The 72,089-nt window shown below is 35.5% G+C and overlaps 4 protein-coding genes and 2 long non-coding RNA genes across 9 annotated transcripts; 1 reads left to right on the forward strand and 5 right to left on the reverse strand.

The window, feature by feature from the left end:
* The first annotated feature begins 2,408 nt into the window (after positions 1–2,408).
* On the forward strand, positions 2,409–4,207 carry LOC107761153 (transcription factor MYBS1). The gene is made up of 2 exons (XM_016579335.2): positions 2,409–2,917; positions 3,563–4,207. Exons 1-2 carry the CDS (start codon positions 2,508–2,510, stop codon positions 4,026–4,028), a joined length of 876 nt encoding a protein of 291 aa, XP_016434821.1. The 5' UTR covers positions 2,409–2,507; the 3' UTR covers positions 4,029–4,207.
* Positions 4,208–5,582: 1,375 nt separating this feature from the next.
* Positions 5,583–17,995, reverse strand: LOC107761154 (histone deacetylase 15). Of its 2 annotated transcripts, none has more exons than XM_016579336.2 (18): positions 17,695–17,995; positions 16,687–16,991; positions 16,420–16,596; positions 16,192–16,306; positions 15,078–15,151; positions 14,800–14,875; positions 14,533–14,597; positions 13,914–13,969; positions 13,650–13,773; positions 13,244–13,369; positions 13,062–13,112; positions 12,541–12,609; positions 12,269–12,377; positions 9,580–9,659; positions 9,395–9,477; positions 9,254–9,299; positions 6,919–7,090; positions 5,583–5,973 (listed from the first exon to the last, which is right to left on the reverse strand). In XM_016579336.2, exons 2-18 carry the CDS (start codon positions 16,966–16,968, stop codon positions 5,840–5,842), a joined length of 1,839 nt encoding a protein of 612 aa, XP_016434822.1. In that variant the 5' UTR covers positions 16,969–16,991; positions 17,695–17,995; the 3' UTR covers positions 5,583–5,839. The 2 variants fall into 2 exon arrangements, with proteins under 2 accessions (XP_016434822.1, XP_016434823.1); XM_016579337.2 differs by having other exon boundaries at positions 17,710–17,875.
* A 4,282-nt stretch (positions 17,996–22,277) lies between these two features.
* Positions 22,278–24,429, reverse strand: LOC107761151 (uncharacterized). The gene is made up of 4 exons (XM_075254455.1): positions 23,958–24,429; positions 23,604–23,766; positions 23,170–23,263; positions 22,278–23,021 (listed from the first exon to the last, which is right to left on the reverse strand). The coding sequence occupies exons 1-4, from the start codon at positions 24,015–24,017 to the stop codon at positions 22,742–22,744; spliced, it is 597 nt and encodes a 198-aa protein (XP_075110556.1). The 5' UTR covers positions 24,018–24,429; the 3' UTR covers positions 22,278–22,741.
* A 1,279-nt stretch (positions 24,430–25,708) lies between these two features.
* LOC142182259 (uncharacterized) lies at positions 25,709–27,713 on the reverse strand. 2 transcript variants are annotated; one of them, XR_012711119.1, is made up of 4 exons: positions 27,563–27,713; positions 27,354–27,461; positions 26,160–26,214; positions 25,709–26,084 (listed from the first exon to the last, which is right to left on the reverse strand). It is a non-coding gene; the product is annotated as an uncharacterized LOC142182259 (long non-coding RNA). The 2 variants fall into 2 exon arrangements; XR_012711120.1 differs by lacking the exon at positions 26,160–26,214.
* Positions 27,714–28,556: 843 nt separating this feature from the next.
* LOC107761155 (uncharacterized) lies at positions 28,557–29,556 on the reverse strand. The gene is made up of 3 exons (XR_001642529.2): positions 29,419–29,556; positions 29,271–29,331; positions 28,557–28,746 (listed from the first exon to the last, which is right to left on the reverse strand). It is a non-coding gene; the product is annotated as an uncharacterized LOC107761155 (long non-coding RNA).
* Positions 29,557–32,505: 2,949 nt separating this feature from the next.
* On the reverse strand, positions 32,506–41,074 carry LOC107761156 (uncharacterized). Of its 2 annotated transcripts, none has more exons than XM_075256420.1 (9): positions 40,865–41,074; positions 38,336–38,509; positions 37,828–38,162; positions 35,868–36,148; positions 35,211–35,279; positions 35,053–35,109; positions 34,091–34,143; positions 33,909–33,984; positions 32,506–33,758 (listed from the first exon to the last, which is right to left on the reverse strand). In XM_075256420.1, exons 2-9 carry the CDS (start codon positions 38,391–38,393, stop codon positions 32,804–32,806), a joined length of 1,884 nt encoding a protein of 627 aa, XP_075112521.1. In that variant the 5' UTR covers positions 38,394–38,509; positions 40,865–41,074; the 3' UTR covers positions 32,506–32,803. The 2 variants fall into 2 exon arrangements, with proteins under 2 accessions (XP_075112521.1, XP_075112520.1); XM_075256419.1 differs by having other exon boundaries at positions 37,828–38,230.
* Positions 41,075–72,089: the final 31,015 nt, after the last annotated feature.

Genomic DNA, 72,089 nt, shown 5'->3' on the forward strand with positions numbered 1-72,089 from the left:
TGAATAACTGCATTATTATTTTATAATATCTAATATCTATACATACATAAATTAGTTGGCGCAACTCCTCGCCCCCTTTCCTGTGTTGTTACTTATCGATTTCGATGTCATATATTTTATTCAAACTTTTTCTAATTTTTTTTTTCTTTTGACGTTTTTGATTATTTTATGTTACATCTCATTGACAAGATGGGCATACTTTGGCATGAAGTAGAGAAGGAGAGAAGGCCACGTAGTACATGAATAATATGATTGAAGACAAAAAGTGCCAAATTGTGAAAAAAAATCATTACTCAAATGCCCACTTCCTCAATTTATGTCTTTCAATTCCATATTTCCATGTATAGCCATTCTTCTTCCTTTTTAGTTTTTACCCTTCTCCTCTTGGATTTTCCACTTAAAGGGATTCTGATACTACAACTCGTCGAAAGGAAGCTGATCTATAGATAAAACTGTTTAATTATTTGGATATATATATATACTCTAATGTCGAAATATGATCAATTAGGATAAAAACAAAGTATTATGTCGAATTGTTTTTAGTATAAAAGTAATACTCCCTTCGTCCATTTTTACTTGGCATGTATACTAAAAATAGATTTTCATTTTTACTTGTTACTTTACGCATATTAAGATAAGACAATTTTTTTCTTCCTATTATACTCACACTATTATTACTCATTTCAAATCATTTTCTCAAATACAACAAAATATGCATCAATTAATATGAATATCATGGTAAATTATGCACTTTATTTATTATTTTTTAACGGACATGAAAAGTCAAAACGTGTCAAGTAAAAATGAACGGAGAAAGTAATTATAAATAGTCATCAATTTTTGGGAAAGAAAGAATAGGACCTATTGGACCAAAAGCCAGTTGATTTTAACAGTCATTCATTTTTGGTACAAAATTAGAAGATCTTCATTACTACTTACAATTAATGTTTTCAACATTGTCAGTTCTAGTACAAATAATATTCTCAAGATTACCACCCTTTAATTTACACACACACAAAAAAAAGGTATTAACTAGAGACTTATCTAAGGAAATCACGAAAAAGAAAACCCTTATATTTCAAGAAACTAGCTACGGAGAAATAGGTAAAAGCTTATTTGCATCAGATATTTATATCAAATCAATATCAAATAACTATATTTAAGTAATTTAATAAGATAAAAATATATATATTAATTTCATAATTTAATTATAAAGCTTACGTGCAAATATATGTTATGTATTTGTTTATAAATTTAATATAAAAATTGTTGCAAGTAAATTTTTACCGCAAATACTAGTCATTTATACACGATTGCCAACGGTGCGTGGCCCAAATTTGGTAGTGTCAGACAGGACTTTTATAGGAGCCTCTCATTGCATTTAACGCCATTCACCCTCTCAAACTCAATCATTGCTAAGTGTTAAAATAGCTATATTAGATTAAGTCAAGTCACAAAAAGCAAGAGGACTTTTATTTCATGTTTTAATCTTTTTACTCCACCCTCTTAATCATAGCTTTCTGCTTTTTTTTTTTTTCTTTTTCTCGTGAAGAATCTTTTTATATTTTTCACTTACTATCTAAGAATGGATTTAAACCGTAAAAATAACTACTATGTTTGTATTAAGATAGATTGTCTATATTATACATTTTAGATATGACTTTCATCAGATCTATGCATAGTGCGTCGAGGCAATACTTTATGCATTTGGCTGATTTTTTTACTGCACAGGAAAGATTTTATTGCATGGGAAAAGTTGGTAACTTTCTTTACACTACCTTTCTTTATTTTCTATCTTTTCCCTTCCCCCCCCCCCTACCCCGGGGTGTTGTAGGGACAGGGAGAGGAAAGAGTTGGAAAGGAAACTCTTTTTTAATTATTCTTCTTACTTTTGGTCGACATGAGCTTAATATATAGGTGGAAATTAATTTCTTTGTATACTAGATCTTGAATTATTTCTTTTGTATACTAAATTTTAATTAATTTCCTCTTATCTATTTTCCTTTTTTGTATATAGGATATTTCATTTACTTATTGGTACCCTTAATTGATTTCCTCCATAGAATCTTTTACTTTATTTCCTTCTTCAAATTTGCTTTCCTTTTATATAAAATCTTGTATATAGGATTTTATATTTAGTTTCCCTTTTATATATATATAAATATATGACAATATTTACATTACTTAGAATCCTTAATTCTATTCCCTCAGTTTATTTCCTTCTTAATTTTTATTTTCCTAATTTTAAGCTTAAGTTTATATCTATATATTGACTCCAAAACGGAATAAAAATACACAACCAAAGTTATTCTCGAATATTATTATTATTATTTTTTTGTAATTTTGTGACGAACGTGACAAATCGACCCATCCCCTTCAATTTCACAAGTGGTCCTCCTTCTCCATTAATACAATTGATACCTCCCATTCTTATCCTGCACTCATATTTTCCTTCTTCCTAATTGGGAAAAGTTGTAATATTAAAAAGCAGAAAATAAAAAGGAAATATGTCAGTTTCAGAATTGTGGAGCAAAGAAGAAGAAAAAGCTTTTGAAAATGCCATTGCAATGCACTGGGTTGAGGATTCTGAACAACAATGGGAGAAATTTGCTGCAGTGGTCCCCACTAAAACCATTGATGAAATCAAACGACATTATCAGCTCCTTGTTGATGATGTTGCAGCCATTGAATCTGGGCACGTTCCACTTCCCAATTATATAGGAGAAGAATCTTCTTCCTCTTCAATTAAGGAAACCAATTTAGGTCATTCTGGGTCATCTGACAGACGCTCCAATTGTGGTTATGTAAATGGATTTTCGGGTCCAACACATGACCCGATTGGCCATTCTGGTAAAGGAAATTCTAAGGCTGAGCAAGAAAGACGAAAGGGTATTCCTTGGACTGAAGAAGAACATAGGTACAGAATCAAATCTTTTTTTCTTTCTCAATTGCACTAATTTAGTGTTGAATTGAAGATTAAATAAAAAATATGAGAATTCAAATAGCAACAACTTGTTTGACATTGAGATTTAGTTATTATTATTGCACAAATTTAGATGTTACAACTTTTACTATAGGTACCACAGTAAAAAAGAAATTCAATTGCACTAATTTAGAGTTTAGAATTTTTACTATATATCCTATGCTTCTTAGGAGTGGTTAATTCTTTCAGAGATTTTTTAGTTATACAATTTATTTTTATGTGCATACTATTTGATATGAGATGAGTTTAACCAGAGTAATGTTGTCGGGAATGATTCGTTCAGGCAACCCTAATTTGTTTCGAATTGAAGTATAATTATTGTTATTGTTGCACTAGTTTAGATAATTTCTAATGGGATTGTTATACAAATAGCTGGCCAAATTTAATGTTTATTTTTATTAGCCGGTATTGATAAATTATACATAATTATATATATATTATGCATGAATTGTATATATATTATACATCTGCCAGCAGTTTTTTTTTTTTTTTAATTTAAGAGATTAGTTGTATGGTTATTTGGGTTAATTTTCATTTCTTAATCCTATGTCTGATTTTATCCCTTTATTTGGTTTACAGGTTATTTTTGCTAGGTTTAGATAAATTTGGGAAAGGAGATTGGAGGAGTATTTCAAGGAATTTTGTGATATCAAGAACACCAACACAAGTGGCTAGTCATGCCCAAAAGTACTTTATTCGATTAAATTCAATGAATAGAGATAGAAGAAGGTCAAGTATTCATGATATTACAAGTATTAACGGTGGAGATATTTCAACTCATCAGGCTCCTATTACGGGCCAACAGCCCAATCCAAATCCATCAAATCCAGCAGCACTTGGGCCCAATATCAAGCATAGAAATCAGCCCAATATGCATGGTTTCGGCATGTACGGTGCTCCGATGGGACATCCCGTTGCTGCTCCACCGACTCACATGGCGTCGGCCGTCGGAACTCCGGTTATGCTTCCTCATGGACACCATCCTCCTTATGTTCTTCCAGTTGCATACCCCCTACCGCCGCCGCACCCGCCACCTATGCACTAGTAAATTGTGCATATTATTGGAATTTTTTTTTTTTCTTTCTAATTCTATAGACTATAGAGTCATAACATAAATGTTTTTAGCTGCTGCTGAAACTGAATTTTTGAAGGCTCGTGCCTTGTTTTAAGTATCTTTTAGTTGTTCCAATTGTTCTTTTTTAATGCGATTAAGAAATTTGTAAATACTAGAGTTTAGTTTCTATATGGTTTTGAGGGGTTAATCAACAATTCTTTTGCACAACGTACAAGGGGTTATTTTTGGCATCTTTTTTGCAATTCGAGTACATTAGCAGCCAAAAGTGTCCAGAATCCAAATCCACCAATAAGGAAAAGGAAATGCAATAGCTTTCAGTGGTACAGAGGATGGTGGTGGTCCGGGAAAACAACAAATGAAGGTTATGTGGAGAAAAAGAAGAGAGGAACTTTCTCTTGAAAATCTAGAATCTTTTTTTCCCCTTTCCCTAGATCTTTTATAAAATAATTTCCAACAAATCAGTGTAATTTCACAGAATTTCCAATAGACCCCTGGCTCAAGCAAAGCATAATTATAGCACTTTTAAAAAGAAGTACAATGGTGAAAACAGAACCATGAAGAAGAAAAAAAGCAGTATCAACAGTTATAAAATAATTTTCAAGTGTAAATTAAAATATAAAATTAAAGTGCAACATTTTTTAAAACAAAAATGAAGTTCCATAATAAATTACTTAAATAATGCGCAAACTATAATCAATGAGATTTTAAGATGACTTTTTCATTATGTCATTACCTTATGACTTAAACCTATTAACCGTTGAGGAACAGCGATGTTTAACCTACGAGGCTACGAGAGTTCCTCTTTCCCCCCCCCCCCCCCACCCCAACCCAAAGCAGGAGGAGGTTGGGGAGGTAGTACTTTAGATATTTATAACCGTCAGCGCTCTCATGCATCATATAATTGGACTTCTGCTTTTCTGCATAGCACTGCCCAAAGCAGTGGCGAAGCCAGAAAATTCAATAAGAGTGTTCAAAAATTTAAACACCCTTTGTCAGTGAGTTATGCAAGGGTGTTCAAAGTCTGTTTTTAATCAATAACAACTAATTTTTTACCTTATATGTCGTATAATTTTTCGGCGAAGGGTGGTCAGTTGACCACCTTTCAACCAAAGTAGCTTCGCCCCTGGCCCAAAGCAATGGCAAAGACTCCCATTATTGACCCCTACGTAATGCCAATGTAATTGTTGACGACAAGCTATTTCACTAAAAAAAATTAATCCCTCTGTTCCAATTTGTGTGAACCTATTTCCTTTTTAGTCTGTTTCAAAAAGAATGACACCTTTCTAAATTTGGTAACAATTTAGCTTAAACTTACAATTCTACCCTTAATGAGAAGCTTTTATAACCACACAAATATTCCAGGCCCCTTTTTGATTTGTTTAGGGCCACAAATTCCAAAAGTCTTTATTTTTTCTTAAGTTCCGTGCCCAGTCAAATAGGTTCACATAAATTGGAACGGAGGGAGTATGAAAAATCCTGCCAATTATATGAATGGACACAGTACAAAAATAAGGGAAGTAACCATTTTTCAGTTCATTTGTTGATTACCGCAGGTTATTTGGAACCATAGTCGTTCATACACATGCTGGTAAATTAGAAAATTAGGCAGTATTAGAATTAGACCACTACAAATTGAAACTACTATTCCAAGTCTGTCCACGGAACGATGGAGAGGTCGACGCATAATGACCAAAAAAGAACATTAGGCGACTCTAGTTTCACTCAAGTATAAAAACAGCAGCATAGTGTTAAGACCTAATGTATGAAGATTACAAAGATAGTCAACATCCACAAGAATAGTTGCAACAGGATTTTGCACGCAGCTGCTTGGATAGTATCTGATACAACCACCTCTTTCGTCCCCATCGCCACCATACTGGTACACCAGTCCTGCGTCTCCGCTTACCCTGTTTTCCTGCATCAGGGACAACAAGGATATAGTTAAACACATAGAAACCCAATCCTCATCAACACCATTGCAGAATTTAGAGTCTAAAAGACTATACAGAAAGCTAACTGTCCTGAAACTTATCATTCAAAGAAATGACCGATTCAACACTCAACGACCAATGCACTTTATACAGAAAAAGTGTTGGGAATTATCAACTGAGATGCACAAGGCCTCCACATTATTTACTACCAGCCAAAGGATTTCAATTGGGGTTTATTTTGATCCTTTATCATCCTCAGAGCTAAAACTATTTTGGATATTAGGTGATCGTTCAGCTTCACATTTGAGGACTTTTTACCACATTTTAGTGAAGAAAATAGAAGCTGCACCAATCAGTATGTAAGAGGCCAGCTTCATTTCTGCAATAGAATATTGCATTTCAGGTAGGTCACAGAATTGTTGTATATTTCTCGAATTTTAACTTAAAATATTGAATTGTTGCACATTTATAAAGTAGTGACAGTTGACGCAAAAATCACAGGACCAATTGGAGAAACTCTATAGATTAAGTGGGCGTATGGACATAAGAATTGTAAAATTTCGAAAAAAGTGGAAAAAAAATTTCAAGTGAAAATGGTATTTGAAAATTAAAGTTGTGTTTGAATATGGATATAACTTTGGGTTTTTTATGAATTTTTGTGAGTAATTTGAGTGAAATTTTGAAAAACAACTTTTTGGAGTTTTTAAAATTTTCAAAAAATTCCAAAATTTATTTTCAAGTGAAAATTGGAAATTTTATGGCCAAACACTGATTTTTGAAAAAAAAATAAAAATTTCAAAAAGAAGTGAAAAAATTCCATGGCCAAACAGGCTCTAAAAGAGAAAACAAAAGCTTATTATCCAAACTAGAGACAAAAAAGAAAACACGGACCTCAGGTATGGAGCCCAGCGAAAATTCAAGTAACTTACTTGTGTCCTGAAAAACGTAGTGTCCCCATTTTGACTGCAATTTGGTGAAGTTTGTCTCCAATGTAGGCCAATAGTGCATCTGAATCTTTAAAACATCCATAACACTTCGCAATCCAGATTTGGAAGGTACAGCATTGTCTAGGTCAATCACAGGACCTTCACCAAGCAAGACCTAGATAAGAAAGGATAACATCAAAAAAGAAATCAACTTCTGCACACACCAGCAGTTTTAAGGATAAATCTTCAAACAAAATGTTCTAGCAGTTTTAAGTCACCGCCATCACTATTAAGAATTGCAGCATCAATGCATGTTCAGGACCTAGAATAATCTAGTTAAAAGTAGCATTACCACAAAAAAAAAAAAAATCAGGAACAAACTGTGATATATCCACAATTTGTAATCTAGACTTCTCCAAACATACTGCCAGAAAACCTCGCTTCGATAAGAGATGTAAATCCTAGTCATGAAACCTTTCAATTATCCAAAGAGTTGATTGTTCTAGTTGCATTAATGACTTCTCTGGTTTATCTGCTCGTTAAGTGAACTGAAAAAGATGCAGGGTGTATAATCCACTTGTAGAAAAACACATAAGAATGTACAATTCATTCTACATAGCTCAGCCAGGATTTCATAATATGCTTGATGCACAAAGCAATGTGTTTAAAAAAAATAATAGGCCAAAGCATGCCATTACTCAACAATTCATTCTACATTACTCAGCCAGGATTTCAAAATATGCTTGATGTACAAAGCAATGTGTTTAAAAAATAATAGGTCAAAGCATGCCATTACTCGAAAAGATGACCAATACAATATCAAGCCATCTGGTTCTGACCAAGAAGCCTGAAATCATTGCAGTTTGCACTATGCACGCACAACCGGAAGCAGTTGAAACATTCATCACACTGGACTTAGGCCCCATTTGTTTGCACTTAATGGAGGTCTGAATCTTAATCATTTGGATCTCAGGAATTAAGTGCATTTATTTTTGAATCTTAATTATTCAGATCTTAATCATTAAGTCTGTTTTTTTTTTTTTACTTCACAACCACTTAATAGATTTGAATAGGTCTGTATGATTAATATCTATAATAGAGACTTAATTTCATTAAGATGCTATCATCCATATTCATTATCAACTACCACCATGCCACCCACCACCACCATACTTAACCACCACCATCATCCTCAATCATAGCCGTCACCATCATCGACTACCACCCCCCACCATCCCCATCACTCCCACCGCCATCATTCTCAACCACAACCAAAACTCATCCACCTCAACTACCACAACCCTTCACCATTGACAAACATAGCTGGCATTGCCCATCATTATAAACCACCACCACCACCATCCTCAATAATAATCGCCACCACTATCAATCACCATTAATTACTACCCTGAACTACCACCACCAACCAAAACTACCACCAACCACCGTCTCTAATCGGTATTCACAAGCACTACCGTTAGCCATCACTACCAACAACTATCATAATTTTACAAAAAATATACTCCCTCTGTTTCAATTTATGTGAACCTATTTCCTTTTGGTCCGTGCCAAAAAGAATGACCCCTTTCCTTATTTGGAAACAATTTACCTTTATGCAATGATTTATAGCCACACAAAATATATGTGCCTCATTTTACACCACAAGTTCAAAAGTCTTCTCTCTTTTCTTAAACTCCGTGCCCAGTCAAATGGGTTCACATAAATTGAAACGGAGGGAGTATATTTTATTGATAGAATATTAGATTAATTAGTATTTCATTTGAGTTTTATGTTTACTAATTTTCAAATAAAAATAAATTTTATACATTCAGATGTTAAAAAACAAACAGTCTTAATTATTTAGTATTCAAATCTTAATACACATCTTACTATTCAGATGTGTATTCAGATTCAGACGTCTTAATCTTGAAAAAAACAAAATGAGGCCTTAGTAGTGATAGTCATGATAGAAGTGAAGTAAGACTAGAGGGGAAAGAATAATGTCTTGGTTTTTTTCCCCTCCAGTCTGATATCCTCTTTTGTAGAGAATCATGTTTTGATACAGATTTTCTACCTTTTGGTATACCTCTTGTATATGGCAGTTTCTCCCTTTTTTTATTTATTCCATTTACCTTGTATAAAAAAATGTATTTGTCCATACTGATAAAAACACACCCTCCTGACACTGCAAGTTCTTTTTCCTTTTTCAAACTATAAGTTTTAATGGGAGACACTGTAAGTTCTTTCTTTTGTTCCAACAGTAAGTTCTTATGCCCTGTTCGTCAGTTCTTCCCGCTCCACCATTCGCTACCTCTGCCTAAATTAGAGTAAAGTTTACCTTGATCACCGATGTAGCTGATGATGAAATTGAACGAAGATTGTAGCTGCAAAACATTGCCATTCAAAACAAGTAAACATATAAATCTCCAGTTCTCTTGGACTAAACAACAAGATAAAGGAGCAAAGACAAGACACAAACCCGCCCTCAAGAATAACAAGCAATTTTCCACCTGACAATGCACTCAACATTTGAGTCATTGATGCATAACCAGCAGGAGTTACCTGCAAAGATGATCCAAAAGGTAATACAACGTAGCACATGCAACATACAAGAGGAGAAATGAGTACAACATTAAACAAGTCGATACGAAGAAAAATTCTTACATCACAGCAACCAAGGGGATCACCCCTAGCAGCATCAAATCCTGCTGAAATGATAGTAAAGTCTGGATTGAAGTCCAAAGCTGCAAAAGGTGGAAATAGAGAAGTTGATGAGTTCGTTTTCTTTCTTGTTTTTCTTTTTTTCTAAAGAGATAATTCTATATCAATATCTATCTATATTTTATTAAAAGCACGAAGCCCTTTAGTGAAATGTTGTTCGTCTTTTTAACACTTCAAAAACTTGTTTGACATCGGGCAAAATTATAATTTAGTAATTATTTTCCTAATATTTAGGACTTTGAAATTAACAAAAAATTTAACTATTAAACTTTTCCTTATTTGAACTAGACAAAAACTCCTAATATTTAGGACTTTATAATCATTAAGCTTTTACCTTTAATAAAGGGGATCTTTACACAAATAGACGATCATATTCATTGTTTACTTTTTCTAGCCATATACATAGATTACACATTGATTATATAAAATTACACACATATAGTACATATATTATGCATATATTATACCTCCACCGGCTATTTTTAGTTTAAGTAGTTGGATGCACGGCTATTTGGGTTAATTCTTCTTAATAAAGTATCCTTATCATCTTTAATTTACTAAGACTAAAATATATGATGATACAAATGATTCCATAAATTAGAAAAATAGGAGAAATAGTTATTTTAATCTTATAAGAACATCATCTTTAATTTACTTCTATTAAATATAGGATGATACAAATGATTCCATAAATAAGAAAAATATATAGGAGAAATAGTTAATAATAGTTTACAAAATTAAATATCATGTGTTCTTTTATCCTTGGGTATAATTTTAATTTAGAGTAATAAAATATATACACATATACAAAGCTATATGTTAAAAAATTACACTCAACACTTAGAACAAACAACAAAGAAATATTTTTAATAATATAAAAGAGAAAGACAGAGAAAGAAAAATGCTTGAAGAAAGTCAATAACACTAACACTTCAGCAAACACAAAGTACAAAAATACAATTCCTTTACCACTTTGAAAATAAGATACAACAGTTAAATTATTTAATATTTGATATGAGCTAAATATTAAGAATTTGAATAAACAAAAAATAAATTATTTAATTTAATATTAAGAATAAATAATTAAATATTTCAAATTCTAAAAAGTAAAATTATTTTTCAAGTTAACTCAAATCGTGTGGACCATAAATTTGTTGCATAAATGACCGTTGATGATGAAACAAATAAAAATAGAGCAAAATTAGTTATAGTTCAGTATTAAGAGTTAACTTGATTAAAATACAAACACGAAGAAACAAGAATGAAACAATAAAAGACAAAATGAATTCAAACTGAGTCGTCTAATTATTTTCCTTTCTTATTTAGTAACTAAAACCTCACTAAAAGGGTAACAATGAAACCTTTGAGGGAAATAAATTGAGAAGACATATGAGTCAATTCTTTAATTAGTGTTATTTGAAAAATTGCTGAAGAACCGTAATAGAAGTATAGTTAAGCCTACTTTTGTCTTCCCGAATAAACTTGATAAAAATATTTCAAAAACAACTCTTAAATCTGCAAGGATTATGTGTCTTGCTGAAACTAAAAAGGGAAATATGATAACTTGTGAAAATTAGATGATAAAATTACAAAATTGGAACAAAGTTAAGGTGAATATATTGAACGATGGATGAGGACTTCTATGAGACAGAGCTTCCCTCTTTTATTGAGTTAGCTATATGGCTTTTATTTTATAACACCCAAAAATAACTTTTAAATAATATTTATGTGATTTTTAAAAAAAAATTACTCATTGAGATTGGGTACACGCGCAATGCGCATAGATTAAGACTAGTATGTTCATAAGAACAAGAAATCAAGTGAGCTACAAATAATCAACCACTAAAATATGCATAATGCATATAAAGCAAACTAATTTGATCAACATGCAAAAGGTCGAGAATTTGATAAAAGTACATAAGATGGCGTTCAAAATAAGCCACCAAAAATCTAACCATCAACACAGCATGGTATTTCCTCTCTACACAAAGTAACAACGAAATAAAAGCGAGTTTTGAATGACATGAATTAGTCTTTCCACATCTTCAAAAGTTCTTCAATTTCGCTCTCCATATTAGCTGAAAAAATACATAGTGGTGCCCTTTTTCATGTGACTTTCGTCACAACATCTAGTTTATCCATCCTCCTACCTGTGTGAGCTTGCTCATATTGCCGGTCACAAACCTAAATAAAGGAGGAAGGTTGCATGTTGACACTCAAAATAAACCTAGTAAAAATTCATGATGACTCCTCGAAGCATAAAGTACGTAGGTACATGCTTGCCAAGGTACATGTTAATCAGTATCCAAGTGTAAAAACATGTGGGAGGGGTTCCATTTACCATTTATCAATAAGCTCCAATTTTTTATTATAAGAATAGGTAAACTAAAGACATCCTGCACAAGTCATAAACTATCAAGAAAGGAGCATAACATGCCCACATTTACTTGGCAATCATGGAGGCTTGACTTTGGCTTATGTCAACAAGGGATATTATCTAGCCTCAGCCTGGTACTTCACTAAATCACCTTTTCCAAGTATCCTCACTTTCTTTTTCTACTAGTTTATTTCATAGTTTCTTTTTAGTAAGGTTTGATTTTACATAATTTCTTCATAGATAAATAAAGAATACCTATAGGAAGCACAACTTGCTCAAATGCAAAAATGTAATCCTTGTCACCCACTCCCCCACGGCTCCAAGGAATATTCACACAGTATCCTTCTGCACCCATGGAACCAACCTGCAAAATAGGAATATAAACTATGACATCCAAATGCATCTCTAATGAACGTGATTTCAAAACAAAACACACGTGAAAATTATGATTTATGGACGCCTTCTCTAGAAAGAGCTTAAAATGAATTAACCCAAAATTAAGGGTTATTTTGACGAGAAACGAGTACCTCATCAGCAGCTCCTGTACCAGGGTAGAATCTTCCACCCTCATGTCTGTGCAAAGATATATACAAAACCTGCTCAGTAAGAGTACCACAACATTCAGTCATAAAGAAATTCTCCCTACCAAATAACAGATTTGCAATGTTGGGAAATTATTTATAATACACTCCCCGTGTCCCAAATCATGTGATAAACATTCTCATTTTAAGACGTCTAAAAATTTTTGGAAATAAAATTTTCCCAGTAAATTAATATTCTGTTTATAATTCGTGGTGTAGATGTTTTGCTTATAAATTAACTTTACAAGATTTCCAATATTTCAATAACTGCATTCAATAAAAATGTAATGTCATACTAATTTCTTAACATATTCTGCTAATCAAGATATGTGTACATAAACTGGGACAAAGACAGTATCAAAGGGATAGAAAAGAAGAGGATCCCTAGTGGCAACATGAAGGCCCTTTTCAGTGTTTTGCAAAAGATTGATCATAACACAAACTCAGTTTAGCAATTCATTGCTTACAGATTTGCTTCTCTCAAATATTTCTTGTGTACCATTCCCATGATGAACATCCTGCGAGAAATGAGAATAAATTACCGAATAGGTTACAACTTTTGCATTTCTTGTGTATTACACGAGTAAAATATCCCATGTTAACTGAAAGCAAATGCAATCAAGGATAAAGATATAGCATTAGTAATTACCCAATCAACTATTAACACCTTCTTTGCACCAGCGGCCTCAGCTGCTGATGCAGCAATTGCTGCATTGTTGTGGAGACAGAAGCCCATGGCCTGTTTCACACCAGCATGGTGGCCGGGAGGACGAACCTGACTCATTTTTTATAAAGAATATATGAGGGTGGATTTTCTTCTTATATGGAGAACGCCAAATCAAAAACAACAACAACCCAGTATAATCCCACTAGTGGGGTCTGGGGAGGGTAGTGTGTACGCAGACCTTACCCCTACCCTGGGGTAGAGAGGCTGTTTCCAAATAGACCCTCGGCATCCTTCCCTCCAAGAACTCCCCACCTTGCTCTTGGGGTGACTCGAACTCACAACCTCTTGGTTGGAAGTGGAGAACGCTAAATCAAATGCAAATTATTACCAGAGCAAAACCATTTTTGACACGCCCAGAGTAAATTGCTGAAGCAAGGTCAGCACATAAACCTGCTGCAAGCCTGGCAGCACATGCTGAATGTTCATTTGCATATGTATCAGGTGTAAAATAACTGCCATTTTAAAAAGCTCTTGATCAACATAAATATTATAAGTTTTTCTATATCATGAGAACAGTCCCAGTACAGTGATTACCATAAAACAAAAACAACCACCAATAAAAATGAAAAGTAAATGATCAATATTCTCAAACCTGGCAAGCATACGCCTGGTAATATCAACGGCTTCAATATTCTCTGTGGAGTGGACCTAAAAGATCCAAATATAAAATTAGAATATGAAAATCTAATTCTATTTCTAGAAGTAAAGAACATCACCTCCACCGTCTCTCGATACATAAAATCATAATACTAAAAATTGTTGGGTGTCATCGCTTAATAAGAAGCCTTCCATTTTCTATATTTTATTTGTATAAAACTTGGTTTTTAGCAGTCCCTAAAGATCAAATAAATCATAATTTACCATGACTGTGATTTTAGAGAAAGCAAAAACCTATCAGCTTGCTTCTGTAATTGGATAAGTAGCAATAAAACCATCTTTACAAGATATTTGTTTTTGCTTCCCCCTTCACTTAAAGGTAGATATGACGCTTAGCCAACTTTTTAGATTGAAACTAGTTAAGCTATTCACCTCAAAATAGCAGGCATGTAAAAAACTTGAGAAAAGTACGAGTGAAGTCTAGCATCTTCACTGACTGCAATACTTATGGGTCTCAGAATGCACACTAGTACAGACAATATCAAATAATGCTGAATACAACACATAGCAGAATCCTTCACCCACTAAACAACAAGTACTTTAAAGCATCTCACCATCTGGAGTTCTTCCCTTGTGATTTCTCTTGCAGCAATGGGATAGCACTTCCCCGGAAATATACCTTAACATTTCAAGAAACCACAAATGACTAGACAATCATTTTTCAGAGAACTGACGTCATAGTCTTTAAACAGCATTAAACCACTTAAGTATTCTACAACTTCACATAGAATAGGGGAAAGTTTGGATGCCCATATGACAATACTAGGTTATAACACTGTAATGTTCCCTATGGCATGTGGATAACAAGAATAGGAGAAAACCTGCTGTAGCGAGGCTAGCTGCAATGGCTTGGAGGCGGTCTGGTCTTTCAGGATGTGGATGAGATTTCATTACAACCTTTTCAATCAAAAGAGAACCCAGAAATAATACCTTTATCAAAACAGGAAACTGGTATTCACTAACTAATATCCTAAACAAAATGCAAAACACAACAACTGAATTCTTCTTTTCTCTTTCTCATTTATGGGACTAGAAAAGGCTTAAGAAAATATTAAATAAAAGATTAACCCAGAAGATAAAAAATTGAGAAGTACCATACTTCTGTGTGAAGCAACATCCTTTCATCGAACCCTACAGCAGTGGAGGATGATAAAGAACTCTGCTTGCACGGATCTACAGCAGTGAAGAAGAATCAATATACTAGCTATGCTAAAACAAAAGAAAAGAGAGAGCATAAACAATATCGTGCAATACACAGATAAACATAAAAACTAGTAATAGATACATGCACCAGTGGAAAAGGATAATAATGAGTTTTACAAGTTAGAGGCTATTAGAAGTGGTACGCCTGCTCAAATTCCAAGGGACTTCACTTTGCAATCAATAAAATAACCTACGACAGTTCATCCACTGAACATTGTGAGATCAAAATTCTCCAAAACAAAACAACATCTCAATCACGTCTTCAGGTCTCTCAACCACCTGAATCCCAAATATTTGATTGAGAACTTCCATTTTCTAAAGAGCTCCAGTTGTGCTGAATATTTTACCCCTTACCTTCACATATTCTAAGTTCACCCCTGAGCTCAGCTTTTGCTTCCACATGACTATATACTTTTTCATATGTTAGATACAAATCTGCTTTGGGTCATCAAAAAATGAAAAACACTAAAATTAGTTATACTTGGGTGAACCAGCAATGTTATTCTTTTTAATGAATCACATTGGTTCTAGAAGCATTTTGAACAATGACTCCTGAGTATGAGGTTATAAACCTATAAGCTCGCCCTTAAATTTGGACTTCCATTCTAATTTCTAGATAGTTGACCTTTTCTTGCTGTGCTGGGGTCTATCTGAATACATGGTAAAGCAAATGGAACCAAGAAACAGGGTTACCGCATTGGCAGGAGAGGACACAAAAGGCGAAGGCTCACCCATAAATAGCAGGTACACACTGGACCTCAACTTCCAAAACATTATTCCTTCCACCAGTAAATAAATTTCACAGCTAACATGATAGGTCGACTGTCATCCACAACTAGATTCCTTGTCCAAGACTATTCTAGGAAAGCGTGCAAACTCCTTTCCTACGGGCATATTGTATGACGGGATAACTTCAACTAATCATGTAACAGTTCATCACACGAGAAAGTCATTTTTTTATCAATCAAAAGCCCAAATAAAACGTCTTACTAATAAGAATTACTACCAACCTTTAGATTTTTCAGTTACAGGCAACTCATCTTGGTTGACATCCTCTACAGGCAGATATGGAGAAGCAAAAAATCCACGCGTGAGGATTCCAGATTCTCTGTGTTCTCCGCATATCTGTATAGACAGTATTCAAGAAATAAACCACAGCCTATAGAATGTCTCCAGTAGGAGACTGGACATGCTGAACAAGAGCACAAAAAGAATAGCCAAAAAGATACACAACTCACTTCACAATTGGAAACATCCTCGACATTGACCATTGTACAATTGACACAGAACCACCTCGGAACTTCTACTTGCTTTTCTGATGGTTCCCAGTCACTGTCATCGTCGTCCTCGTCAAGATTGTACCGAGCATTGTACATATCCTCCAAGGTCATGTCATTTTCACGCTTCACACTTTTCTGCAGTTGCAAAGTTACAATAAGGAATTATTAGACACACACCTTCAATATCACTGAAAAATTCAAAATGAATTATAGCAGCTCCCTCACAGTTATTGCAGCTGGCGCAGGGTTCAAATCGGAGATGCCATCTGAATCTCTCGTACAATGTTGTGACACTTCCCCCGAGTGTCCATCATTACGACAAGTATAATCACAAACAGATGTGGACCCAACCCCGTTCAATCTTCCGTTTAAGTTTTGACGTATAACAACTTCTGAATGATTTAGAAGATTGGTTTCAGTCTTTCCACCAGTTAAATTGCCCATTTTAAGTGTCTCTGAGACCTCGTTGTCTTCGGAATTAATAACACAATTCTCCACCAAGATCATTTCTCCACAGCAATCACAATCATCTGTGACAAACATCAAATACTAATTAGTATCAAATGAAATTTAGACAAGCACTTTTAAATTTACAAACTGCAAATGCCAAAGCGGTCTGCACCATTACACTTTACTGTTATAACACTAACGTGACACTACAAAGTGTTTAACAAATTTGTTTAATTCCAACGGCTAGATCTGTGTAGAGATAAGTATTGAAATTGTGGCAAGTTCAGATTCATACAAATATCTGAGAATTGAGATATTCAAAGCTACAATTTTTCTTGATAAGCGATATCCAAAGCTACGATGGTAAATATGGATTTAGTGTAAAACTGTAGAAACTGACATACTGTTTCAATTGTCGCTTAAATCTTGGTTCTTTATTGATCAATAAGGTTAAGCCTGTTGAAAATAGAGCATAAACAAAATGCAGCTCCATAGAACATTCTAATTTTTTAGCTTTTACTAATCTAGTAGAATGGGTCGACGGAGCACCTCTCACGTCCAAAATAAGTGCAATGTAGTTGCAGTAGGGGAAAATAAACCAATTGTTCCTTATAACTGTATCGACAACAGCAACGGCGGAAAGTATTTGTCGTAATTAGACCAAAGACGTCGGTATAATTTAGGATAGTTGAAACTTTACTCCCAATAAACAAAAAGATTCGGAATAGTTAGAACGTAGAAGTGGAAATATTTCTGAAGCACAAAAGCAAGATTTTCTCCTACCTGATTTTCTCCTACCTCTGACAATGGTGGAAGTGCTAATCTGTCTGTGGGCGGAAGATTAGCCGGTGGATGAACGGTTCGATGGACCCCTTTCCGCAATAAATAGGAGACTTATTTTCTAGGGTTCTTCTTTTTGTTTTGTTTCAAAAAAAGGACATAATTTGGTTATCAGCCCATTGTTTGGCTCAAACAACTAGGAAGTTTATAGCCTCTTTGGCAAGAATGTATTGTCTTTTTTTTTTTGGAACATTTGATTAACCATAAATCACAATCATTTTAATTTTAATGAAGGCCATTGAATATTCGAATTTTCGATACTAACAGACTCAAGGACACTTAATCTTGGATTACTTTAGAACTAAAGTGGCATCCTCAATAATAAGCAGTTGAAGAATTGGGTATACGAAAAGTTTTGTTTAAAAAGAATTATTTTAGGGATAGAATAGTAAATATTTTGGTCAAACCTAAAGTGCTTATAAGCTGAAATTTGATAAGTTGGGGGAGACCAACTTATAACTTTTGACTTATTTTTAACTTATACGCACTTTTAATTTTACCAAACATATAAATAAGCCAAAAAGTACTTATAAGCCAATTTAACCAGCTTATAAGCTTAGCCAAACACCCTCTTCAACTGCTTATTATTAATTTTAGCACTTTTATCCAAACACGTAACTGCTTATTTTTTAAATCAGCTTCACCACTTAAAAGTGTTTTTCAACATCTAATGCTTATAAGCTACTTAAATCAGCTAAGCCAAACGGGCTCATAGAGCATTCACTTGAAACTCCGGAAATGAGGTATCGGCATAGTTTTCGAATCTATAAAGCAAATTGAATACAAAATCTACGAGTCATGCAAGCAGCCACTAATACGTGGATTAGCGTAGGTTGTCAACATTATATTCTTGGAGTGCGGCTCTTTTCCGGACCTTGCGTGAACACGGAATGTCTTATGTTTACCGGGCTGTCTTTTAATTATATTGCAACAGTCAGGCATAACTATTAGCACTATTTTATGGTCTCGAGGTGAATTTGATTGTGAATTGACGTCATTATTGGTGATGAGTCTAACGCTATTCATGAGTGCATGTCCCTACTGAAATAGCTCGAAGATCCACTGATGGAACATGACTATAGGGAGCAAAACGATCTGGCAGATCAATTAATCATATATGGTAGCAAGATGCAGAAGACTATTGCTCATGTATTACATTTGTATGCTACTCTTTTTCCACCAAGAAAAAGGGTTAAAAAAAGTCAAAGTATCTCTTTCCAACATTCAAACTTCCATTAACCAGAAAAGAAAAAAGCTAAATCTTATGAATCATTTTGTGATGTATTTCTTCAGAAATGGATTATTTCTTGATTGCGCGTCTCATCTATTATAATTTAGGTGCTTTTCTCGTGTTGTCATTTTATAAAGTTTATTTAAGCACAGTTTATACTTAAATTACAAATAGATAATATATATACTCTCATCTCTGCAACCACTCACCATGCTATATTATAAGCATTAAGACTTTTAGGTGAAGTTAATTTACTATAATATCCAAAAATTGAATGACCAAATTATCCTCAACCTAAAATTAAAATTACCTTCCATTAAATAAAATTTTTTACTTAATGCCCCGGTAAAAAAAATAAACAGTCCTAATGAAATAATCAATAATAAGGGGTGTTGCCTTACACCTTTTAGCCGTCATTGTACAGTTTTTACTAATATTTTCACAATTTCTTTATATATTATTTGCTTCTTTATTCAGTTTTTTCTCCTCCTTTAAATCCTTTATTACATAAGCGATAGCGCTTATTTATTTTTTCGGTTACAACAGGATTTTTCACCATTAATTATTATTTACATATTAAACATTTCACATTTTATTTTCTCTATAACTCTTGTAACTTATTCCCTCATTAACCAATGCACTAACCAAATTAATTTAACCAATCTATTCGTTACTAAATAAATCTATAGAATATGAGGAGTTACACCTAAGTAAATTAATATAGGTTAATTCTATTATTTTAATAATATATGCAAGGGAAGCCCAAAGAACACCAACCAAGAGAGAACTAAATAAAGGCAACAAAATAATTTTCATTTCCCTCAAGAACGCTTTTGGGGTAGCAGATTTGATTTGATCTTACATTTTTATTTTAGTTTCTTTCACGTTTCCTTTCCATTGATAAAAAATGGTATGAAGTAGATGAAATTGAGAGTTGGACAAGTATGTAGATATGATGGATGCTAGAATCAGAATAGTTTCAACTCTCAGTACCTTCAAACTTCGCGGATGATGAAGACCACATGTGAGCTAGAGGAGTTCATGAGATATATGGAAGGTGGGTTTCTCCAGAAAGGATGTTATTCATGTATTTCGAGGGCATATCAAATGATATTTTAGCAGGTTCAATTGTTTTTGTTTAGTCATTTTTAAATTTTGTCTCTTGTCATTTCTATTAAAGTTTTGATCTTTAATTTTTATAAGTTTTATTATGACCGTGAATATCACAAAATTAGAGCGTTGGTGTTTTTCTACCAATCGATAGATGATTGGTCCTGAAAGAAATTATAAATAATTGAAATTATTTTTAAAATATTTATGAAAATCTCAAGCAAGAAGTTTCAAAAGCTTCCATAGCACGGAGAGTTGAATCTTCCTTTCCTTTTCTTCATATAGTGTTTACAAACAAATTATGGACAATTAAAATTACTTCCAATTACGTACATCACTCAAGAAAGAAAGTTAAGAAATTAAAGATTAAATGATATACAATAATTAACTTTTTTTGTGCTATAAAATATGCTTTAAAATTCAACCACTTTAGAATAATGTATGCAGTTTATGTAATAATTTTTTATTATTTGCTATAAGTTAAATAATGATTGCTGTTGGGTATACACGTGCGCGAAGCACGTGTCCAAAAACTAGTTTCTTGAAGTATATATATAGAACTAGTTGTTGAGTTTTTGTTTAAGATAGAAATAGTTTTAAAATTAGAGTGAATGAGAAATGAGATTTGGATTTGGATTTAGATTCGGATTTGGTCAAATGATCGATCGATTAATTAATTTTTTGGACCAAATTTATTTGTTAATAGTGAATATTAACGTGATATAATCCGTGTTTGTAACGGATGTTTTTCAATTCGTGTATTGTGTTGCAACACTAAGCAATAAGCAGCCTAGTGCACCTCCCACAATGGTGCAAGTGCTCCTCCCACCAAGCAGGTGTACATTCCACCATGTAAGTGCTTCCTCCATGATAGCCTAGTGCTTGTTGCACCATGGGGGGGGCGGATTTCTCTCAAATAACTGCTATAAATAGAGCATAAGTTGGAGAGAAAGAATAAAACATCGGAAAAAACACTCGAAACACTCTGTATACACTTAATATACACTCTGTATACACTGGATATACACTCTGTATATACTGGATATATACTCTGTATACACTGCGTATACACTGGAAAAACGAATTGCAATCTGATATTCTCTTCGGTAAGAATTCAACATTGGCTATACTTTGCATTCCTTCCTCTCCGAATTTCCATTCGACTTCTTAGTTGTCCTCCTTATTCTGCATTGTTTTTAACTACAAACAAAGCATCCATAAGTGTGATTTGCTGCCGAACTTTGTGTTCGCTGAAACACTGGGGTTTGAAGTATCGCTACACCAGTGTGTAATTCGTTTTATCCTGGGAGGAAATAATCTATAACCTTGGGTACTAGGAGGGGATTAAATTCCTTAAGGAAACACTGTGAATTCAGTGGGCTCGAATTAATTTCTGTATCATTTAAATTTACGTTTATAAGATAACGTTTTATTTTTCCAGAATTATTATTTACAAATACAGGATAACCACGGATCCAACACTAGTCTCATTTATCTGGCTAACAAAAAGCCCATTGCAAAGTGCCACAATCCTGATAAATCTCTAATGCCCCACTTGGGCGGAGGCTCGTATTTAAAAATGTAACGCACTTCAGCTGTTGAGATTGTAAAGCTCACCTGGTGTCAAAAGCATGACTTCTGATTCAATCTGAGCCAAGTGTTCCTCTTTCCAATTTGTACTCGCACTCGACACCATCTTGAGAATATGGGATGAGGGAGTGGGGAAAAAGGGGCGGAACAGTACAAATAAGTAGATCAGTGCACACTACCCTTGTGTTGCAGAATGCTGATAAACGTTGTTAACGATATGGTCACCTGAGAAAAGTTTACAATTGCCTATATATATACGTGCTAAAGAACACTACAATGAGAATCAATGTTCACCTGCTTTACTTTGAACACTCTTAACAAGAACTAAAGTGTTACTGTAGAAAATTTAGTAGTAACGAGTCAAACGCATTATTTCTGTCACATTTAACTATGAAAGTTTGGAGCTGAAAGCTTTTAGAATAACTGGAAGTGATCTGTTGACAGATTCTTGAGCTGGGGTCTATTAGAAACAGCCTCTCTACCTTCACAAGGTAGGGATAAGGTCTGCGTACACTCTACCCCAAACCCTACTAGGCTTGCCACGTGTATTTTTTAAGTTGGGATGAAGGATTTAACGGGTGAGGGGAAAATATAAGTGACTTGAACAGCTATCACTGGTCAGCGGATGAAAAAACATTACCAGCTCCGGACACCTGCTAAGGATGTGGGACAAAATTACAAAAGAGTCAGAGATGGCACTAAACGGAAAGCTTGAAAGAAAAGCAGAGGATTACCATTTCCTGCGTTCTGGCCAACATAAGTGAAGACAAAGTTCTCTTTATTTCATCAATATCTTTGAGCAATTTCTCATTCTCAATATTGCCACTTCTTATTTCAACGTCTAAAGCTGTGATTCACATCAAATTCCAATTTAGAACAACCAAAGGGTTTGAAATGAAACACCAATTGTTGCATCTTTTACCAACCATACACAATTTAAAGTTCTTGCAGAGTTGTTGATAAATAGAGCAATGATATTTCAAGCTGTTCACACGTAAAACAGCAGCCCAGACGAAAAAGAAAGAAAAGGCTATAAGAGCTATTGACATTATTATATCACTAATGAAGGATACAACAAAAATAAAGCAGAAATGATACCAAGATATATAGAAACATAACTAACAGGAAGAGAAAGTTACCAGACTTCGCTTGCTGAAGATCTTCAAGAACCTCTTCCACAAAAGCTGTTGTTGAACTTTCCAATGCTTTGGTTTTCTTGTTTAAACTACGAACTTCATTTTGTAGCAGCTTTTTCTCTGCTAGCAAAGTGCATACTTCATCATTATCTTTTACAGAAACTTCATTTTGAAAAGCCAGGCACGACGCCATGAATGCATCCCTGCAAAAGTCAATGCTAAAGATTCACTAACAGTTATCTTGAGATATGGAATTTATCAACAGAAAGAGGCTGCCCCTTATTAAAGATATATAAACTCTTGTCGTTTGTATTTCCACCCATAATGTGTCACATAGTTTAAGAATAGCACCTTCTGTTATTCATACTCATAAGTATCTCATCGCGCCTTGTTCTTAGACAACAAATCTTTTCGTCCAAATGTTTGAGAGAGGTCTCTGAATCAGCTAAAAACAAAGACAAAAATTCAGAGGAAAACAGAAAAGTAATGAGAATAAAAGTCAATCACCAGTTCACCACCACTTAAACAGCCTAGAAAAAGTTTTATGTATATGTTTCTTGTATTGCTTTAACCCAAAACAACCGATACTATTGGAAGTTCTACATTTAGTTTTAGGCTCATATTTGGGGCAGTAAATCAGAGGATCGTAATATTAGCATAAATAAATAAATAAAAAGAATCAGAAAACAAGTAATTTGACAGCTGAACACAAAAAATGAATTACCAAAAAAAGAAGAAACAGATTAAAATGCTACGCAAAGCCTCTATACTCTTAACATAAATACCATGAACTCTCATCAATCCATCGATTTCAAATTGCAGTGCATATGCAGTTCTCATCAGCTCCGATTCTCGAGCAGCCAAAGCGCTTTTAACTTCCGTACACTTCACTATTTGCGATTCAATCTCTCTCGTTGCCTGAATGTTCGCCTCAATTTCTTCGTTCACCTGAATGAAATTCCAACAAAATAAGCTAATTTAAACCATGTGATTCACCTATCACACACAAACACACATAGACATACACAAATATATAATCACACACATAAACACACAGATAAAACAACATATATATATATTTACAGTTTTACACACACACAAACACACACAGTGAATGAGATAAAACTGCGTGGAAGCACCTGATCAAGCATATCCTTGAGCGAAGAGATCTGACACAGAATTGTACCTGAATCCTCCATTGCTTCAGTTCTCGCTCCTTCCTTTGTGTTATGTGGATGCTCTCTTAATTTGCCGCGCTTTTACGAGATCACACAGAGGAAGCTGTAAGCTACGGGGTTCACGATTTTTCGAGATTCAAAATTTGACTCCCTCTAATATTTCGTTAGGACACTTTGCCCCTTCACTAAATGTCAAATGCACTTCGTTCCCCCATATTGTGTCATGATTCAAGGAATGTAATGTGTCAATGATTCAAAAAATAATTATACTTCTACTTCAATATTTATTGTTTGGACTTTGGACAATGGTAGAAACAACAACAACAACAACCCAGTATAAATTCACAACCTCTCGATTGGAAATGGAGGTAGCTTGTTATCAGAGCAACCCCTCTTGTCTAGGACAATGGTAGAAGGCAATATTAAATTAACCGATTTTCTCTTTGTAAGCTGCTACGAAATCAGCAATAAAACATAATTTGAGGCGTGCATATATGTATGCTATTGCATTTGGTATAAAAGAAAATGTTTTCTATGAAAATATTTTCCACGAGTATATGTGCTTCATTTAATATTTTCTTCATGATTAATGTAATATTATCTTTTAGATCATTTTTAAAGTATTTGGTCAAGTAAAACTAAATGACATATAATAATTAAACAAGGTGTAGGATTATGAGGATAAAGCTTTTGTGTTAGCTTTTGGTATTATAAATTGATAACTATATCTGCGTGTTGATTGAGACATGTAAAATTGAGTAAGAGTTGCAATCTTTTTAGAGGATAATTACGGGAGAAATTCAAAAATAGCCAGATTTACAAGCGGTCATTTAAAAATAGTCATAGTTTCAAAAGTAATCGAAATTTAGCCACTTTTCATGTAAAGATAAATCTGAACGAAACACTATTCCAAATCCGGAAAAATACTCCAGCATAATATACTGGAATTTGGAGCACCGGTGCTCCAGTCTCCAGTATATTATACTGGAGCTAGCAAAGTATACTGATTTATGCTGGAAGTTCATACACAGGTGCACCGAACTCCAGTATATTATGCTGGACCGATCTCTGTTGCAGCAAAATAGTAGCTATTTTTCAATGACTTGACAAACACTGACTATTTTTGAATGACCAGTCCGAAAATTGGCTAGACCGTGCCATTTTAATGATAATTACTTCCACCCGCTAGTCCTGATTTTTGCATTTAAAATAGCCCTCTGAACAAAAAAACAGCCTTGGACCTTTGAACATAAATCACAATTGGCTGATTAATCAAGGGTATTATACAAATTTTATACATTTTTTTGACTATTACTTTTACCACGACTATTCAGTGTCATTTTCTCATTAATCAACATCAATCAATGAAGATTTAACTCGCTTTTTTTTACAGGTTATCATGACCATACTCTCCCTCCTCTTTGGCCCCCTCTTTGGCTATAATTTCAGCTTCCAAAAATGATTCCATGTCCACTTAAATGAAGCCGTGTTTTCCTGGTGAGTAGAAGGAAGAAGCACGTGCAGTTTATGTACAAAAAGAGGCAAAACGAGCATAAGAAATCTGAAGGTAATTTGCCTCTTTGAGATACATGATTTGTGCGATTCTCTCTTACCAAGAAAATATAAGTTTTAAGAGCACACTGATGAGAGTACTCGGTTAAATGATGGTCTAGCCATATCAAACGAAAGTAAAATAGAAAATTTGAACCAACTTTTACCAAAGCACAAGACCCAAAACTTCACTTATCACTTAAATTTACGCCAATCCATGGGCAAAAAAGAGGAGCTGCATGGGAAAAAAGGTTTGCTAGGAAAAATTTGGGCGGGGATGGGGTGAGGAATAAGTTAAACGTTATTTTCCTCTCCAAGGATCTCACTTCAAATAATATAAAGAATTCACAAAATCACATCCCACTGTATGTGTGTGTTTGGGGGGGGTGGGGGGGGGGGGGGCGCTTTGGGATCAATCTCTACATGATAGCAGCACCCATCTCTGCTTTTCCCTGTCTACATCTTCAGAGATATAAACAACAGTTCAGGTTGAAACTCGAATCACGCCTTTGAAAAATTACACAAAGATTTGCATACCTGCACCAGTCATTTCCATTAATCAACAACAAAGACAGTTAACTGCAACTAACAATTTGAAGCGAGAAAAATAACCTGGGCTACAAGCTAGGGAGGGCAAGGCTAAAAGCAAACACCCTCAGCTTTCTTCCTAAGCAATTTCCAGTTGGAAAAAAAAGATTTAGATGGAGATGCTAGCATTTCAAGTGGTTTTGGATTAGATTTAAATCAATACAATGATTTTACATTTACGAGTAATTGGAAAGGAGATGAGTTACACGAAAATCACAGAAATGTTTACGAGAAGTAAGATAATTTGGAAATTAATCAAAGGAATTTGGAAGGGACCTTTACTTTTACTTTCTTCATTTTATCAATGTTCTCTTTCCCCATTTCTACTCTACTTCAACTCCTTCCCATCCCAGGTACTTTACACACAAATGGCATGAATATTTATTTCCTTTAATAAGTAGAGTTAATCGAGAAGAAAAACTCACATAAGATGAATACCGCACATTTAAGGGCAAAATAATGAAACTTGAATCAATTGATGCACCCATTCACCATTTAACTTCAGCCAAAGGTTTTATGTCGTGATTTCTTTTTGAAATACTCCTGGAAGGAATGATGTAAGAAGAATTTCTTTTTCCTTGCAAATATAATAATGTGTGTTTGTGTAGACAGTATGTCTAACTATTACATAATGTTAGTGAATGAGACTGACAATGAGTGTCTGGCCATGTAAACAACAACAACAATTACTACTATACCTCAATCCCGAACAAGTTAGAGTCGCCAATATGAATCCTCACTTATTTCATTAAGCTACACTTATATCATCATCATTACCAAAATAAATAGAAGTGAACGAAAATAAGATATCTATCTATATATATAATGAGAGTGATAATAATATTGATAGTTCTCTACCAAGTCTAAAACCTATTCTCAACTAGTGGATATCACCTAGTTGAGGCCATGTAAATGTGAGGCAGAAAAGCTTTTCTTTCCTGGATCTCAATGAACCAAAAGACTATGCTGGCCACAAAAACCTAACACACAAAAGAGAATCCGTTTACTAGGATTAACATGAGTAGTTCACAATCGTCAAACTTTCTGCTGATCAAGCCCTAAATAAGACCCTTGAGTTGTATGACTGTCCAAACAGTGTATCCTAAAGTCATTGTACTACAGATTTTGTAAGTTCCGGAAGCTTGAAATTTCCTAACTTTATCTAAGCTATAAGCAACAGAAAATGGAAAGATTAGGAGGTAGGTGTTTAAACAGTACCTATCTCGGAAGAGGGTCTCCTGACAACACAGTGGGGGTATGCATCTCCGTACTTTGCTTCATCTTGAGCTCCTCTTCATATTTCTTCAATCTCTCATTCCACATTTCCTATAATCATAAATTACAGTGATTTAGACAGATAATTGCGCTTATGCTTAAAAATAATTTAAGTATTGAACATATAAAACGAAGATCAGAAAACCTTGTACTTGAGTTCAGCACGATGCATAGCATAGAATCCAAGTATGCCTCCGAGAATGGTTCCTGTTATTATTCGAACATAACCCCATCTCGGCGATATCATCGGTGTCGTCATTGATTCTAGTCTCCTTCTCTTCCCTTTGTTCCGCGAATCCTAAATCTGAGATTGATGCAGCCAGGTGATGCATTCAAAAATACAAGTAGTACTAACTGTGATGCATTCAAAAATATAGCTGAAAATAGAACATCCACAAAATGCAGCTCCATAGAACATTCTCAGTTTTTAGCTTTTACTAATCTAGTGGAATGGGTCAATGGAGCACCTATCAAATTAGCCAAAAATGCAGTAGGGGAAAATATACCAACTGTTTCTTCTAACGATCAGTAAATATGGCCATAATAGGTCAATATTTACGAACCTGTACAGGTAGCAGAGACGACGGGAAAGTATTTGTCGTAATTAGACCAAAGACGTTAGTACAATTTAGGATCCTTGCAACTTTACCTCCAATAAAGAAAACGATTCGGAATGGTTACAACTTAGAAGTGGAAATATTTCTGAAACACAAAAGCAAGGTTTTCTCCGATCTCTGACAATGGAACTGCTAATCCGTCTGTGGGCGGAAGTAGGAATGGCAGGCGGGGCGGGGCGGGGTTCTGTCTGAACCCGCAAAATTTAAACCCGCCCCGCCCCGCATAGGATTTAAACCCGCCCGCACTCCACCAGTATTCACCCGCCCGCCCCGCACCCGCATTTTTTTTCTTAATAAAATTTCTTTCTTTTTTAGAAAGCTAGACTTAAATTTGATTTTTTACTACATAGGCCAAACTTTTTACGTGTTTATGTTTTGGCAATTACTAATTGGCCATACTTTTATGTTTTGCTAAATTCCTCATTGTCTAAGTTACTTGGCTTTTTGCGACATCGACTACGGATATGATCTAACATGGACGATGTCCCACAATTTCTTGTTGATTTGATACGAGTATTACAATACTTACAAACACCAAAACGAACACCATTAATCATCACAGGTGTAAAATGATTCCATGCGTCAGAAATAAGTTTTCTTTTCCCAGTTTCATCAACAACTTCATCGACTTGCATAGGCAATTGACTGTCACTCTCTATAGGAAAAGTACTAGAAGATGAACCAACCGGATTCTCTTCATTTTGAGACTCCATACTTTTCTACAAAAAATAAGCTAAATTAATATTATGAGACATTTCTAAGTGCACATGGAAAATGAAAAAAGAGTCAATTAATTAGTAAATCCAAATTAGTCAGTTATACTCAGTTTGATCCAAAAGAGTCAAATAATTACATTACATACAACTACAACAGAATAATGCTTGCAAGTTGCAACTCTGTGAGCTAAAAATCAGCAATAATGAGACAAGCCCGTTTATCTTTAGATGTAATATAAGTATGTAATTCACATGTCAACTATAATCAACAGCATTATTGACAAAATTTTAGTTTTATTTCAACATAAATTGACATGAGCCTTAAATTAAGCTACATCAATGAGTTAAATTAAGCTACTATAAACTTGAGCTTACAGGAGTTATCACTATTTTCAGAATCCGGAAATCAATCCAATAAAAATAATCTTCAGAAGAAAAAAAGAAGACAATATTTCACCAAAAAGAATCAAATTCAGCAATCAACAATAAACAGAAATTCAAGAAAATAAAAAGGCAGAGAAAAGAACCGCTGGAGAGTCAAACAGGAGAAAGTCGCCGACGGTCCACCTTCTGAGAATTGAAGAACCGCTGGAGAATCAAACACCGTGTTACGGCCGAAAAACAAGAGTTTGAGAGAAAAATTGAGACAAGAGTTTGAGAGTCGACGACGAGTACCTATTCACGAGGACGAAGGAGCGTCTCTGCGTCCGTCGTCTGAGAGAGAATGAGAGATGAGGCGTTTAAGTCTGAGTGAAATTGGGAGTATTTGGGACTAGGGTTTTAAATATTATTCAGCCTTTTAAAATTAAATCCCCACCCGCGACCCGCCCGCATTTTTTTTTTTGAGAAATTTTTATAAAGCAGTATATTTTAATAATAATTAGTCATCTATATATATCATATTACGGATTATGGATACTTTTTTGCGGTTATAAGATGTATTTGATGTATTTAAGTTATTGTATTCATGAATACAGTAGCAAAAATAGGCGCGAGTCACGAAAGTCCAACTAATTAGTTGTTGTATTCGAGTGTATTCGACTGTATTCATGGAGTGAAACATGGGATTACAGTTGGACAGTATTCGACTGTATTCACGGCGTGAAATAGGGGATTACGCTGTTTTTAAAACGGAAAATGAATCAATTAACATAATAGACTCCTAACATAACTCAACAAACTCAATTATAACGCACAAAATTTGTATTTTCAGTTATAAAAAAGATTCTCAACCGAAAAATACCCCAAAACATAGTAATCTTCAGAGAAATTATATAATACATTTGAATACATAAATTATTTTAATTAAGAAAAACATATGAATACATTCATGGCATATAACGAGACAGTTAATACAATGAAATACATAGAATACAACGGGATATATTGAAATACAATGAAAAAAAGACAGTGAATACATGAAATACGTGGAATGCAACGAGATACATTGAATTACAATGAAAAAAAGACAATGAATACATGAAAATACATTGAAATATATTAACATAAATCAAGTTGCTCAGCCCCAAACTCCATCGTCTTTGTTCAAAAACAAACCCTAATTTTTGGCGAATTCGCCATAGTAGCGTTTGAATGTACAACACGCGACAACTTTGAGATTTGAAGGTATAACAGGCGACACCTTTTTTCATTACCCGCTACCCAAAAGATTCAATCTCGGCCGTCCACTGTCCACTGTTCCGTCGCCGCTGCTCCATCGGCCGCTGTATCCAAAGCCTCCGCTAAGGTGAAATCTGTCAAAGTTCAAACGTTGCTTAACTCCCTTTCCCAAATCAGTTAGTTTTGGTTAAGGATTGATTTGCTTTTAAATCGTAATTCAATATTCGGTGCAAGAATTGATCGGAAGGAAAAGAAAATAGATGTGGGTGAGAGGAATTTTGAGATTGAGCATCGTGTTTTCAGAGAATGGGAGAAGAGAATGAGATGTATCAAAGTAGAGAAAGAAAGAAAATAATGTAACTGAATAGCGTATTTAGTGGCTCTTAGGGCTCTAAGGTACCCAAAATTAAACATTTTGCTATAAACCTTAAAAGGTATCTATATAATATAATTTTTTTAAATGATATTTATTTAAAATAAATAAGGTGTTAACATTTGCTATAGGTAGTAAAAATTCTTATTTTTTTAATTTAAAAATTGAACTCGCCCCGCCCGCAACCGCAAAATCTCAAACCCGCACTGCCCCACTAACGTTCAACCCCCCGCCCCGCCCCATTGTCATCCCTAGACGGAAGACGAGAGGGTTTATTCGCCGAGGTTGATGAACGGTTCGGTGGTGTACCTTTTTTGTTATAATATTTTAATTTAATATTTGCCCCCTTTCCGCAATAAATATGAGTGTTATTTTCTAGGGTTATCATTTTTATTTTTGTTTTGTTTCAAGAAAAGGACATACAGATTTGGCTTCTAAGTAACAACTTGTTAGGATGGTTGTTCCGTTGTATCGTATTGTATTATTATTCTAAAATAATATTTATTTTGATTGTCTCATTAAATTGATTGTATTGTGTTGTTAAATCTATTGTTTCGGAACAATGAAAAGTCCTCTTTTTTTAAACAACCGATTTGGTGTGGTGAGATTATTTCCTATTTTTCTTTCCAATTATGTCCTAACTTATTACTTTACAATTCTATTTTATCCTTTACCTCTTTTTCTATTTTAACTCCAAATCTCCAACCTATAACCTACTTTGTTTTTTTTCCAGAACTTCTACCGCCAACGTGAAAGGTGTTTTGCCGCCTTCTGTTTTATTTTTTCTCCTAATTTGCTTTTAACTTAATTCTAACTAGATAGGCTCCTTTGTTTTGCCTTCTTCTATCTCATCCTTTGTTCTGCTTTCTTAAGGTGTTTTGACTTCTTGTGTTTTAAATTATTTTTATACATAATTTTTTATAAAATTTCATATTTAAATAATTGAGGGTATTTTAGTAAACTTATCAATTACAGTACAGTACGATACAGTCAAACTGAACAACAAAATATTATTTAGCAATAACAAATAATACAATCTATCCAAATATTGTATTCATAAAATGATACAATATAATACATTATGAAACGATGTGAAACAGTAATTTAAACAGAGTGTAAGGTTAATATCGTCAATTTAATTGTTAATTAATGTTAAGAAATGAATTACTCAATGTGTGAACAACCAAAAAAATAAAATGAACCGGAGAGAGTACTATATAATATGGCTACTCCTTTCCCCAAAAAAGAAAAACGGTTAAAAGAAGAGTTGGATCAAAGTATCTTTTCCTAACATTCAAACTTTCATTAACCAAAAAAAAAATTATAAATAAATCTTATGAATCAATATGTCATGTATTTCTTTAGAAACGGATTACTTCTTGATTGCGCGTCTCATCTATTATACTTTAAGTGCTTTCTCGTGTAGTTGTCATTTTATAAAGTTTATGTAAACAGAGCTTATACTTAAAGCTAGTCTCATTTATCTGGCTACTAAAAAGTGTCAAAGTGCTACAAGCTTGATAGAAAAAGTCATTTCTCCATAAAAGCACTTTTTTAAAAACTTTTTTGAAAAATACTTTTCAGGAAAATATATTTAGAAGTACCTTTTAATAACTTGGCCAAACACTAATTATTGCGGGAAAGTGGTTTTCAAATTAAGTACTTTTGATAAAAAAAAACACTTTCTCAAAGTATAAGCTGATTTTTAGAAGCTTGACCAACCTGGCTAGTAATCTGTGTCTTCCAACATCACGTTGGAAGGAGAATACTGAACGAAATATCCGGGAAGGGGTAAATGACTCTTTCATTGAAGCTTCAACATGTTACAATCTTACAACATACATACAGCAATATTCACAAAACCACACCTAAATCTCTTACACTACACCATCCAATACAATTCTATCTCCTTGGAAAAATATGTGGGCATGTACAAAGGAGCCAACGCTCTCACTGGTACACTTTCATGACCCCATGTTCTCTATATTTTTCTGTATATGTAACATACACGTCTTACATGGAACACCAAATAATTTGGAGCATCCAAAACATCAAAGGTGTCGGGCTCTAGTAGTGTTTACACTTGCTGCTGGCTTCCCCCTCTTTTCTCCTCAGCTTTAACGATCTTTGCCCAGGTTGTTGTTTCATAGAAGCGCCTACTAACAATAATCGAGACATAACATAGGCCAATAGTTCTTCATGATGAGAAAATGTAAAATCCAAATGAGCATACTCAAACTCATTATATGACACCTCCACACCTGCATCCTTCATCAGCTTATAATGCTTCCTTACCATGGATGGCCTGATGACCTTGTCCTTCCGCCCAGCAACAAGATCAACAGGAATATCAATAAGGGAATAGTACTCCCCCAAATCTAAAGGCTTAGGGGAACTGTAAGCTTCCATGTTTGCAGCTGCACTCCCATAGTCAAACATTATAAACTTCCGAGTGTGCTTGATCTGTGCCAAATGAAGAGCCACACGGAATGAAACAGCTGGCATATCATTCATATTGTAGTGCGGCAACCCTAAGACTCCAACCCAATTTGAACTGTCTCCACCAACCCCATAGCTTATGAGAGTTTGCACAAGGCCTCCAACTGCTGGTAAGTTGTGGAAATCACGGGCCAACTTGTTAAGCAGCATGCGGAAAAAACGAGTGGGTATATAGAAAGCTGACACAAAAGGGGCAAGTAGAGGAGACAATAGTAGGAATAAGTATTCCATCATTGTGAATACAGGATTGGAATCATGATGAAACCCAGCAGGTGATAATAAGATTAATCTTGAAAGTCTATGGGGCTTTTCCTCAATTCGACGTGTTAGGACGTACATTAGAATAGCAGCTCCTCCCAAACTATGGCAAATTGCACAAAGTTTGTAAGGTTGATCATTGTCGCTCTCTTCCTCCACAGTTTTTTGGCTATTTTTCAATTCAGTAACTTTTGTTTTGTGGATCTTATCTATCATTGCAGGTATATCATGTGTCCCATGCTCATTTATGGAGTACTTCCAGTACCTGCATGAACATCCACATTTAGGAACTAAAGTAACTTATAGCAATTCAACAACCACCAAACACACAAAATATGAAGAAACTTTTTTTCTTCAAAAAGGAGTCTAATGACATTTTATACATGATGGGGGATGCATGAAGTAATACACTTACTGGCGTGAGGATATGTTCTTGTCAACATGCTCTCTTGAGACCAATCCACGGAAATTTCCTAGAAAAACATCATACCCTGTAATCAAGAAAGACAAGCTTGAATACTACATAATTATCTCAGGAGAGTTTACAGTATATGCACACCCAAAAAATTAGTTGACACAACAGCACAAAGGACAAACCTTGATCATAAGCTGCAAATGCTGGGGAACCAACAACTCCATTCGATACCCAACTATAAGTCAAATCACCAAGTGAGAGATTAAATAGAAAAAATAACGATGCAATTGACAGTTAGAAGTTAGAACTGATCATAGCCGTAAATCTTAACGATGCAATTGAAAGTTAGGGCTGATCTTCACAGTATTAAAAAAGGAAAACATAAGAACTAAAAATTGAAGGACTACTACGTCTCAATGCAACATAGATCAAATATCGACAAATAGATGCCTCCTCAATTTGTATGATTTGGCGGGGGATGAGATATAATGCGCACAATCCGCAAGATCAAAGTGCCAGATATAGTCGATCTCATCCTCAGAAGGTATAAATTGATAGCCTATACCAATTCTACACCTTCATCAATGCCCATATAGAAAATAGACCCTCTCCAGGCAAAAAAGTTTCTTGAACATACTTGGCTTCGCCCAGAAGGTAGTTCAGCTACAGTAGCAAATTAACTTATCCTAATCCTGCTTTCCTGATCACTCTGATATTTTGACATTATGAATATGTAAAATGAGAAAAGCAAAATATTGAACTCCCTGCTCAACATTCCATAATCCTAGTCCTTTATCCCAACTCCCTAGCGAACTAATTAGCACATACGCATATCATAGTTTGATCTACTTAGAAACCTGTGAAGGGGAAAAAAGAAAAAAATCCATAGTTGTTCAAAGTGTTGCTTAGACAGTCAACTGGCATAGAACCAATGATTTGGTACTTCCCAAGTCTTTCTATCTGATCGACTGTCATTTCACCCAAAATATCACGCAGTAGTTACTTATAAGCCTAGCAGATCTCAAAGGAAAAACTTGCAATTTATGCTGAGACATCAATGTTATCCCAAGTATGCAACAAGTTGAATACGCCAATTAAGAAAGGGAAAATGATTTTGAAGAGTTAGAAGAGATGTTAGGCTCACCCCATGGATGAATCAAAAACCCCATGTTGTAGATAAACAACCTTCCGAGCATCACGTCTGCAAAATTAAGTTTGAAACATCAAGCAATATCTATAAATGGGCATCCACCTTAAAGCTCTGATATAAAGTAGTGATGATGATCAAACAGAAATGCAAACCTTGGAATTCTCTCCAAAAGGAGAATATATCCATCATCAGTAACCACACGAAGAGCTTCATATGGGTATCTACAAAGGAAAGAGTAGCATGCTGAGAATAACTGGGATGCCAATTTTATTTGAAAAGCAAAGCACTGCTGAATAATGAATACGAAGGGTTTAGAACATGCTTCAACAGTCTAGAGGACAATATCTACCCAAACAACACTGGTTGGTCCAAAATAAAACTGGGAAGTCAATGATTTTCATTTTCCTGTTTACAGTTGTAATCTTAAAAAATTTTGTAATATAATTCTTGTCCAAAAAGCAGTATGTCCAATCAATTTAGAGGTCATTATAACTTAAAAGTTAGTATTTCAAGAAAATAAGCACTCTCTACGCGCACTGGATTAGTTACAGCAGACACTAACACAATAGAAGTACAGAGAAGATGCTACTCTTATCCAGCACTTTACAGACCTTTAAAGAATTTGGTGAAATATTTTAGATCCAAACTTTAAAAATATATCCTCTTATTAATACGACAAACTTAAGAAATATTTTAAGAAGAATTGGACATGTCCGATCCCTTGAATTGTGTCGGCAATATTTTTTTAGAAAAAGACAACTGCACAGGCCAGATCTTAGAAGAGGTAAAATGCAAGCAAAAACCCTCACCCAAGCTCTGTAATGACATCTTGACATGTCCGAGCATCTGTATTGAGGGAATTAAAGCCTGTCTTCCGTTCTCTAGGAGTAGGATCACTCTCCGCGAGGGTATCCACAGGAACAGAGAGACCTGAACCAACAGAGGGAACATCCTCGTGACCGCTGTTATAAGAATAAAACCACTTCACCACTTTCTTCAAGGTGCCTATTGGTGACAGAAGACAGTGTGCTGCCTTGTCAACAAATTCAAAAACAGCCTCAATGGTGATCTCAATTGCTAAATGGAGATCCTGCATATAACAAAATTAGACCAAGTCATATTCATAAGAATATAATCGGGCAGAACACAAAAACAAATAGAATATACTGGACAGGACAAGGTAGTTTCTAAGAAGACACAATTTTTTATTTTCACTTTTCTCCTCCCGAACTCCTATTATTCTTCACTTTTGGTATTGTTTTGGCAGGTAGGACGAGCGAAGAATAAACAGGAACGGGTGTTGAATAAAAGAATAAACAGAGAGTATTAAGTTGTTAGTGAGAGAACCAATTCTGGAGTTAGTTCAGCTGCTTGGTTTCTTCTGATTGACATAAAAACCATCGAATTACTCAAATCCAACTTTTTTAAGGTTGACCCCAGTGTCAGAAGGCTCCCACTAAAGTAGGCTCGGGAGAAGACGAATGTAGGCAGCCTTCCCTCCTTTATGGAGAGGCTGCAAGTTTCAAACCCTAGTTGCCCATAGAAACACATAGCACTTCTCTGTTGCTCCAAGGCCCAACTTTGAAGGTCCAATATTCCGTGACATCAAAATGGTAAATAGGAAAAGTTAAAGCTAATTATAGTCGAAATACTTCTTGTTTCATTCTGTTTTTACCTTATATTTTCTGAATTTTGAAACTTCAAATTACTTTTAATGTAGCCCAAACCTGCAGTCTTCCATTTATTGAGTTATAAGCAATGCTTGCCAGGCCATAGTCCAACGAAACAACCACAACAATAGCATGATTCTTTTACAACCTGTATTACTTAAGGTTGAAAGTTGCAGCGGTTGTCTTTCCCTTCTTGTATAGCATCAGTCTTTCACCCACAAACCAAACACCTCTCCGATTTCTTCCTCTTGTAGATTGCTTAAAACTGAAAGATTCACCATACAAATCTGCAAACACAAAATGATCAAGACCGAAGCTCATCACCAACCCTTTCTTCACCAACTTTCATGGCTTCTTTCTTTAACCTCCTTCTTGATCTGTTACCTAAAGAGAGGAGCCTTTTTCGACCGCCTCCGCAATCGCAACCCGACTTATCATGGATAAACTTCTCTAACTCTCCCCCCTACCATCAAGGACCGAGAGTATATTTTTGTCTCTTTCCATTTTCAATCGAGATATGTTCTTTGCAGCCCATCACATTTCTTCCTCCATGTATTTTTTCCTTTTACTTTTGTGATACAGTATTTTTTTCAGGGAAAAAAATATGTCGCATTGGATCCGAGGCATACCAAAAAAGGGAGGTGAATTATCTCCCTCCCTCACAGTCTCTCTTCAGAATTTGTCTAGGAAATTGTAGATGAAAGAAAGTGAAGGTAGCAGCTAAGCACACTTACATCTAGTGAATGTTGGAATATTTTTGAGTCCTCCCCCTCCCCTTCACGCTTCTGGGAGTAGGTTGGAGAAGACAGGAAGACAGTTAATAAGTCTTCCCATTCTTTGTTCCTTTTTCCTTCTATCTTTCAATTTGCTACCCTTTCTGTGAATATGGTTCACCTAATCACCTCTCCTTACATAGAGTAGAAGAAGTGTAAGGTAAATTGGCATGTTCAAATATTGGCCAGACAAGGATAACATGAGGAATCACGTGGACAACCAATGAGCTGTCAAACCTACCCCACCCCCACCCCCACCCCCCACCCCTCTCCCAAAAAAAAATTACTGGATGAAGAGTAATGTTGTATGAAAATGTCAAACAAACCTCAACGACACCACGTCTTCTGTCAGTGGCACGCTGGACAACGTGATCCCTTAGTGTCTGTAACCTCTTCCTCGCTTGTACATGGGAAGACTGGAAACTCTCAGATGTCCGAGAGACTCTGCTGCCCGTACCCAAAGCATAGAGATACAAAGGTATGCCCAACATAAATTTAATTGGGAATAGGAGCCATGAAATGATGTATCTGACCCAATGCATCCAGTGCCTGCTCCGCCTTGAAAGACTGCGAGCTCTAGATACCCGAGAACTTTGTGACAGTGGAGATGGAGGACAAATGTTACTATCAGTATATTCTTCTTCTGATGATGATGAATAATCTACACTCGAGGAGGTATCAGAATCAATAGAAAGTTCATGAATGAACTGGTTAAAAGAAGAGGCACCACTGTGATCACCGAAAAGGTAGATGTTAATACAGACGCATTATTCAAAAAGAGCTAAGTTCAAAAGCCAAAACAGGGGTAAAATGGAAAAGAAGATAAAAACTCACTTCTCCATCCACTGTGGAAGCCGAGGTCCACGAAATGTTGGACGAAGCTCCCAACCATGTATGCCTTCAAGAATAGTAGATTTCCCGGGCAATATTGTCAATAATAATGCTGACACTCCATTAATCAATCTCACAACATTATTCAGTGACTCATAAGTCACTGTCTTAACTGACCTGAAGAAATGTTGACAAAAGACAGAAACATTAAATAATGCATCAATAACCATATTTGCTGAAGAAAACAGAGTGAGAGTAACCCTAAGCATTTCAAGCTGAATAAAAATTACAACATATGAATGAAATAATACTGCTGAATATGAGCTACTTTTATGGTTAATGACTTCTGAGCTCATTCAAATCTATCCGCCAAAAGTAATTGTTCTCACTTGTAAAGAAATGGTAGTGCATTAGGGTATCTATAGATATTGAGCTTATTATGTTGCAGTGCACTCAACCAATGCCCTTAAGGCAATCATCACAATGAAAAACGAATTTTGCAATAATCTCCCATCTATTCCACTGGAAAAATAGGGGGGATCATAGCCGAATCTATCCACGAAACAACTGTTATATTGGTTTGACTTCCATGATCCCACTTCTTGCTACAATATTGCCATTAGTCTGCTACTTGAGCGGCACCAAGAGCAAAATACAAGCAGCTAGAGGTTTGTTCATTAAAATAGACATCCTCCCCCTGGATCTCTTCTAGAAGAAGCCACTTAATTGCCGAAGTAGTTACAGGCAAAGAATAAATATAGTGGAAACTTTTTCTCCTTCCAGCTAAGAGAGCAAGAGAATAACCAATCACAGAGTTCCTGATCATAAATACAAGTCCTAGAATGTTGTTAGAAACAGTTTAAGTGTCAACTTAGGAGATATACAGATATCTGCTTTGAATACACCAATACGATCTTCTTGAGTAGAGATAAGAATTATATCTCGCCTAGCTCTCCCTTTTTCTCTCGATTAATTCTAGTACTTTCATATGCGCTAATAATATTGAAAGAAATACAAGTCACATCAAGTTCACTTCTTCGAGATTCAGAAGAAACTCTGGGAATAACTTGAGATCAACGTGATATATAGACATAAAGGATAGTCGCCAATCTGCAACATTGTGCTCCCAAATCCGCCCCAATGTTCTACCGCAACAAGAACAAGAACAAGAACAACTACTGCCAAGCGGCTACGCCTCAATCCCAAACAAGTTGGGGTCAGCTATATGAATCCTCACTTCTTTTTTAAGCTCAACTCATGTCATCTATCATACCAAAACAAAATATATATATATATACACACACACACACACACATATATATATATATATATATATATATATATGTGTGTGTGTGTGTGTGTATATATATATGTGTGTGTGTGTGTGAAATTCTCTAGCATCTAAAACATATTACCAACTAGTAGATATCACCTATATGGATCTTTTTCTTCCATTGTGCTCTATCTTTAGCTAAGTTTGCATTGATTCCAAGGATTCCCACCGATCTACCGCTCATATCCTAAATGGTTAGATTGGTATGCGTTTTCATTTCTAGTTCCTCTCTTGAAGATATGACCCTTTACAACTGTTCAATAATGTCCTCCACGTCATGAATTTATTATGCAAAAGATGAATTGATGCTATCATGTCTGGTGGCGGTAAATGGTAATAGTCTGTTAATTTGGCATTCTACTATAATAACGAGATACATGCCATCACAATTCTATTTCTTAGACAACTAAAACTCTAATTTTGTCACTTTTTTCTGCACATACGCCCCGTAGAAGTTCATAGCATAATTAATACTAGTAATCTGTTAATGTAACTATCCAACTGTGCCTATTCTTCAATATCAATTTGTTTCGTATATATACAGAAAACATAGCATAAGTACACGCTCACACACATATACTTATGTCTAACATTCATTTTTCAATTGCACATTTATCTTAACCTTATACTACCACAAAATTTCAAACCAAAGGTATATTACAACTCAATATATCGTGTATTTTTTATTTTCTTAAGCTCTGGCTGATTAACTAAACCCAAAAAAGAAGCTTCAAAGCAATATTCACATTCTTCTTTTCTGATAACCATGGGGTCCAAGCCAGCTTAGAAGGTAATTGGTAACTCTATCCACCAGGGCTTGAATAGATGGAAAGAATTCGTCAGTGTTTTTCGTCTCGTCTCGCTGGGATTTGAACATGAGACATGATGGTTCTTAACCAACTTCATTGACAACTAGGCCAACTTATTCACATTCTTTTTAAAAACTAATTGCGAAGAATCAACACATCACCACTTCACTGTAGAATAATCAATCAATCAAATTCGTCTTAATCCAATATCAGTTGGGATCAACCACATATATCTCCCAAACATCCACTCATCCATTTCATTCCAATTGGAACGAGAATATGCCTGAATACGCATACGGGCATCCATGTAGATGTACATCAATGTAGTTGTATCAGGTGCTTGTGTATTTATAGTTTTATACACATAAAGAAGGACAAATGAAAACTTACTCTTTGGTGACAGCGAGGGTATGGTCAACGAGCCGTTGCATCGGTTGCGATTATATTTGGATTAGATTTGGTAATTACAACAAATAATCGATACCGATTCAATCGATATAACTCCTGGAAAATTGTAATCAAACTGTAAAACTATTTGCAAAATGCTCTGGAGAGAGAGAAGGGGTCCGAGTCCGATAAATGGGGATTCGTAGCTACAACACCGCCTATTCTTGCCGTCCAGGGAAGTTATGGTCCCATTTTGCAACGTGGCATTCTGTGGTTGGACATAATAATCCCTGTCGCTTTCGAAGTTCCTCCTGACTGACGTGTCATTGACTCCACGTTTGCGTTTATATCCATTTGAGATACGCATATTTCCTCATATTGCAAATGCAGTCCCTGAATTAGTTGTGAATGACGACTTTCTGACCTTACCTATAAATTATCTGGTACCCCCCCCCCCCCCCCCAAGTTTTCGAAATCGGTCTAGCGCGTTATGTTAGATAATGATGAACGGCATTTGTTGAAAAATAAAAAGAAAATTATGCGATACATCAAACATTTATGTTGTATTTATTATTTTTAGCTACTTTCGAGAAACTTATCGTCCGTAGCTATATTTGAATGTTATTGCATCCAAATAAGAGGTTAATTATTGTGAACTGAAACAAGAGAGCAACAAGCTTTCGTAGCTTAGTTGGTTAGAACACTCGCTTAGTTAATGGAGGTCTTGAATTTCACTCTCAACAAAGAATATTTGATTTTTCTGTATTCCGTATTTCGCCTTGATTGTATTCGTTGCGCGAACAATACGGCTTGTATCCTTTGTATATATTTTATATTCGTTGTTTCCTTTGTATACTCCTTTATATTTTGCCTTGATTATAGTTAATATATATCATATTCGTTGCACGTTTGAATATAAGTGATACAAGTTAGTAACAATTGAGTAGTAGTTATGTATGCTAATGTTACGCCCCGAACCTAGGGAGGCGTGGCTGGCACCCGGTGCCGTAGTGGCCCGAGCGAACCACTTTGTAACTAATTCATTCCTTTTTATAACTATCATGGGTCAGCATGGCCACAACTCGTAATGTAAAATTGTAAGTGGGCAAATGTTATATCAATGAACCATCGTTCATAAAACATGAATACATATGAGCCGTCAAGACCTCTGACATACTGTACATAGTAACCATGTGTCTACAAAGCCTCTAAGATTATTTGACATAAAATGGGACAGGGTACCGGTCTACCCATAAGTCTGTAGCAAAACTCTGGCATGTGACTCATAGACTCGGCTGCACTCCGAATGAGATGGAGTCTTACCGATCCTTCGATGAATGCCAATCTTATCTACGATGAAGGCTCGTCAAACTGATTATCTATACCTACAGGCACGAATGCAGCGTCCCCAACAAAAGGACGTCAGTACGAATAGTGTACTGAGTACGTAAGACATGTAAATAAGTATATAAAAGACATGGAAGAAAACGTGGAGTAAATGGCTCAGCCTATAAATCTGGATGGCTTTGTAAATCAAAATCATGAAATATCTTTAGTGTCATGCATATGCATACAAATGCCATGTAATGCATAGGTCTGTACGTACATAACATCATCAAGCCTCTGAGGGCATCCCATCATATTATTTCAGCCACTGTGGGCAACATCATCATCGTATACCAGCTAATTAGGTGGTGGTGCATATAGAATGATAAAACCTTTTTCCCATATCCTATATACATATATTTACATATATACGCGTATATAACGTCATCTGGTGCCACTGTGGGCAAAATCATCAATGTATATCAGTTGATCAGGTAGTGGTGCGTATATAATGTCGTAACCTTTTTCCCATATCCCATATATATATTTACATATATATACTCCCATCATATCATCTCGATCACTGTGGGCAAAATTATCAACGTATACCAGCTGATTAGGTGGTGGTGCGTATATAACGCCGTAACCTTTTTCCCATATCCCATATACATATATTTACATATATACGCGTATATAACGCCATCTAGTGCCACTGTGGGCAAAATCATCAACTTAATTTCATACAAGTATCTTAATTTCTATTATTCTGGAAGGATATGCATGATTAAATAGGAAATGTAGGTGAATGTTATTTCACTATGTAAAATGTCAGAATGCTAGTATTCAAGCTTGTTTTCCTTTTGAATAACGTTTATAATGAAGTCCAGAAAATGATACCCTCACTATTTAGTGACACTCTCAAATGATTTCTTTTAAAGGATTGGATAGGGAAACCAAAACAAATTGCAAACTAAACATGTCATCTCTGACCACTAACTTCCACTATTTTGTTTACCTTCAAAGACGAGATCCTTATTGTCATCATTCTTTATGGAAAATGAATTGATCTAAGCAGCATAATGTTAATGCAATTCAAGAAGACTGGGCATTTAGACATTCTCAAATCGTATATTCTAGTTGACTATAGGGTCAAATGCCACATGTAAACATGAAAAAATTATGAAATGGATAGATTTTAAGGACTGAATTCAACACTGATAATAGCTAAGTGTCACTTGTATAATCACTTACATGATCTTATAATAATAATATCTTAAACCTTCTATAACCTCCTAATAGACATAATCCCTTCGAGCTCATGTGGATTTACTACGGCACATCCTAATGCTAAGATACGGGATGTAACATCCTTCCCCCTTTAGAAATATTCATCCTCGAATGTTAACTCTTTGAGATTTTCAAAACTCTTGCTAGGGTCTCTTCTGTATACTAAACTCTAACCCAACCTCTATATGAGCTCTAGACTATTCACAACCTTTTGTACTTCAGTATCTCGTATCTTCTTCACTTTTACCTTATTTACTTTTCAACTATGCATCGTATCTTCTGTTTCTTCTATAACCTCCCTTCCACATAAGTAGAAATTACATCTACGCCTTAAAGCTCTATTGTGATAGCACCTCTAGTGCATACAAAATTCGGTGGAAACTTTATACTGAATTTTTACGACTTAGCTCTATGGCACGATCTGGAAACAAAAGGAGGGTAACATTTCCTAAATGCCCTATAGCCTCTCAATTATAAATGTGGCGTGCAACACATCTATAAGTGAGACTATACTAGGCACGACTTTGTAGACTCCCTAGGACACAACCTGGCTCTGATACCACTTTGTCACGCCCCGAACCTAGGGAGGCGTGGCTGGCACCCGGTGCCGTAGTGGCCCGAGCGAATCACTCTGTAACTCATTCATTCCTTTTTATAACTATCATGGGCCAACATGACCACAACTCGTAATCTAAAATTGTAAGTGGGCAAATGTTATATCAATGAACCATCGTTCATAAAACGTGAATACATATGGGCCGTCAAGGTCTCTGACATACTGTACATAGTAACCATGTATCTACAAAGCCTCTAAGATTATTTGACATAAAATGGGACAGGATACTGGTCTACCCATAAGTCTGTAGCAAAACTCTAGCATGTGACTCATTGACACGGCTGCACTCCGAATGAGATGGAGTCTTACCGATCCTTCGATGAATGCCAATCTCATCTACGATGAAGGCTCGTCAAACTGATTATCTACACCTGCAGGCATGAATGCAGCGTCCCCAACAAAAAGACGTGAGTAGAATAATATACTGAGTATGTAAGACATGTAAATAAGTATGACATAGAAGAAAACGTGGAGTAAATAACTCAGCTTGTAAATCTGGATGGCTTTGTAAATCAAAATTATGAAATATCTTTAGTATCATGCATATGCATATAAATGACATGTAATGCATAGGTCTGTACATACATAACATCATCAAGCCTCTGAGGGAATCCCATCATATCATTTTAGCCACTGTGGGCAACATCATCATCGTATACCAGTTGACCAGGTGGTAGTGCGTATATAACGCCGTAATCTTTTTCCCATATCCCATATATATATATATATTTACATATATACGCATATGTAATGCCATCTGGTGCCACTATGGGCAAAATCATCAATGTATACCAAATGATCAGGTGGTGGTGTGTATATAATGCTGTAACCTTTTTCCCATATCTCATATACATATATTTACATATATACTCGTATATAACGCCATCTGGTACTACTATGAGTAAAATCATCAATGTATACCATCTGATCATGTGGTGATGCGTATATAATGCCGTAACCTTTTTCCCATATCCCATATACATATATTTACATATATACACGTATATAACGCCGTCTGAGTCATGAGTAAATAGAGATATCTTAATTTCATACAAGTATCTTAATTTCTATTATTCTGAAAGGATATGCATGATTAAGTAGGAAATGTAGGTGAATGTTATTTCACTATGTAAAATGTCAGAATGCCAGTATTCAAGCTTGTTTTCCTCTTGAATAACGTTTGTAAGGAAGTCCAGAAAATGATACCCTCACTATTTAGTGACACTCTCAAATGATTTCTTTTAAAGGATTGTATAGGGAAACCAAAACAAATTGCAAACTAAACATGTCATCTCTGACCACTAACTTCCACTATTTTGTTTACCTTCAAAGATGAGATCCTTATTGTCATCATTCTTTATGGAAAATGAATTGATCTAAGCAGCATAATGTTAATGCAATTCAAGAAGATGCAGGCATTTAGACATTCTCAAATCGTATATTCCAGTTGACTATAGGGTCAAACGCCACATGTAAACATGAAAATATTATGAAATGGATAGATTTTAAGGACTGAATTCAACAGTGATAATAGCTAAGTATCACTTCTATAATCACTTACAGGATCTTATAATAATAATAATGTCTTAAACCCTCTATAACTTCCTAATAGACATAATCCCTTCGAGCTCATATGAATTTACTACGGCACATCTTAATGCTAAGATACGGAATGTAACAACTAATTAGGCAAACTATAATTATTAGACTCTAAATTATAGTGGTTTATGAAAATTCCTCAAAAATAAATTCTATTGTAAGAAAATATTTTTGTTGTGTTTCTACCGAGCATGTTTTGGAAAATGTATTTACAAAAATTAATAATAGTATTAAGGCTTGATAATAATGCCTAAACATAGAGCAATCTTACGATGGTAAAAATAAGCCAAGATTACGCTCGAAGGTGTAAAGCTTGTCAATTCCATGCTAACTTCATACATCTACCACATGAAGTATTACACCCAACTGTTGCTTCTTGGCCATTTGATGCTTGGGGTTTGAATGTTGTTGGTCCATTGCCAAAGTATTCTAGTGGACATCTGTATATTTTGGTCGCAACTGATTACTTCTCGAAGTAGGCTAAAGCTGTTTCTCTTAAGGAAGTAAAGAAGGAAAATGTGGCTAACTTCATCCGAGTCAATACTATCTATCATTTCGGCATTCCTTGATATATATTGACGAACAATGGTAAGCCACTTGATAACAAGCTGATGAATAAAATATGTGATCTTTTTGGCTTCAAATAACGCCATTCCTCCATGTACTATGCTGCTGCCAATGGACTTGCTGAAGCATTTAACAAGATGTTATGCAACTTATTGAAAAAGGTTGTCTCTAAGCTAAGAGAGATTGACATGAGAGAATGGAAGAAGATCTTTGGGCATATAGGACTACATATCGCACACCAACGCAAGCGACTCCTTATTCACTTGTTTATTGAGTTGAAATAGTCATTTCACTTGAGCATCAAATCCCATCGTTGCGGCTTGCCATTCAATAAGGACTCACTAATGAAGAAAATGATTGATTACGCGTTGAAGAATTGGAAGCTCTTGATGAAAAGAGGCTAGAAGCTCAACAAAGCCTTGAATGTTATCAAACTCGTCTGTCTCTATTTTTTAACAAAAGGGTGCGCCTTAGATCTTTCCAAGTGGGTACCAAGTTTTTTTGGTCAAAAGGCCTATTATTACCTCTTGTCGATCTGGGGACAAATTCTCTGCTAAATGGGATAAACCGTATATTGTACAAGAGGTATACTCAAGTGGCGCTTACAAGATATTTGACTCGGAAGGTTGCGGATTGGCCCCATAAATGCGAAATTCATAAAGAGATATTATCCTTGAAGAAAACAAATACGCTCCTTAACACATGATCATAAACTTCATGTTACTCCTGGACCGCAAGAGTATAAACTATGTACGAACCCAAAAAAAAGTCCGCTAGGTTGAAAACCTCGAAAGAGGCGGCCTAGACAAAAGTTAGGACATTAAAAAAAATACGGAATGACTTGATCCTCTTCACCGAGGTAAATAGGCAGCTTGAGTTTCATTCTAAGTTCGGTCATATGAGTTCAAAAATACATATTATCCAAGGCATTATTTAAATGAGGTATGATGAAATATAATTCACTTGATTGACACTTGAAGATTAGGTGTACATGTATTCTTTCGTTGAACCATCTGTTTTGTCTTGATGGCTCAATGGGGCAAGCCCTCCATGTCAAATTGAGGTCTTTGATGGAATGATTGTAATTTATTTAACAAGAGACCAAATATTCAAGTTAAAGTCTCCGATTCTAGGTCAAGTTGATTTTTCCAAGTCTGTTACATCATCAATTTGAAGTGTTCAAGCCAGCTAGTTCTTAAAGTTACAGTCTTCAAGTCCGTCAAGTCTTCAAATCCATAAAGTATTTTTCTTGACTGAAAGCGCTCTCTGATGCCACTGTTGAAGCTTGAATAGTTAAAATATCTCGGGTTATCCCTGAAAGAATCGTAAAGTATTTTTCTTTACCCTTCCACCATTCCAAAATATTAAAGGAGCCGTCGGGATTTACTTCCTCAATTCCCTATGACAAATAAACTTCAAGCTCATTTAGTTGTGAAAAATCACTAGTACTAGAACCTTGAGAACCAACCCGACCCAAGCACTAAGTACTCTTACTTCCACAGTTCTTTTAGATGATTGAGAATTAGAAGAAGAAGGAGTTGGAACATTTAGTCTAGCATGATCTAATGCAACTTGATAAGCATTATAAATAGTTTGAACATTTATTTTAATTGAGGCTATTGCGTCCGCAAGTGTAGACAACTCCTCATCTTCAAGTGCTAAACCATTATAAACAGTTTCATACCAAAATTGAGGACCTCCTAATTTCATAGTAGGATTTAACAATGCAGCAACACCATAAATAGGGGGAATAGGGAAAAAAATATTTTTTAAATTTTTTTCTTATAGAATCAATAGCAAGTTCATAAATTTCCCTACTCTCTAAAAATGAGCAAACAAATTTGCAAGTTTTGCAATATAAACTAAATAGTTAGAAATAGTAGGATAATATTGCCCAGAAAATTCATTTGTAGCAATATAAAAATTTTATAAAAAATCTGCAAGCATTTTAACATTAACCCAATCCGCATTTGTAAGGTGCTTATCATCATCACTTACATTAGCATTAAACATTGAGTTTATGGGGTTTCTATATTCATATGCAACAACGTTGAGTTTTTTTGGATAACAATATAAAATACCACCGATAACAGTATTAATTTTCGGTTAAAATTGATTAGATCTGGTACTAGGGACAACCTCACTAGGAGTAGGTACACTTGACCCCTCGGCCAAGGCTTTCATACGAAGATATTTGGCTTTATCTTGAGGGTGTATCAATATGTGTCTTTTCAAGTTCCCGTCCCCCTCCCCCCTCCCCCGACCGTTAAAATATTTAAAAGCTAACTCCTTGCCTCAAGTTTAACACTTAACCTTATTTTGTGGAATTAGTTGAGTAAAAAAAGGCCAAACAATAGATGTTTCTATTCAGCGTTGTCTAGAAAAAGTAGGTGCAGTAACAGGAGGGTCAGCCGAGGCATCATTTGAATTATCATTAGTTGGGTTAACTTTAGGAGCATGACTAGTGGGTATATCGTCAGCCGGTTGCATTTCACCAAAATCTATTTCTTCATCATCATTTTCACCAGCTCCAACATTATGCAAAAGTTGACTCTCACTAAATTGTAATAAACTATTATCACTATCAAGAATAGCAAGTGTAGGAGGGTTATGGGGTTTAGGTCGGGGAGCCGGGGGAAATGTAAGAGGAATAGATTGGCCATTAGATCCACCACTCTTGAATTTTTCCTTATTTTTACTTAACATTTTTTTAAGGAATAAGACATCTTAATTAATCAAGCAATAAAAAGTAAATAAAACAAACCAAACTATAATATTGAAACTTAAGAGTTGGAACGAGGTTACCGAATTGACGAACAACTTGTTGAAAATTAATTATCATTGAAGACTTGAATACTTTAATTCACCAACTTTATAATTTTTCACAAATTGTAACATTAAAGTAAGAAATTATAGAATAAAATTAGAGAAAGATTGAGAGAAATTGATGATTTTGTGAGAAAATTGAAAGAATGGGGAGGGGGGGTATTTATAGGTAAAAATAGGGAAACGTGTAATTATAAAAAGTTTGGGGTTAAAAAAGTTAGAGGCGTTAAATGGTTATTTTGTAAATAGCCAACGACCATTTTGGCAGAGGAAATGGCTATAATTTAAATGCCCTTAATGTGCGGTTTTTTGTTTTTAAAAAATGGTCGTTGGGACCGTTTAGGCCCGCTAGGACCGGTCCGATATCGGTCTCAAATGGTCCCGGTATTGTGGGTCTCAAGCAACGGACCGACCCAGTCCCCGATCCCAGTTATAAATGGTTAGGACCGTTTAGGTCCAAAGCCCATATGGGTCGTGGTCCCGGGCCGTTCTCGGGCCTGGACCGGCCTAGTTGTCAGCCTTAACAACAAACTTCACAAAGTTGAGATCCTTAAGAATACACTTCTTCCGAGTCTTTCTGTCCTTTTGAGTAGCATTTTTCACAGAGTCATCAGGATTTTCCTTTTCAGCAACCTTTTTTACCAAGTCATCAACCTTGTCTTTTTGAGAAACATCTCACATTGTGTCATCAGTCTTTTCTTTTTCAGTAACCTTTTTCACCAAGTCATCAACCTTGTCCTTTTGAGCAACATCTCGCGTTGAGTCATCAACCCTTTCCTTTTCAGCAACCTTTTTAACCAAGTCATCAACCTTGTCCTTTTGAGCAGCATCTTGCGTTGAGTCAACCTTTTCCTTTTCAACAACCTTTTTCACCAAGTCATCAACCTTGTACTTTTGAGAAGCATCTCGCTAGGGATGGCAGTGGGGCGGGGCGGGCTAGGTTTTATTTGATATAGGGCAGGGCATGTTTACTCTTATACGGGTGCAGTGCGGGGCGGGGCGGGTTAAAACAAATTTTAAAATTTTTAAACAGGGGCAGGGCGGGTCGCGGGTTTAATGTAGGTTAAATGTGGGGCAACTTTGAATTTTATCTTTTTTGAAACAAAGCAATCATTTCAACTATAATTTCACATTCTTCTTCACTAGCACGAATACTATTTTGATTTATAATTAACCAATTTGCATAAGTCTCACCAAAATGATATTACATAAGTCAATATATCGTATTAGTAATAAGAAATGATATTAGCCCATTTATTTTGGAAGATCAATGTAATACTCTCTCACAAAAAGAACAATGTCGTTCTTCCACACTATTTCAAAAAACATTTACAAGCTAAACCGTGAAATACTGCAAGCTTCTATTAGTAGGCATATTAGAAACAAATAACCATTTGACACAAGAATGATTCTAGATGTAGAATTATGTTTATTCACGAGATTTGATCTTAGTATATCATAAAGTACAAGGTATAAATATTTATGTTTATGTGATTCTATTAAACTCTCCATTTTATAAAATAATAAAATGTCAAACTAGTTTGTTTTAGAAAAAAAATTAAAGAAAAAAGAGAAAAAAATTAAGTGGGGCGGGGCGAGGCGGGTTGAAAACTGAAAAAATAATGCGGGGCGGGTTGAAATTTTTGTGGATTTTGCCAAACCCGCCCCGCACCCGCCTCATTGCCATTCCTACATCTCGCGTTGAGTCATCAACCTTTTCCTTTTCAACAACCTTTTTTACCAAGTCATCAACCTTGTTCTTTTGAGCATAATCTCGTGTTGAGTCATCAGCCTCTGTGCCCTTTTAAAATAGGGATTCAGACTCCTCGTCATCACTGAGAAGAATGAGGCTACTACAGTTTCCATGGTTTAACTTCCTTTTTTTTGACTTAGAAAGTGAGTGTGGCCGAAGAAGATATGCTCGACCTCTGTGCTTTTCACCCTAAAAAACAAGGTTAGGTAGTAGACCCTCATTTGTTTTCCCTTTTCCTTCTCCATTTTCTTGTTGCTCTATAGGATCATCATCTTCTGATTCCTTTCTTCCATCACCGTCATCATCCAAACCAATTCTTATATCAAATCCTTTTCCTTCTTTATTGTCTTGAAGCTCTATATGACAACTCATACCATCATCGTCGCTGTCTAATTCGCTATAACTTGATTGCGCATTCACCTGATAATCCTTATCTTCGGGGTCATCATTATCCTCATCGCTAGAAGCTTCAAACTCTGACTCAGAAGATTTTGTTGTATCATCATTAGACTCTTGTGATTTTACACAATCGTCCTCTGATTCCTCAAAATCAGTTGGCTCCTCTGATTTATGCAACTCACTAGGGCCCCGTGTCCTACACATACTTGAGGTAGATGAACCAACCTCATCTGCTGTAGTGACAATAGGACTCCTTAACCCAAAATAATTGGACCAAGATCCTGAACCTGATCCAGAATCAGATATTTCCTATTTCGTCATGGACTCACAAGTTCATGGACTGAGCATTCTATTCCCATTGCTCATCCTTTTTTTACCTTTGTCCAAACTTCTTACCATACTTTCATCTTCTAACCATTTTCCAATTTTTCTGTTGTCAACTCCACAAGTTGTGTTTTCTTTAGTCAGCTTTCCTGTTGCACTAGATGATTTCTTTATATCACCAGAAGATATAACATTATCCCTAATATTCACATAACAAGTACTAGAAGACTAAGGAGGATTACTATTTTGACTCAACCTCTTCCTCTTCTCAATTACCTCAACGAAATATCTATCCCATTGTTGTCTAGTCCTCCTTCTTGGAAACGAGGATGCCCCTGAATCCATCTTCTAGAAATACTAAACCAGAACCAAAACCAATGAACAACCATAAATACCAACATCAAAACACACAATATTCTTGATCAAAATGCACAAGCACTAATACACTAGAACAAATACAAAAACCTACCACTTTAAGTTATATTCACCATCTGTTGTACCTAAATTTTTACACAATATGATATGTTATAACTTAAACTAAAAAAACTAAAACCTAGCCAAAACCCCATCAAAGAACAGTCACATGCATATAAAAAAACCCATCAAAGAACAATCACATGCATATAAAAAACCCCATCAAAGAACAGTCGCATGCATATAATAATGTATATTAAAGACAGACTTGGAGATTTTACAAACTACAAAGAGATACTCACATGGAATCACAAGTCGTTGATGTACAACTGATATCGAGCGCTCACATACGCATACGAATGCGTGGAAGGAATTCAAAGAGTTATCTCTATTAGACACTTGCTCATGACTTGTAGAACCTATGAACCTAGAGCTCTGATACCAACTTGTCACGACCCAAAATTCACCAGTCGTGCTGGCACCTAACCCAATCCACTAGGCAAGCCAATTAACAGTTATCTAGTTTCATTTAACTTAATAAAATAATTAAATAAGTGAATTATCTAAATCTTATACATTTCCCAAGGACTAGTAGTACAAATCACGAGCTTTAACGAATGGAGTTTACAAAGCAACAATGGAACAATTACACAGTCTATTTGAAAAGTACATAAACAGAATTTTATAGTCTAAGACTACCATGAACAAGAGGCAGCTACAACAGGAATGCGGGTATGCCTTCAAATTCAGCAACCATTGAATGTAGCAACATCGGCATACAGGATCTACACGCACGGTGCAGGAAGTGCAGTATGAGTACAACTGACCCCATGTTCTCAAAAAGTAACAAACCTAACCTCAGGTTGAAAGCAGTGACGAGCTAACACATGATCGGGTCTAGAGCCAATATTTCCACAACAGTTAATAACAACATAAATGCAAGTATAAAAGAGATATCTCAAAATTAAAATACTCAGCTCGTTCAGAGTTCCAGAAAATGGTCATGCTTTTAAAATATCTCAGTGAAAGAGAATCCCAGATCTCTTACTGAAATTGTCAAAAGTACGAGTAAGTTTGAAAACTGTAATTTTTCAAATATCCTTTCCACAATAAATAAAATATTTTATCTTCTTTCCAAATAACAAGTATAAAGTACCTCTCCATACCCACATATCAATGTATATAATAAGTCATGAATGACGTGATACTATATAGCATGAGAAAGAATGTATCTCTATGCTTGTATGTCATGTATGCATGTGAATGCCATGTATCTCAGAGATGAAACATGTACTCACACTCTCAGAGTACTCAATCTCATTATCGTGCATCCTCTCTTACTAAGCTCAATACTCAGCACACTAAATCAATCATCGCTGTATAATAACTGCTGCAGCGTGCAACCTGATCCATATATATATAGTCGGCTGCGTTCACTGGGGGTGTACAGACTCCGGAGGGGCTCCTACAACCCAAACACTATATCCCGCAGCATGCAGCCCGACCCAATATCGTTGCGGCGTGCATCCCGATCCATATATCGCTGCGACGTGCAGACCCATCCATATATCATTGCGGCGTGCAGCCCAGTCCATATATATATATTGCTGCGGCGTGCAGTCCTATCCATATATATATTTATATCCTCACAATCAGGCCCCGACCTCACTCAGTCATCACTCTCTCTAGTCTCGCTCACGGGCTCAAAATGTCATGAAACTAGCCCGACAACAATGATATGATGCATAACAACAACTAAGACCGAGATACGATATGAATGCATGAATATGACTAAGTACAAAATATCAATGGAAATCAGTGAGATGACAGTAAAAAATAACCACTATGGATACAAACAATATCAGCATAAAGCCTAAACATAATATTTAGCATGATTGACATCTCAATTACTTTATCACATGAAGAAAACACAAATATCAACAAAATAGGGTCACTATACAGGGCCATGAGAACAATAAAGTCCCATTTCACAGGGTGCATGCCCACACGCCCGTCACATAGTATGTGCATTACCTCAATACCAATCACATAACACGTAGTTCGGGGTTTCATACCCTCAACACTAAGCTTAGAAGAGTTACTTATCTTAAACAAGCCAATTCCGACACCGAGCAAGCCGATCGATGCTCCAAGAATCCCATCACACGCGTTCCAATCTCTGAATGGCTCAAAACTCATCAAAAACAACTAAAATATATCAAACAATGCTAAAGGAATCAATCCCAACCGAACAAGGTCGAATCTTTAATCAAAAGCTCAAAATCGGTCAAAAAGCCCAACCCGGACCCGTACCTCGAAACCCAACAAAATTTACAAAATATGTTAACCCATTTAATTACGAGTTCAAACATACTAGTTTTACTCAAATCCGACTTTGAATCGGTGTTCAAAACTCAAAAATTCATATTATGAAACTTTAGGCCAAAACTCCCAATTTCTTCTTTGAAATTCATCAACAAATAGCTAAAATCAAAGATAGATTCATGAAATATAACCAAAATCGAGTAGAGAACACTTACCCCAATTCATATGCTGAAAAGCGCCTCGAAAAATTCCCCAATTCCGTGCTCCCCAACTCAAAATATGTTAAATGCATAAAACTCCCGTTTTAACACTGTTCTGCCTCGTTTCTTACGCTAAAAGATCTCGAAACTTACTTTTGATACCTCCAATAGATTTTTTGTGAAATTCTAGTCAAGTTAGGCTCTTGAATCACTACATTTGACCTTATATTGAAGGAGAAATGTTGGTTTCAATATTTGGAAATAGTGCAGGTTTTTAAATATGCAGCAATGTCAATTTCGTAATTAATCTGAAAAATCTGGCAACCTAATTCTTAGTAAAATGACCATAAAAATCCTCATACGAAGTCCAAATTTGATGATTCTTTTTGCTATGGCTCCATAATTACGATACGAATCTAATAATTCAATAAAAACAGAAATCGAAGCTCATTTGTTCAATGCGGTACAATTTATGCTTGAAGAAACGACGTCAAAATATAAGAAAAACGAGCGCAACACAACCCAAACCTATCCGAAACTCACCTGATCCCCTCGGGACCCCGTCTAAACATATCAAAAAGTTTTATATTATAAAAAGGACCTACTCGAGGCCTCAAAACACACATAACAATATCGAAACAACGAAATGCACCTCAAATCAAACTTAATGAATGTTCGAACTTTCGACTTCCAAAAACTCACGCCGAAACATATCAAATCAACTCGGAATGAACCCAAATTTTGCACACAAGTCCTAATACATCATACAGAACTGCTCGTGCCCCCAAACTAACAAGTGAAGTACAAATGATCAACACGACCGATCGGGTCGTTACAAACTCACCTGGATAAAGAGAAAACTTTTGTATAATAAAAAAATCAAGAACCAAAGAGCTTTTTGAGTTCTTCAAACAGAGTAAAACTTTAGGAATTAATACAATAAAATAGATTTTGAATGTATACACTAATATAGAATGAGAGATAGAGAAAGGGAACAGAAAAGAAAAGAAAAGAGACTTTTTTTGGACTTTTGCACGCGAAGATAGAGAAGGGGAGTGGGTCGTGGAAACAGAGTCAGAAAAAAGAGGGAAAGAAAAGGAATATTTTGGTTCCTTTGTTCACTATTACAGCTGTAAAAAGTTGATAATGATGGGGTGAATTTATTAACACGCCACACAATTACCCTCCCCTCAATTGGTAATAAACTTTGGCAAATTACAGTGTGGATTAGCTTAATCATTTTTGGTAGGTTATAGACCATCGGTTTCGAATAAAGCTGACAAGTGGGCCGGGCCTGATCCTAAATGGTCCTAAGTGGTCTCAGGCTTCAGGGGCTTTTTGTAGGAACTAGCCCGGGACCGGGACCATGAACTAATGGTTCCGGGCTAAGTGAGCCGGTTCCAGGCCCAAGTGGGCCTAAGTGGACCCAACAAATAAACTTTTTTTAAAAAAATTTTAGAAAAAAAGATGGTAATATAAATATCTAAGGTAATGCATTATAATTTTTATTATAACATTAACAAGACATGGCAATAACTTTTTTAGTCTTCCTCCCCTCTATGGAATGAGCACAACAAGGTGCTAATACCACAATTGAGAAGAAAAAGAAATTAATCAAGATGTACCAAAATACAAGTTACATATTAATTTACATGGTATGTCTTACAAACTTCATAAATCCATTAAGGTCCGGAGGAATTTTCGTTGGTGGTGGCGGAAAAGAAGTTTGGTCATTACTGCTTTCGGGCGAAGCAGAATCCTCCATAAGTTCACCTAGCATTTCTTTGTAAGCTTCGTCTACCTATGATTGTGATTCAGCAAGTCCAAAATTTGTTCTTTCCGAACGGATCCAATATCTGAAAAGTACTAATTTTTCCAATCTCTCCCTCATAGACGCTTTATAATCACCGAGTTGAAGTCTTGATTGACTGAAAGTGCTCTCCGATGCCACTGTTGAAGCTTGAATAGTTAAACTATCTCGGTCCATCCTTGAAAGAATCGGGAAGTGTTTTTTTTGTCCTTCCACCATTTCAAAATATTAATGGAGCCGTCAGGATTCACTTCCTCAATTCCCTGTGATAAATAAACTTCAAGCTTATTTAGTTGTGAAAAATCACTAGTACTAGAACTTTGAGAACCCCTGAACCCGGCCCAAGCTCTAAGTGCTCTTACTCCCGCAGTTCTTTTAGATGATTGAGAATCAGACGAAGAAGGAGTTGGAACATTTGGTCTAGCCTGATCTAATGCAACTTGATAAGCATTATAAATAGTTTGAACATTTATTTTAATTGAGGCTATTGCTTCCGAAAGTTTAGACAACTCCTCTTCTTCATGTGGTAAACCATTTTAAACAGTTTCATACCAAAATTGAGGACCTCCTAATTTCATAGTAGGATTTAACAAGACAGCAACACTATAAATAGGGGGAATAAGAAAAAATATTTTTTAAACTTTTTTCTTATAGAATCAATAGCAAGTTCATAAATTTTCCCACCCTCTGAAAAATGAGCAAACAAATTTGCAAGTTTTGCAATATAAAATAAACAATTAGAAATAATCGGATAATATTTCCCAGAAAATTCATTTGTAGCAATATGAATTTTTTTAAAAAATCCACAAGCATTTTAACATTAGCCCTATTGATACCTAATTTTTCCCTCATGTTTTTTAAAAATATACATATATACTTCCAATATAGTGCATATGCATCATCACTTGATTTTTAGACATATACAAGCATTTTTTCATAATTTTCTATAATTTTTAAAGGTTTTACAATGATTATTTTACTACAAATTATTTTACAATAATTTTATCATCCAATTTCACCATTTATATCCATATTATGTTTTAAATATTTTTAACATATTTATCACAATTGCATTTGCATTTTTAAGGCCAAAATTGCACATTTGCAATAATATCCTATATGTACTTATAATTACTTTAATATGCCAAATAATCCTTTTATACTTTTTATAACTATTTTTACTTATTTTATGCATAAATGATATTTTATTTACTTATTTATCCTTTTCAACCCAATTACTTGAAATACACCAGCCCAACACCCCAACCCAAGCCAAATGATCCCTAATCCAATACCAAATCGATAACCCACTTCCATACCAGGCCCAAACCCCTTTTTGATTCTGGCCATCTCTCAAGATCAACGGCCCCCGTTTATCCTCCCTTTTAATTAAAACCTAACATAACCCTAACCCCTCATTCTTCTAAACCCGCCGCCCTCAAACACTTCTCTTCTCTCCTCTGAAACCCTAGCATCGTCACTCCTAATTCCTTTTGATTCCAACCAGATATGGAATCAACTGGGAATTTTCTTACCTTATTGATCCTTTCTCGCTATTGGCTACTTGTTTATGGCATAACATAATTGCTTGCCTAACATGGCAAGCTGTTTTCCCTCATTCCGGACCAAATCTGGTTCGAACCTTCACTCTTTTTTCATCTATATTCATTCTTAGTCTCTTTATGGTATGAATCTCTAAGATTTGGTTCGATTCTTCATTTACCCCAAAGCTAGGGTTCAGATCTTTTCAAGATCTGTTATAGTTTTTCTATATTGTTTAATATTCTCGTATATCTATCTATGTGCATTTTATTGTGATTTTTGTTGATATTTCTAACTAGTTTTATTTGCCCTAAAATTAGGCTCAGATCTTTTCAGATCTATTATGGTTCTTATTTCTATTGAACATTTTTTCTTTATTGTTTCGTATATATGTCTATGCGCATTTTATTTTGATTTTCCTTTGATTATTTTTGAATAATTTTACTTACCCCAAAAATTAGGGCTTCCGGTTCTTTATTTCATTTTTTCTTGATTCTATATATCTATTTGTGACTCTTGCCATTAATTGCTTCACTTACCCTAATCTTAAGAGTCCTTGATTCCCCAAAGCTGTTTGATTCCCTAAATTACTGTGTTAAAATCCCTATGTTTTATGCGTGCATGTACTGTTACTTCTGGATTACCTTAAATAATTTTCTGAGTTTCATTTCCTCAATTAGTTGATTGATTACTTCCATGTTTATATGCTCTAGTCTAATGCTATTTAAACCCCTCCATTTTTCCCTTTGGACAAGATTTAGAACTCGAGTATTTCTCACTACTAAAACTATATACTATATTGTTATTCTATTCTGCTTTGATTCCTGGACGGCTGGAAGCCAAGGCCAGAAATCTTCAATTATTTGTTGCTGTTGATGATCATTGCTGCATCATTAAACTTCTTTCTGTTTCATCTGAACTAGTAAGTTATTGAAACTTCCCTACTGTGTCACTTGTTCAATATGCTACTGTTATTAGACTCATTGCCTTATGTATTTTAGACATGTTTAAACTCAGTGAATTAATTGATGAAACATGTTTAATTATGTTTAACCTAAGACTGCTATTTGGTATTAATTATGATTCACCATGTAGACTCATTAGTTTGTTGCATATCTGTTGTCATGTTATTTACTTGATCTTATGCTCACCATGTTGTATCCTCTTTGTTAATGTTTATTGATAACTAATGTGCCTATTAACTCATGATTGATCTCATATGACTTATCCTAATCTGATTTCTTTATTGCCTTTGTGAAGTATGTTTAGAAATTTGTCTTTATCAGCGTTTCAAACTTGTTAGTTTCAATTCTGTTTAGTTTCAAAGTGATTGTCTCTGTTTCTGTGTGTGATTCTATCTCTAAGTGTACTTTCAAATCCTGTCCTGCACTCTTCTGAATCCTAATTCTTTGCTGGCTGAAAGTCAAAGTAATATAAGTACTATCCCTTGGCCTTCCTGGTGTGAGCACTGCTCATGGTCTTTATGAGACCTTCGTGAACTCTGACACACCAGGATTTGGTCCATAGTTTTTCTTGAATTAGTTCTGATCTTTATACTCTAGTGTGAGCACTATCGGGGGTTAGTGAAGTCCTTGGAAACTCTGACACACTAAAGAATTGGGCTTGGTATGCTTATCCTTGAAACAAAGGTGAATCAGTCACTGAGGTCACTATGAACACTGGCTTTTTTGGAGTTATTGTGGATTGAAGGGCCTGGCCTATCTAGATGTTTTTGGGCCTGCTGCAGGCTTCCTATAGTCTATATACTTTATAATTTATTCATTTGATTCTGGTCTGTAATAATTATTTGTAATGACACTTGGGGGTTAAAATAAAATTGGGAAATAGGCTTATTTGATATTCTGTATAAAATGGGTAGATAAAATGCCTATAGGTTTTTCTGCTATTATATGTTAGATAACATGCTCATAGGTTTTTTCGTCCATAAATTGTATGCTGAAAACTTGTCTAAATATTTACATTTGCCATCGCATGTTAGATAACCTGCCTATATGGATTTCATTCTGGCTCAAATAAGTTCTACGAGTATACTGTCTATTCTGCTTCACATGATTAGATATCATGTCTATAGGAAGTACAATAATCAAGTTCAGCTTGCAACATATTTAAATCTGCTTCTGTAGAGATCATGGTTATAGGTTTTAGTTAATTGTCACACTTGCTTAGTTAATATGCATATCTATGGGAATTAATAAGCAGTTTCAATCACCAAAAGTAGAATTCATGCCTATTGGCATAGTTATCATTTGTGCCAAATACTAAAATTGGAACTCTCATAGGTTTTAGTTAATTGTCACACTCGCTTAGTTAATATGCATATCTCTAGGAATTAATAAGCATTTTCAATCACCAAAAGTAGAATTCATGCCTATAGGAATAATTATCATTGTGCCAAATATTGAAATTGGAACTCTGCATAGTGTCTCGCTAAATACTGCTAGAAAGCATGCCCATATGAGTAACTAAATAATTCTGAGCATTTTTTGTTGTCACTACTGTCAACTGTTGAATAAGTCACCTAGATAACATGCCTATAGGTTCAAACGCTTTAAATTGTAATCAGTAGGCAATTACATAGTCACCTAGAAATTATTTCTCATGGACTGCCAGTATAATTAAAATCCATAATCACATAGAAATTATGTCTATAGGACTTAACAACCTTAATTGTTATGCCAATCTGTTTGCGTGCATTTGCTGCCTAATGTGTGGAGGCTAAATTGAGCCTTTATCTGCTCTTGCATGAAAAGTCCAACTTGTTTTGTATCTTGCCTAGTTTTAAAAATTTGAGCAACCTAAGTTGAGTGTAGAACTATCCAAAATAGAGGCCCCAATGCCTCCAGGACCATAGGTAGGGACGGGTAGTGCACGCATAAGATACAAGTCAGAATTGATTAGACCGCTTTAGGTAAATAACTTAAAGATAGTAATCGGGTAGCAGGAGATGATAGTCTGTGCCGGCTGAATAATATAAGTAATACCCTACTTGTGGGAGTTACGAAGTATTATTTATATTGCACAGGGTGATCCTTTAGGCTAAAAAACTTAGGATCCCCATCCCTATTTAATAATTCCCTCGCTTCTTTATTAGAATAATTCACATATCTAAGTTTGGTCCGGACCCACAGTTGTGGACCTCGAAGAGTGTCTAACACCTTCTCTTCGAGGTAATTTCGATCCCTTACCCGATCTTTGGTGACGCAAATTAGTTAAATAGAGTTATCTGCAAATAGGTGTCTTAACTCACCTTAATCCGTTAGGCGGAGACTCTCTCTTTTAAAACGCTTCCTTAAAAGTGTTGTCAACATCGAAACCCGATTTCGGGAGAAAAAGGGGCGCGACAAGCCCAATCCGCATCTGTAAAGTGCTCATCATCATCACTTACATGAGCATTAAACGTTGAGTTTATGGGGTTTCTATATTCATATGCAACAACATCGAGTTTTTTTGGATCATAATATAAAATACCACTGGTAAAAGTATTAATTCCCGGTCGAAATTGATTAGACCTGGTACTAGGGTCAACCTGACTAAGAGTATGTACACTTGACCCCTCAGCCATGGCTTTCATACGAAGATATTTGGCTTTATCTTAAGGGTGTATCAATATGTGTCTTTTCAAAGTTCCCGTCTGTCACGCCCCAAACCTGGGGAGGCGTGGCCGACACCCGGTGCTGTGATAGCTCGAGAAAATAACTCTATAACTCATGATCGTTCGACCAAAACTAGAACATACATAGGTCAAGTTAGTTGAACTCATTCTTTTTGTAACTATCATGGGCCCACATGGTCACAACTCCTAATATACAACTGTTAGTGGGGAAACATTGTATCTTTGAATCATTTTTCTTAAAACATGAATATATATAGGCCGTCAAGGCCTCTAAAAAACCTGGGAAGGCGTGACGACGTCCCTCCCCCCCTCCCCCCGACCATCAAAGTATTTAAAATCTATCTTTGCCATAAGTTTTACACTTAGCCTTATTTTGTGGAATTAGTTGAGTAAAAAAAAGCCAAACAATAGATATTTCTGTTTGTTTGGGACGTTGTCTAGAAAAAGTAGGGGTGTAGGGGTAGTAACAGGAGGGTCAGACAGGGCATCATTTGGATTATTATTAGTTGGGTTAACTTCAGGAGCAAGACTATTGGATGTATCGTCATCCGGTTGCGTTTCATCAAAATCTATTTCTTCATCATCATTTTCATCAATAGTTGGATTACTATAAAAAAACATTCATATATTCATTGTTTAATTGTTCACCAACTCCAACATTATGCAAAAATTGACTCTCAGTAAATTGTAATAAATTATTATCACTATCAAGAATAGCAGGTGTAGGACGGTTATGGGGTTTGGGTCGGGGAGTCGGGGGAAGTGTAGGAAGAATAGATTGGCCACTAGATTCACCACTCATGGATTTTTCCTTATTTTTACTAATTTGTTTTAAAGAATAATCCATCTTAATTAATCAAGCAATACAAAATAAATAAAATAAACAAAACTATAATATTAAAACTTAAGAGTTGGAACGAGTTTACCGAATTGACGAACAACTTGTTGAAAATTAATTATCGTTGAAGACTTTAATTTACCAACTTCACAATTTTTCACAAATTATAACAATAAAGTAAGCAATTATAGAAGAAGATTAGAGAGAGATTGAGAGAGATTGATGATTTTTTGAGAAAAATAAAAGAATGAGGGGGTATTTATAGTTGAAAATAGGAAAAATGTGTAATTATAAAAAGTTTGAGGTTAAAACAAAGTTTGGGGGGTTAAATGGCTATTTTACAAATAGCCAACGGCTATTTTGACAGAGGAGATGACTATAATTTAAAGGCCCTAACGAGCAGTTTTTTTTATAAAACAAATGGCCGTTGGGACTGTTTACGCCCGCTTGGACTGGTCCGGTCCAAGTCCGATCCCGGTCTGAAATGGTCCCGATATTGCTGACCTCAAGCAATGGACCGGCCGAGAAGACTGGCCCACACGCCCCAGTCCCGGTTAGAAACGGTTAGGACCATTTAGGCTTAAAGCCCACAAGGGCCGCGGTCCCGGGACGGTCCCGGTCCTGGACCGGCCCACTTGTCAGCCTTAGCTGTGGAAGATGATTTCTACGGGTTCGGTCCTGCTATATACTTACCACTATCCTATGGCCTTCCTTGTTGCAGCGCTCCAATGTTATTAGCTTGCAAAAAGTTAAGAAAAAAATGTAAGAACACTTTAGCAAAGTCATTTGGCCATGGTTAACGAAAATAAAAAATTTATGTTTTCTTTGACTTTCTCTTTCCGAGTTGTGAGTGTTCTTGAAGGGCTATCAACGCTTTGGACCTCTATAACTCCTTCTGGGTTAGACCTTTTCTTTTTCCAACATTGATCTCCTTTGCTGCTATCACTATCCTCTTGGGACAATCGCTTGTTAGAGACATCGATGACTACATCGAATGGAATGAGACTTTTGCCAACTGGAGCATGGATCTCTTCTCTTCGAACTTCATTGTGTAGCATAGGTCTGTTGCCTGCGCACATCTCAACTACCTTAGAATTTAAAACAGGAAGCTTATCAATCACTAAGATATCCTTATTGCAGTCTTGAATGGTATTTGCGATTGGCTCAACATGATTCATCAAAAATTGTAAGCGGTCTTCAAGAAGGCTTCCATGCTCCCTTACCCACCAAGAACTATAGTTAGACGATGTAAACTTCTTCATGTTTGACCCAAAAGGAGGAAATACTGCCCTTGAATTAGATCTAGTCAACAAATAAATTCGTGCAAGTCTTGACCCTTCTTCTAATGAGGCCTCACAGAAATCTCGCTCCAAGCGACCAGGGGTGTCTTGATAAAAACCAAATTGGCGGCTAAATCGATGAGGGATGTAAGGTTCAATAATAAAGTTGACTCCATCCCTCAAAGGAAGATAAATCTAGAGAATACTCATAAAGAAATTTAACTCGAACTCATCCGCCTTACCGTCGTCATAGTAGTGGTATGGTCTGATCTGCGAGGCACTGTCGAAGTCTAAATGATATTTTCTCTATTATAAATACACTTCCTTGCTTCCTCTTTCCCAAAATATTTAGCAGCACCTTCACCAGAACATGCAAACATGAGAGGAACAACTGGGCCCTTTGCATACGAAAAATGAGTCTTAAAGTAATGGGCTAATCAACCATACACATAAAGAGATGGAAAGCAAGTTTGGGCGGGATCAAGTAACGAGCATTTTGAAACCACATTCAAACCCTTATATATTCTATCTAAGACCGGGACTGCAAGGCTGACTTTTCGTTTACAAGAAAGATGACACACGATCTTAAAGGTCCCAGGATGAATGAAGTCATCTTCTTTTGAAGGGAGCACAAAAATAAATTCTTGCACCCTTTAGGGTTAGATTACACCTACTTAAGACGTCTTCTGCCCATTCCCAGTAGCCAGGAACGTAATGAAATTCATCACCAAATGGCAAATCATTGCCCCAATAGGTTTCCTTGTTAATAATTCACCGCCCAGGCATGATGAGGTACTCGCGACATTCCAAACATGATGATTAGTGGTGCAAAGTATCCATGTCTTAGGAGGGCGGCTATTGTATTCAAGTGTCCAGTCTACTAAATAAGGTAGGTTCCTCAAAGGTACCCATGAAACTGCATCACATTGGCCGACTAATGGCCTATCAACTGGTAACGTCGTCTCCACCTTGCTTCCCTTATTGTCACGATCCAAATTTCCCACCCTCGGGAGTCGTGATGGCGCCTACTAGTGAAAGCTACGCAAGCCAACCAACTGAACTATCTACCTTATTTTCATTTTTAATCCGATAACGGTTAAGAGCCAACAATTAGATAACAATAGAATTGAATAAGCGGAAGACTGCATTGTAGAGATTTAATAATACTGCTAATACCAAACTATAACAAATCTACCCAAGACTGGTGTCACAACTTCACAGACTGTCTAGGAGTACTACAAATAAAGGTCTGAAAGAAATAAATACAATAATGTCTCTGGAAATACATGAAAGAAACAGGAATAGTAGATAGAAGGAGACGCGCCAAGGCCTGCGGATGCCTGCAGGACTACCTTGGATCGCCTGATGAACAAGAAAACAACAATCTCACTGCGGTCCGAAGTCTACAACACTAGGATCTGCACAAAAGAGTGCAGAGTGTAGTATCAGCACAACCGACCCCATGTGCTGGTAAGTGCCTAGCCTAACCTCGGCGAAGTAGTGACAAGGCTAGGACCAGACTACCAAATAAACCTGTGCAATATAGCATACAAAAATAACAGGAAGCAGATAACAATGATGGAAACAATGACCAACCAGTGATGTAAATAGCAGGCCACAAGAACACCATAAATGTTTCTCAACAAATAATAGATACAAGTGCAATCAATTCATCAAGTCCTTCAAATATAAATCTTTCGCCTATAAATCCTTCAAGTAATAATCTCCAAGATAATATGCTTTTCAATGAATATATATCGAATATATTTCCTTTAAATAAAATATCTTTCAAATAAGCATCTTTCGAATATAATTCTTTCGAGTAAATGTCACCTTGTGACGCCTCATTCACTTAACATAAAGTAGAGTACAACTTCCAACCCAATTAGGAAATCAACAAGAAAATATGAAGTTATTTTTAGAAATCATTTGATAAAGAAGATACCCTTTTCAATTAAAGTACAATATCGAATGAATCCTTCACCTTTAATACGAGAAATCAATAAATCAAAACATAGTAGAAATTCCTTTTTTTGTAAAGTACAACCTCAAACGGTTTAAGGAAAATTTAGTTGAGAAATCAATTGAGTTAAAAAAATGTAACAATGTTTGAAATTTGGAGTATTGAACATATATATATATATATATAAAGTAAAAATAGAATATCAAGAGAATTATAAAGGAATCAAAATCCAATCACTAACAAGAATAAGGGAAACAAAAGCATATTTCACTTTCTTTTCACATCTTGTTGCAGGCGTGCAACCCGATCCCATTTCATGTATCTCGTGGCAGGCGTGCCACCCGCTCCCATTTCATGTATCTCGTGGTAGGCGTACCACCCGCTCCCATTTCATTATATCTTGTGGTAGGCGTACCACCCGCTCCCATTTCATTATATCTTGTGGTAGGCGTACCACCCGCTCCCATTTCATTATATATCTTGTGGTAGGCATACCACCCGCTCCCATTTCATTATATATCTTGTGGTAGGCGTACCACCTGCTCCCATTTCATTATATATCTTGTGGTAGGCGTACCACCCGCTCCCAGTTACAAGCCAACAATAATCACAAGGAATCCCGGCAAGGGAACAAGAGCAATATAACAATTTTCCGGCAAGGGAACAATAATATTTCAACAACATTCCGGTAAGGGAACAATACTATCAAAACAAACATCCCGGCAAGACAACAATAATATCAAACAAACATCCCGGCAAGGCAACAATAATATCAAACAAACATCCTGGCAAGAGAACAATGGTGATAATAACATATGAAGTGCAATAAACCACAACGGAGTCATAACAATTATAATACAAGACTAACGGACATGCTTGACACCAACGTATAGATACTCGTCACCATGCCTATACGTCGTAATCTACAATTAACATGTAGCAATTAAGACACAACTCCTAATCCCTCAAGCTAAGGTTAGACCAAACACTTACCTCGCTTTGCAACCAATTCAAAATTCCAACAAGCCTTTGCCTCGCGAATTCGTTCGAAGCTTCAAATCTGGTCATAATAATTCAATATACTCAATATAAATCGTACGAATTAATTCTATATGAAAATACTAATTTTCCAACAAAACCCGAAATTTAACTCAAAATCGCTCGTGGGGCACACTTCTCGAATTCCGACGAAACTTACAAAATCCGATAACCCATTCAACCACGAGTTCACCCATACAAATTTTATCAAATTCCGATAACAACTCGACCTCCAAATCTAAAATTTTTATTTTTTGATTTCTCCCATTTAAATCCGAATTAAACGATGAAAATAACCATGGATTTATGTAATATAAACACTTTCGAGTATATGACACTTACTTGAGTTGAAATCATGAAGAACACCTCAAAATCGCCCAAAATCCGAGTTTGAAACTCAAAAAAATGAAAAAAAAACGTGTTGTTCGTCCTTTAACTGCCCAGAATTTTCGGGGGCACTATTCATGCATTTTTACTGTTCACGGCATACTGTTCACGGGGTACTGTACACTGGGTACTGTTCATTGGTACTGTTCACGGGGATACTATTTCTGCAAATTTTCTGCTATTTTCCCAAGTCCGAAATCACTCCGAGATACCTCCGAAACACTCCCGAGCCCTCGGGGCTCCTAATCAAACACATGCACTAACTCAACAACATCCTACAAACTTAACCGTGCGATCAAATCGCCAAACTAACATCATATACCACGAATTAAGCTTTAAAATCCAAGAATTCTTTCAAATTTCATAAAACATCAAATTTTCCATTTTGAGTCCGAAACACGTCAAACGACGTTCGTTTTCAACCAAACTTTACAGAAAGTGCTTAAACGATATATAAGACCTGTACCAGACACCGGAACCAAAATACGGGCCTGATACCATCACTTTCTAATCAAATTTCATTTCCATTTTCCTTAAATATTTTCAGAAAACAATTTTACTCAAAAATTCATTTCTCGGGCCTGAGACCTCGGAATTCGATTCCGGGCATACGCCTAAGTCCCATATTTTTATACAGACCTCTTGGGACCATCAAATCTTGGATCCGGATTCGTTTGCTCAAAATATTGACCGAAGTCAACTCAGTTGAGTTTTAAAGCTCTAATTCATAATTTAATCCATTTTCCATACAAAAACCTTCCAGAAAATTATACTGACTGCGCATACAAGTTGAGAAATTATTAATAGCTCTTTTCAAGTTCTTAAAATACCGAGATAATTATTTAATTTAAAGATGACATTTTGGGTCATCACACTTATGGTTCGAAATAAGGAGATATTGCGAATTAGAGGTAGAAAGTCTTGAGTCTTTGAATTAAACCATGTTTAGACTGCAAAAAGAGAAAAAAGTGTTTATTAGCACTTAACTTGGAAGTGTAATGTTCACAGCCTTAAATTCGTAATATAATGTGTCATATCTCAAGACTAATCTTACCAAGCATGAAAAGGGCAAAATCTTTGGCTTGGACGGTGTAATGGTCTTTGTCATAGATAAAGAAAGTCAAGTTTTAAAATAAAATGAAGTCTTTAGATCAGACGGCATAATAGTCTTCACTTCAGACAATAAATCTTTTGCTTAGATGGTGTAATGATCTTTGCCTAAGATAAAGTAAAATTTTGGATTTGACGGTGTAATAGTCTATGCCTCAGATAAAATGAAGCTAAATCTTCAAACAAGATGAAGTCATTAGCTTAGACAGTGTAATGGTCTTCGCTTTAAATAAAATGAAGCCTTTAGCTCAGACAGTGTAATGGTCTTTGCTTCAGACAAAATAAATCATTGGCTCAGACGGTGTAATGGTCTTTACCTCAGATGAAAGTAAAATCTTTGGCTTAAACGGTGTAATGGTCTATGCCACAAATAAAGTGAAGTTAATTCTTCAAACAAAATAGAGTCTTCAGGTTAGACGGTGTAATGGTCTTCGCTTCAGACAAAGTAAAATCTTTGGCTCAAACTGTGTAATGGTTTTCACCTCAGGTAAAGTAAAAACAAATCTTCAAAAAGTATCTTTGACTTAGGAGGTGTAATGGTATATGCCACAGATAAAGTGAAGTCAAATCTTCAAACAAAATACACTATTCAGCTTAGACGGTATAATGGTCTTTGCTTCATACAAAGTAAAATATTTGGTTCAAACAATGTAATGGTTTTCACCTAAGATAAAATAAAATCAAATCTTCAGAAAAAATATCTGTGGCTTAGACGGTGTAATGATCTATGCCACAGATAAAGTGAAGTCAAATCTTCAAACAAAATAGAGTCTTCAGCTTAGACACTGTAATGGTCTTCGCATCAGATAAAACAAAATCTTTGGCTCAAATGGTGTAATGGTCTTCACCTAGGATAAAGTAAAGTCAAATCTTCAACGGAAAAAAAGATCTTTGGCTTAGACGATGTAATTGTCTTCGCCTAAAAAAATGCATGTGTATGATTGAAGAAAACGTAGAAGATTAATTATCTGCGGAAACAAAAGAGATAGTTGTATGCATAGGAAGACAAATAAAAGGCCCAAATTGGTAATTCTTAAATTCTCACTTGGGTTTACCTTGACGAAGTGAAATCAAGTTCAAAATTCATAGTGTTATCATACAATAAAAGTTCTATGAGTTCTATCTTTTGAATTTTCTTGAATTCATAATGTATGACTAAAGTTTATCATAAAAAAAAGTGGTAATAAAGTTCAAATATTTGATTTTAAGAGAATGCAACACTAATTGCTCCACAAGCCCAGAGGGTGTTGTCACTACCTTTCACCATAGCACATACGTGCCTCGTACAGAAAATGAGCAGAGGAAAAAACAAAGATTTTTATAAGTTTGATGAACATCTCAATTCTCATGTGGGATTAGAAGCGAAAAGGTGTAAAAGTTACAGTCTTTGTTTATCTTTTCTCTAGCTTTAAACTTATGGGACAGATATACATTGAATATTGTAGAAACTAAAAGCACAAAAAGGATAGAACTTTAAATGTTAGGTAGAAGATAAAAAGACTAAGAAAGATTGGCATGCACCTATTGTACTATTTAGAAAAAAGTGGCTTGAAACAAAGTTTGTGATAGAAAACTCAAAAGTCTTTCAAGTACGGGAAAGAATGGATAGTACCAAAACAAAAAATATTGCACTTGATATTTGACATATAGAAAAGAGAAAGTGAATAGTACAAATAAATATCATGGATATTGAAAATGACATAAAGCAAAAATTATCATATAAAAGGACATTCCAAAAGTGAATCTGTGAGTAAAGAATTGCTCACAAAAGAAAGCAAATATATAAAAATTATTACTATTCCTCTGTGAGAAATCAAATGAAATACTTGCTAGGTGCTTTGAATTTCTACGGAGATGTACCTGATAGACCAATTGTTCTAGCAAATGTATGCATACAACAATGGTCCCTTTTATAGGCATGGGAAACAACAGCTAGTGAAGACTCCTGGTCTAAATCAAAAGTTAAAGCCGTTAAGCAAAATATTTTTTAAATAAAAAGAGGATAACTTTTTATCTGGTATGTAGTTAAAAGAATCATTTTTATTTGATAAGGCTTATTAAAGGTGATCAAAATTCAAATGCCAGTTCTTCTTATCTAGCCACATACTCACCTAACCACAAATGAATAGGAGATTATAAATTTCTTGTAAAGGTGAAACGTACGAATTTATATGGGGATAAAATAATGACATATTTGCAGATTGACTCAAATATGTGAATTCAAAACATAAGCATTATTATTTTAATGCTAAAATATGAATTGACAAGCTACTAGCAAATGACAAGGGATACATCACGTTTTCCCTAAATATGGGTTTAGCAGCTAAATTGACAAATTCAATAAATGGTCAAAACATAATTCCTTAAAATGAGGAAATAATGTTTTTGTGAAAGTTTAATTGGGTATTTACATCCTTAAGAATATATCCAAATCCTTTTCCAAGTGGAAGTACATCAAGGTATTCAAGAGGAAGAAAAAAAAGGATTGAATTTTTTCAAAATTCAAAGGTAAATATTGCACACATATGGCTAATAAATGAAACTTTGTATTACGTGGCTTAATTTCCATTCAAATGTTCACAGCCTTTTGAAGATATTCGTGTGAATTCACGTACCATAAATAAGTGAAAGTGCGATTCTCATGCGTACTTCAATCCTAGTCTTGAAAGTTTAGTATTTGAAAAGTCTTGAAGTAGGGGGCATTTGTAAATATTTAAATTTTATCAGATTTAAATTTATAAAATAATGTGGACTATATTAAAATCAATATAATAGTCTGGCTTAAACAACCAGATTGATTATTTAAGTCCAAATATATTGGGCTAGTTCGTTTAATTGGACTATAAAAGAAGAACCTATTAACTAGCCCAAGACCTAAATGGCTATTAGGCCATCTTAAAGTCCAGGCTCATACCACGTGTCAAGAAGGGGTACTTGTCACGACCCTAACCCCGAACCCAGTCGTGATGGCGCCTCTCGTGAAGACAAGGCCAGCCGGCTTAACCCAAATCATCTTTTAAAACAGTTAATTAACACAAATATAGTCTAAACATGGTGTAAATAATACTAAATAGTGGAAATATAGAAAAAAATGCGGAAATCCAGCCCGACACAGCCCTAACTAGGGTGTCACAAGTCATGAGCATCTATGAATCATAATACAAGTCTGCTAAATCCGATAACTAGTACCATGTCCGTAAGGAATATAAAAGACGAGATAATAGAGACACGGGGTTGAGGACGTCAACAACTACCTCGTAATCCCTGAAAGCCACCTAAAACTGGAGGAAATCAGCACTCAGGAGCGGAACCAGCAACGCCTGAATCTGCACACATGGTGCAGGGAGAAATGTGAGTACTCTGACCCAGTGAGTAATAAATATAAATAATGACTGAAGATAGGAAATCACGTAAAAATACAAGGCATTCCATACTGAAGCAGTAAAATCACTTTAAACAGTAAAGCAGTGAGAAATCAAGTGAAAATCTCTCCAACAAGTAAAGCAAGTAGTTTACAAGTGAGTAACAAAATGATAGAAATGTAAATAGCCCCTCGGGCAAAACATGTACAACAAACTGCCCCTCGGGCATAATATCAATAGAACCAGCCCCTCGGGCTCAATATCAGAACAGTAATGGCCCCTCGGGCTCAATATCAGAATAGTAGCAGCCCCTCAGGCTAAATATCAGAATAGTAACAGCCCCTCGGGCTCAATATCAGAACAGTAACAGCTCCTCGGGCTCAATATCAGAACAGTAATGGCCCATCGGGCTCAATATATCAACAGAACCAGCCCATCGGGCTCAATATCAAAACAGTGCCAGCCCCTCGGGCTCAATATCAGAACAGTAACAGCCCATCGGGCTCAATATCAAAACAGTAATGGCCCATCGGGCTCAATATCAGAACAGTAACAGCCCCTCAGGCTCAATATCAGATCAGTAATAGCCCTTCAGGCTCAATATCATATCACAATGGGGATCCGTGCT

The sequence above is a fragment of the Nicotiana tabacum genome, chromosome 6, assembly GCF_000715075.1.
Source record: "Nicotiana tabacum cultivar K326 chromosome 6, ASM71507v2, whole genome shotgun sequence".
In the NCBI taxonomy this organism is placed as follows: domain Eukaryota; kingdom Viridiplantae; phylum Streptophyta; class Magnoliopsida; order Solanales; family Solanaceae; genus Nicotiana; species Nicotiana tabacum.

Coding starts and splice junctions, on each gene's coding strand:
- LOC107761154 (XM_016579336.2), bottom strand. CDS start 16,968: ATGATCTTGGTGGAGAATTGTGTTATTAATTCCGAAGACAACGAGGTC. Junction 14,876..15,077: donor GGATGTTGCTTCACACAGAA/GTATGGTACTTC, acceptor TTGATTGAAAAG/GTTGTAATGAAATCTCATCC. Junction 5,974..6,918: donor CTACGTTTTTCAGGACACAA/GTAAGTTACTTG, acceptor TCCCTGATGCAG/GAAAACAGGGTAAGCGGAGA.
- LOC107761156 (XM_075256419.1), bottom strand. CDS start 40,905: ATGCAACGGCTCGTTGACCATACCCTCGCTGTCACCAAAGA. Junction 38,231..38,335: donor CTTCCACAGTGGATGGAGAA/GTGAGTTTTTAT, acceptor CGGTGATCACAG/TGGTGCCTCTTCTTTTAACC. Junction 33,759..33,908: donor AAGAACATATCCTCACGCCA/GTAAGTGTATTA, acceptor ATGTTCATGCAG/GTACTGGAAGTACTCCATAA.
- LOC107761153 (XM_016579335.2), top strand. CDS start 2,508: ATGTCAGTTTCAGAATTGTGGAGCAAAGAAGAAGAAAAAGCTTTTGAA. Junction 2,918..3,562: donor TGGACTGAAGAAGAACATAG/GTACAGAATCAA, acceptor TTTGGTTTACAG/GTTATTTTTGCTAGGTTTAG.
- LOC107761151 (XM_075254455.1), bottom strand. CDS start 24,017: ATGGAGGATTCAGGTACAATTCTGTGTCAGATCTCTTCGCTCAAGGAT. Junction 23,767..23,957: donor TCAAGGATATGCTTGATCAG/GTGCTTCCACGC, acceptor AATTTCATTCAG/GTGAACGAAGAAATTGAGGC. Junction 23,264..23,603: donor TGGATTGATGAGAGTTCATG/GTATTTATGTTA, acceptor CTTTGTTTTTAG/CTGATTCAGAGACCTCTCTC.